Here is a 72,089-nt window from a genome sequence, read left to right as displayed (position 1 = left end):
ATATAGGGTCTAGCACAAAGAGGCACTAGTCCATGACTAGGGCTCCTAGGTGCTACAGGAATACAGAGAATCAATAAGGGTGAAGACTCGAACTATAATATGTACAAGGATGATGAATATAGAAACAACCTCCAGCTGGGATAAGCAGCTAGATCTAGACTGACCACCTTCCACCAGATCTGAATGTAGCACATGGAACTTTCTATGGAATGGATAATTCTTTTGTGGCTATTAACCCTTTCTTTCTAAGTTTTAAGTGCCGTTGGTTTGCTTGAAATTTTAATTACTGCTAAATAGCAGCAGCCGTGGTCATTAATGTTGTGTAGACAGCCCTTTGGTTTTACATGGCTAGGCAGATCTTTTTTTGTAGTATTTTATTTTACATTATCATTACTCTAACAGTATTTATTTTTTAATATTTTCTTCCTGGCTGTCTTTTACTTGCATGGAAAAAAGAGTATATAAAATAGAAAGGCAGGCAGAGAGTCTTTATTTTAGGGCTATGAGATTAGATTTTTGTCTAGAAGCCAAATGAAGGTAGAAATCTAATGGTTCAAAGTTTACAAAATATAGGACTGATGCTGCATTCTATGAGCACCCCAGATCCTGCTAAAGTCAATCAGAGATTTGGGTGTACAAAGAATGCAGGATTGAGCCCTGAAAGCTGGCAACTAAATTGCGAGCTAGAAGCCTTTCCCTCACTTGCCTTCTCAAAGAAAAGAGAGTCTAGTCCAGTTACTCAGGGAGCAGGAATTCCTGCCTGGGGGTGGAGCAAAGAGTGCGTACAAGTGGCAGATTTCATAACTTTGGCTTTGGTAACTCACCTCGTGTATTGTAGGTATGTTCCTGTAATCAAGAAACCACTCTCAGCCATTGTATTTGTAGTGTGAGAGTGCTGTTCCCACACATCTTGTGCTCTCACCTATCTTGAGAAACTGGCAACAATCATCTTTTTAATGCCAGCACTCCCTTATATAACCTCACATAAGGGCAGGTGGTTCCCAGTGCAAATAACTATTCCAATACAAGAGAGACAAGGTGAGAAATGAAAGATATTACCTCACCCACTTTGTCTTTCTAATATCCTGGGACTGACACGGTTACAACAACACTGTCTTCCAGTAAAATGCTACCTTGTGAGATCTGAGAGAGAGTATGCAAGACTGTGTGAAAAAATATGTGCTAATGTGCAGGGATGCGCAGTTTTCTGTAATTGAATGTGAGGGCAACTTGGTGTGTGTAGGCAGCAGGTAGGGGAGTGCGTGTGCAGGTAGGAGGTGTGTCTGTATGCACAGAAAACAGGTATGGGAGAGTGTGTGCAGACAGCAGGTGTGTGTGTATGTGCAGACAGCAAGTGTGTTTATGTCTATGCCTGTGGACAGCAAGGGTGGTGGGCGGGAGTGTACAGGCAGCAGGTAGGATGTGTGGGTGTGTACAAACAGAAGGCATGTGTATCTGGTGGTACAGAAGGCAGGTGCAGGAGTGTGCATGCACAGATAGCTCATGAGTTGTGACTCTTTCACAAGCCTGGAAGGGCATGGGTCAGATTTACAGATCTTTAGTCAAGACTCTCTCGGCATGTCCGGAACTTCTTGAGGAGTGAATGCACTGCACTCTGAGAATACAGGTGGGCTGTAGGTTGGTGCATGCCAATGAGACAAATCCAAGTTGTTTGTGAAGCCTTCACAAGTCTGCATGATCTTTACAGTGGAGTCTGATGATAGACCTTCGCAGCACTTGATGCTGGGTTCTGTGGTGAGTTGTGGATGTGCAGAATTGATGAAGTGATTTACTCCTCTGAATAGCTCTTTGAAATTAATGTGAGCTTTGCCATTGACTTCAGTCAGGCTTCAGAGCAAGATGCAGGCACTATTGACTGTTTTATGTGTTATGCTATTAAACTTATAGCTATCTTCTGGGTCCTCTGGTCTCCTCAACTCAAAAAAGATTTACTGGCATTAGAAAAGGTTCAGAGAAGGGCAACTAAAATGATTAGGGGGTTGGAATGGGTCCCATATGAGGAGAGATTAAAGAGGCTAGGACTTTTCAGCTTGGAAAAGAGGAGACTAAGGGGGGATAAGATAAAGGTATATAAAATCATGAGTGGTGTGGAGAAAGTGAATAAGGAAAAGTTATTTACTTGTTTCCATAATATAAGAACTAGGAGCCACCAAATGAAATTAATGGGCAGCAGGTTTAAAACAAATAAAAGGACGTTCTTCTTCACACAGAGCACAGTCAACCTATGGAACTCCTTGCCTGAGCAGGTTGTGAAGGCTAGAACTATAATAGGGTTTAAAAGAGAACTAGATAAATTCATGGAGGTTAAGTCCATTAATGGCTATTAGCCAGGATGGGATAAGGAATGAGGTCCCTAGCCTCTGTTTGTCAGAGGGTGGAGATGGATGGCAGGAGAGAGAACACTTGATCATTACCTGTTAGGTTCCGTTCCTCTGGGACACCTGGCATAGGCCACTGTCAGTAGACAGTATACTGGGCTGGATGGACCTTTAGTCTGAGCCAGTATGGCCATTCTTATGTTCTTATGTGCTCCTGTGTAGATGTTCCTATGTATGATTCCCAAGTATTTTGAAGAAGTTCCATTTAGTTTTAACATGAACATCATTTTCTAGTGAAGTTTTAAGAAGTTGATCAAATTTATATTACACATCAACAGTACAGTAACTTTCACATTTGACCTACATTGCAATCTTGCTAGAGAAAGTAAAATAAAGCTTACTCTGACTCACTAGTGGATTTTGGTAAATATAGTTGTACATCACCAAAAGTTTGACCTGGTCAATAAATGGTCATACCATAGGCCAGTCTCACTGTAAATTGCCTCTAAGGGGCAACACCAGATCAGAAGGCATTGTATGTTGGGAATAAAAAGAACAGAATACACCACAAACTTCCAGTAAGGATTTCAACATCAGTTACATGAAAAAAATCTGCTGAGGTAAACAACTATATTTTGTTTTGTTTTTTAACATTAGAGACATTTTTGGTAGTAAGTGTAATTGTTCCCATTTTTATGAATAAGCCTGAAGACATTAGAACACCCAAGCTGCAGCCCACACAATCAGAACCCATTGAGTATTTGTCATCTCTGCAGTGGAGAAGGATTTTAGCTCCTTCAGTCTCTAAAGTCATCAGAGTGGGTGGCTTGACCTTTTCCAAGCTGAGATGCCATCCACAATAAAGACTGCAGGGCCCAGCCCTTATTTAGACAGTTTTAGTCCCTTTCACCACTTGGGATTTGTCGTCCCCCACCTCCCAGGAAAGGACAGTACCCAATGGGACTGAGCCATGTTTCCATTGTTTGGGGGCCCACAAGCTGATCGGTGTTACTTCACCCTGTTGCTGGGCAGAAGGTTTGGTAACATTGATGCTTTTATGCATCAGACCAGCACACAGAGGAGGCCAATAACACCTCATGTATGAAACATGGGATTAGCTACTTAAGTGTGGAGGCTTGTGATGGGGTTCTCACCCCATACTAGCTCTGGAGGGGTTAATATGACTGTGACATAGCAGGGTACAATCCAGACCAGTCACAGGAGGGGAGACTGTGTCACCCTTGCCCTGTAACCTGGGGGGGGGGTATGCAATGCTTTGCTGCTGTAGCCTCCAATCTGCACTGGTTACAAACAACCACCAGCACTCAGGTCACTCCCAAATGTGTTTGTGTAACTGCAGCCTGCCAGTCACACTCTGGCTCTCACCAGCCTGGGTTAAATGCCGGGTGACCCCAACACACTCCCAGTCCTGGATTTCCCCTCAGAAATGTATATCCTGTACTGCCCAGCCCTCCCCTGGACAGCCCAAGTATATTAAGTCCATTGTTCCTTTAAGGGAATAATATACACTAGCCTGTTAGCCTAAATAGAGTTATCCAGACACTTTAACTTAAACACTCTGGACTAGATAAAACAGTGAAAGAAATTTATTAACTACAAAGAGAGAGATTGCAAGTGAGTGCAATAATGAGGCATAAAAGTTATAAATGGTTATAAGAAAAATAAAGATAAAACACTTTCTAGTACCTAATTGAACAAACTGTATTAGATTCAAGCAAAGTTTCTCACCATATTCTTTCAGCAAGATTACTGACCAAGCTCTTCAGGTCACAAAACCCTCCCTCAGAGTCCAAAACCTGTCTCCTTTGTCTTATCAGGTGCAGAGAATGCAGTTGAGTGTGTGTGTGTGGGGGGGGGGGAAGAGCAGGAGCCAGTAATAAGCAGCATAGGATGCAGTCCAGAGAACAGTAAGGGCTGAGAGAGTAAAGCCCTGAGTTGCTGGGTTGAGGGTCCCTGTACTCAATCCCAGTGTAGAAGGTGGGCTCAGTTTCCCCTAGAAGCCACTGCAGGAGGGGTGCTCTAGAAGCAGCTAGGGTTGCGAACTTTCTAATTGCACAAAACCAAACACCCTAGCCTCGCACTTTCCCTGAGGCCAAGCCCCCACTCACTATATTCCCCCTCCTCGGTGGCTCGCTTTTCCACACCCTCACTCACTTTCACTGGGCTGGGGCAGGAGTTGGTGTGTGGGAGAGGGTGAGGGCTCCAGCTGGGGGGTGCGGGCTCTGGGGTGGGGCTAGGGATGGGGTGTAGGAAGGGGCTCTGGGCTGGGGCAGGGGGTTGGGGCGCAAGGGGGGATGAGGGCTCCATCTGGGGGTGCAGGCTCTGGGCTGGGGATGAGGGGTTTGGGGTGCAGGAGGGGGCTCTGAGTTTGGGAGGGGCTCAGGGCTGGGGCAGGAGGTTGAGGCTTGGAGTTACCTCAGGTGGCTCCCGGTCAGCAGTGCAGCGGGGGTCAGTGGCGGATTAATGATTTTGCCACCCCTAGGCCAAGAAATAATTGCTGCCCCCTCCCAGCTCACCTCCGCTCTGACTCCGCCTCCTCCCCTGAGCGTGTCGCCGGGTCCTGCTCCTCCCCGCTCTCTGCTAGTGCTTGTGCGTGAAACAGCTTCACAAAGGAGGGGGGGATGGGGGGAACACGGTGCGCTCAGGAGAGGAGGCGGGGCTGAGGCGGGGATTTGGGGAAAAGGACCAATAGAGGCAGGGAGGGGGTGGAGAATGGGGGTGGAGTTGGGGCGGGGCTGGGGACCAAGGGTGCGAACCGGGACCGAGGGAAGCAGCCTCTGGCTGCTATTATAAATTTGCCACCCCTGCAAATTTGCTGCCCTAGGCCTAGGCCTTGTCGGCCTAGGCATTAATACGCCACTGGCGGGGGTGCTAAGGCAGGCTTCCTGCCTGTCCTGACTCTGCGCTGTGCCCCAGAAGTGGCCAGCAGAACAGGTCAGGCTCGTAGGCAGAGACACGACAGGTCACAGGCCGCTCTCGCCCGCAGGCACCGCCCCCACAGCTCCCATTGGCCGCGGTTCCTGGCAATGGGAGTACGGAGCTGGTGCTCGGGGTGGTGGCAGCACGCGGAGTCCTGTGGTGCCCCCCACCTAAGAGCTGGACCTGCTGGCCACTTGCGGGGCACAGCGTAGAGCCAGGACAGGTAGAGACAAGCCTGCCTTAGTGCTGCAGTACCGCCGACTGGATTTTTAACGGCCCGGTTGGCAGTGCTGACTGCAGCCGCCAGGGTCCCTTTTCAACCAGGTGTTCCGGTTGAAAACTGGACACCTGTTCACCCTAGGAGTAGCCTATTTGGATACTGTCGGGGACAGTTTGGAAGTTAGTTTCTGCACAGATCTTCCTTGAGGGTGGAAATTCAGCATGTGAAGAGGAAAGTGCAGAGATATCCCTGGCTCTCTTTTCCCATGGGCCGTTCCAGTCTGGATGACTGGGGGAGTTTTTGGGCTTTTGAAGGGGAATGATGCTAAATATCATTACAGTTTGAGCTGGCTCTGAGTTGTTAAGTTGGAATCCAGTGTTGATAATTGCAAAGTAATGCAAATTGGAAAACGTAATCCCAACTATACATATAAAATGGTGGAGTCTAAATTAGCTGTTACCACTCACAAAAGAGATCTTGAAGTCACTGTGAATAGTTCTTTAGAAACATCCACTCAGTGTGCAGTGGAAGTCAAAAAAGCCAACAGAATGTTGGGACTCATTAAGAAAGAGAGAGATAATAAGACAGAAAATATCATATGGCCTCTATATAAATCCATGGTACGCCCACATCTTGAATACTGTGTGCAGATCTAGTCACCCCATCTCAAAAAACATATATTGGAACTGGAACTGGAAAAGGTACAGAGAAGGGCAACAAAAGTGATTAGGGATATGGAACAGCTTCCATATGAGGAGAGATTAATAAGACTGGGACTTTTCAGCTTGGAAAAGAGACGACTAAGGGAGGACATGACAGCGGTCTATACAGTCATGACTGGTGTGGAGAAAGTAAATAAGGAAGTGTTATTTACTCATCATAACACAAGAACTAGGGGTCACCAAATGAAATTAATAGGCAGCAGATTTAAAATGAACAAAAGGAAGTATTTCTTCATACAACACACAGTCAATCTGTGGAACTCTTTGCCAGAGGATGTTGTGAAGGCCAAGATTATAACAGGTTTCAAAAAAGAACTAGATACGTTCATGGAGGATAGGTCCATCAATGGCTATTAGCCAGGATGGGCAGAGATGGTGTCCCTAGCCTCTATTTGCCAGAAGCTGGGAATGGGTGACAGGGGATTGATTGTTCGATTGTTGCCTATTCTGTTTATTCCCTCAGGCGCACCTAGCATTGGCCACTGTCGGAAGAGAGGATACTGAGCTAGATGGACCTTTGATCTGATTCAGTATGGCCATTCTTATGTTTCTGAATCTGAGCCTTCCCAAAAGCCAGGTGTCTCTGGCTTATTGCAGAGGCAAGCCTGAGGGCTTTCTACATGGTCAGATAGTGTGCGACAAGCTGTGGTGTGAATGTACAGCACACTAGCTAGCTATGCACTAACTGACCCTGTGGACTCTGCTGGGATGCACTTAAAGTTTTGTAGTGTGCGTTGACCTACTCCTGTTTGAAACAGCTGTACGTCAAAACACACCATGGAACTTCTAGTGCATGGCAGCAGAGTGGGCTGCGCCAGTTTGTATACAGCACGCTCTATATTTAGACTACACCTTGCCACACACAAACTGTTCATGTAGACAAGCCCTGCATTGCAACTTTTGGAATCAGATATGGATCTGAATTTAAAAGCCCTAAACAGAGGTGTGGGGTTTGATTCCAGCAACTCAGTTTTGGCACTTCCCTCAGGGAACTATATTTAAAGAAATATGTCATTTACAAGACCAGACTAACCATTTCTTTGTAAATTCATAATGCCTAATGGGGGGAAAGGTTTTCTCTGCTGCAGATAGCATGCAGGATATTTGAAGAATAGGAAATGTCTGCCCTGTTCCTCTCTACAATAATAATGATGCCTTACATGTCTATAGCACCTTTTCTCCATGGATCTCAAAACACAATATAAATATTAATGAATGTAGCCTCACAACACACTGAGAGATGGATAACATCAAGGCAGCGGCAAAACTGGGATTGTCATTCAGGACTTCCTCAACCAGTGTAGGCTTGTTAATGCGTTTCATGGCATACAAGCAGAGAAGTTAGATTAAAAAAACCCCCATCAAATCTTCTTGTGGGAAGGGTGCAGTGTAACACAACTTTATTTCATAGAGTTCAGTACTATAACACATAAGAACTCTCAAACAAAGGGAGAAAACAGGCTGCAAGGCACAACTCAACCCATCTTGATTTAAGAACACTTTCTTATGGTGCCCCCTAGCCTGCAAGCAGGACCAGGAACCATCTCCCAAACTCTTAACGGGATAGTTTGCAATTCCAACACAGTTCTCAATACACCACAGTTCAGAGGTGGCAACCCCCATACCATTTGTTCTGCTTCATAGTGCATTGAAATATGAGTCAGGCCCCAGAAAGTCATGGGCTATAAAAAAATACATTTTGGGTTCTTTTGATGTGTCATCTTGGCTGTTAGGGCTGCACCTGCTTCACGTTTATCAGCTTTTCTTCGCAACCATGAGGTCTAGAAACCCACTCCTTATTTTTAAATGAAAGCTGAGATTCTCATGAACAAGGCTGAATGCTATTACATCCACTACTATGTCATTCTGCACCGTTGATGGTAACCCCTGCTCCTCCAAGACCCATCCATCCTCTGTTGTTACATTATCACTATGTAGTTTACTAGTGTAGAGAAGACCGAAGCAGGAGGGCTGCAGCTGCACAAATGCAATTAGACCTTCCAGTGAAATCCCACAATGCATTAGCCCACCCCTCAGAGACAATATTGGCTCAAGCCACTCATTTCTCAGCTGCACATAGGCTGAGACAACTCCTGGCTCTGTCCAGTCCCCACACCTCTCCTGACAACTCAACTCCTAGAGAAATAAAGAAAGACACAAAAGCGAATGCGAAATACAGCTTTATGAAAAAATAGAACACAGTCACGCTTAGGGAATGTTGCCAAAATAACTGATGTCACCTCCGATCCAATAGCTCTGGTGGTAGCTCTCAGGCAGTTCTAGCATAGTCCAGGTTCTAGCAATTTTCTAGCAATTTTCATTGTTATTAGTTAAAATTGTATGTTCAGAAAAGGTTTTTTAATCACCCACTACTTTTATTTGAAAGAAATGTTTCCCCAACGAAGCATTGGCCATGACATGTCCCCAGTGATGACCATGTCCCTCACAAGTTTCAAACTTCAGCAGGTTTTTTTCTTGTAACTTATGCAAAAATGTGTGCCTAGAATTTCCTGCAGAATGGGTAAAAATGCATTTCCTCCCATTTTCGTAGACTTAAATAAATGTCTGACAATATTTTACTCACATTTAAAAAAAATCAAACAAATTATAAGGTTTGGGCACAGACTAAGCATGGAAAACTGTATTCCCAAAGGAGAAAGATGTGATTGGGTGAAGATGTGAGATTATAATATAAATTGTTTTGCATCTACAACTAACTTATCACATTGAATTTCTTGAGATCCTCTTGTGCTGGCCGGTGGTACTGTGCTGATTGCATGTTGTGGTGCTGGGCAAATGTAACTAAGGCTCTAGAGCAGAGGTTCTCCAGCTTTTTAATTTGGCAGATCATTTCAGGGAAGGTGCCCTCTTTCAGAGTCCCATCCCTGACCTTCTGTACCTGGTTCCCAATACTCCTTGTTATGCATCCACTCTCCCACTCACCTTCAGTCAAAGCCTTTGCCACCACATTCTTTGGTAGCTGATGGTGGAACCATTGACCCAAATCTGGGGCACATTGTTCCAGAAACCTCCAGCAGCTTATTTCTCATGAAATGTACAAAGGTTTCTTCCCCATTTCTGGATGAAACCGTGCATGTGTGTGTCTATATGAAGGAGAGATGTGAGATTCACTCTGGGAATGGATTCTTCTGTTCTAATGTGTGCCATCTACTGATCTCCTTCCCCTATGAAGAACAGGAGGCACAGTTCTGGTATTAGCAGCACTTTTCACTGTGAATGGTGGAAGCTCTGACCCCAGCAGCCAGTCAGCAACACTCCAGTCACAATCTGGCTTCCAGCAGCTATGGTTAGTGCTTGTGTTGGGATCACCCTGCACTCCCAAATTTCCCCCAAAATGTGTGTTCTGCACTGTCCAGCCTTCTCCGGAGCAGTTAGGATACCAGATGTCCATTGCCTCTGTAAGGGGTCAATATACAACAGTTTGCTACTTTTAACTGGAGTTACCAAACAGTTCAGTTTAAACACAACCCTGAATTACTTTTGATTAAAGAATAAAACAAGTTTAACTACAAAGAGAGAAAGTTTAAGTGAGTACCAGTATAAGGTATTAAAGTCAGAAATGGTTAAAAGACAAATAAATATAGAAGAGTTTCTAGTAACTAAAACTTGACAAACTAGACTTGGTTCAACCTAAAATTCTTACCACACGTTCCCAGCAACAGGTCTGACCAAATTCTCAAGTCAGGATCTGCCCTCAAAGTCCAAAGGGCTAGTTTCTTTGTCTTCTTAGGTGAATGAGCAAGAGACACACAGACAGAGAGAGAGAGAGAATACCTGGGGTGTTTCACCTCTCACTTTTATAGTTCAGTCATTCTTTGAAATGCATTTCCCTGAGGTTTACTGCTAGATAAAGTTCCTTCTTGCTGTGAGGATGGAGAAATGGCATCTCCTACATAAGAACATAAGAATGGCCATACTGAGTCAGACCAAAGGTCCATCTAGCCCAGTATCCTGTCTTCCAATAGTGGCCAGTGCCAGGTGCCCCAGAGGGAATGAACAGAACATGTAATCATCAAGTGATCCATCCTCTGTCACCCATTCCCAGCTTCTGGCAAACAGAGGCTGGGGACACCATTCCCGCCCATCCTGGCTAATAGCCATTGAATGAAAGAGGTTCTATGTTGTTGCTTGCTAAAATGCAGATCCTGCCCCCGTTCACAGTCAAAGAATGGCCACGTGACCAGTGATGGCCAATCAGCTTTAATTACACCTGGCTAGAGGGTCAGCTTGTCCTTTGTCTTTGAGGAACTTGTATATGCCCTCCCCAGATTTCTCTGGTAAACACATTTCAAGTCATGATTTCAGTTACTATGAATAACTTTACAGACAATGTTCTTACGCACGTTTCACCATGACATTATTGACCAATGAGTTATTCATTTTCAAATGATACCTCACAAGGCATATTTTATACAAATATTATTACAACAGTGTGTTGGGTGTGAATACAGGATGCATTTGGTCACAGTTCCATTGACTTTCATTGAGACTTAGGTTCCTAAATACCCAAGTCACTTTTGAAATTGGGACTTAGGTGCTTTTGAAATGTCTACTGTTAAGCACCCTGAAGACCTCCCCTTCATCCTGTAAAGTCTTAGAGGCAGAGGGTTTCTTTTGACACATGTATCCACAGCTCCCAGCACATTGCATGTGCTAATTCATTTGGGGCCCATCAGAGCACAAATAAGAAATAACTAGATTTAGCCAACTGAAGTGAAACCAGACTTCATGGATTGAGCTTGATGGACTTGTCATCACAATATCTGAGTTGTGGTATATCTGCAAGAAATTATTAATTATTACCATATACTGTGGTAGTGCCTAGATGCTTCAACCAAAATGCGGGTCCATTGTGCTATGTGTTGTACAAACAAATAGATAATGAGAGCACCTGCCCCAAAATGGCAGAATAACATGATAGATATTATAATGCTTTGATATAATTCAGTGGGTGATAAGAACGCTGTGGCTTGGCTTGACAGATTGCATATGCCAAATAAATAATACACTTAATGTTGTCTCCTCACTTTGACAGCTGTATTCAGTTTTGGTTACCACATGTGAAATAAAATATAGCAGCAATAGAAAAGGTCCTGAACAGACCACTGAAAATGATAGGGGGCCTGGAGCAGCTTCTAGCTCTGTAGAGATTTTAAAAACTGACTATTTAATTTGGAAAGACTGGGGAGACAGGAGTCCAAAAATTCCTGGGAATGATCAATTATTTAGGTAAGTTTTGCAAACATATGTCTGAGAGCTGAGAGATCCTGAGAGAGCTGAGACTCCTATGGGAGTGGACAAATCAACACAGGCAAGCATTCCAGAAAGTAAAAGAGATGATTGGGAAAGCTCCCATTCTGAAATATTACAACCCAGAGAAACCCCTGAAGCTGTATCTGAGATGGGTCTAGCTGTTACCAGGCTGCAAGGGGGACAATCTCTTGCATTTGCAAGCAGAGCATTGTCCATGACAGACGTGGGATATGCTCAAATTGAAAGAGAGTTGTGTTAGCAACATTCTTGGAATGAAAAAAATTCACTAGTGCACTTACAGTTGCACCATGGACATAAAATCTATCCATAAGCCTCTTGAAAGCATTTGGAGAAAGCTATTACTTAGTGCACCAAAGTGCCTACATCAGATGATGATGCATCTGCAAAGATATGATGTACAGATCAAGTATTCCCCAGGTAGAGATGTGGGGTTGGCAGACACGTTGGGTCATCCATATCTCTCAGAAGCCAGCAGGAGAGATCTATAGAGGCCGAGGTGGAGACAATAAACATGGGAAACTTTTATCCATCTGTGACATTGCACCCCATAATGCTTTATGGGAATATGCTTATGAATGCATATATGACATAACTGGAATATGTTTTATGCTACATATGCCATGTAACATATCTCTGTAAAGGTTATGAACTATTGAATATATTCATCCTATTTGTATTCATGTGTCATTTTTGTACTTGAAGTTATGAATATTGACTGTGTACTTGCTTGATTTTAAGTAGCCTTAGTAAAGTATTTGGTCAGCTTCTTGAGAGAGGAATGTGCAAATTAAGTGCCCAATCAAGAAACACTTAACGAACAATGGATCTTGGAAGACTCCAATCCACATAAGAAGTCTTCCTGGAGACATTCAAGATAGCATGTGGGCTATGGCTGCTGCCTGTAAAAACTGAGTCATGCATGGACATGTGACTTGTCCATGTGACTCCAAAACTCCATCTTGGAGCTGGACTTTGCAAAGGAGAGAGGAGGGGGTCTCTACCACAAGAGAAAGTCTATTTAAGCCCCTGGGAGACCCCCTCCATTTTGTCTTCAGCTGGCTCAAGAGATAGCCTCTCCACCCCCAAAGGTTACCTGAAAGAGACTGGAACAAAGAACAGTAGCCACAGGGGTGGGAGTGATTGCTGGACCCAGACTAGAAGGAGACTAGTCTGTAAAAGAAGCTTACTGGAACATCTCTGAGGGTGAGATTTTATCTACATTCAGCTTCTTACTGTATTAGGCATAGACTTGTGTGTTTTATTTTATTTTGCTTGGTAATTCACTTTGTTCTGTCTTTTATCACTTGGAACCACTTAAATCCTACTTTTTGTATTTAATAAAATCACTTTTTACTTATTAATTAACCCAGAGTATGTATTACTATCGGGGGAGGGGGCAAACAGTTGTGCATATTTCTCTATCAGTGTTATAGAGGGTGAACAATTTATGAGTTTACCCTGTATAAGCTTTATTTGGGGTTTGGACCCCATTGGGAGTTGGGCATCTGGGTTTTGGAGACAGGAACACTTTTTAAGCTGATTTCAGTTAAGCCTGCAGTTTGTGAGATGTTGGGTCTGTGTTTGTAGCCGGCAAGTGGGTCTGGCACAACCAGGCAGGGTTTTGGAGCCCCAAGCTTGCAGGAAGAGCAGGGACAGAAGTAGTCTCGGCACATCAGTTGACAGCCCCAATGGGGTTTCTTGGTCCAACCTGTCACACCATCTCAGAAGAAAGACTGAGAGATACAGAGGGGTACAGAGCAAGAGAGAATGCTGCAGACACTGAAACTCATGATGCTACAACTTAAGGTCAGCAGCAACAACAACAAAAATCTAAAAAGGGAACACCATTTTTTCAGATAAGAGACAAGTTGTTGTGCAGAAAATGGCATTATAATTTTTGGGGGAAAGAGAAGTTATTCCAACAGCTCTGATGAGTGAGATTGTGCATAAAGTTGTAGCCCTTTTCGGCACCCTTCCCAGTTTTTCAATATCCTTTTTTAAAAAATGTGGACATCACAAATGTGTGCAGTAATCTTGTGTCATCTCACAGATTCCATATACACTGATAAGATCACCCTACTCCCTGCTTTGTTTGACACAAAACAAATTTTTTCTTGTGAGCAAGAAAAATTGAAAAGAAATGTTTCAAATTAAATTAAATCTAAAATGACAGGGTTTTTTCCCTTCTGTTTGACTTCTGTTCTATATTAGGAAAGAAGCAGGATGGCCTCACATAAGGATGAGGAACTCCTTTCCAGTCCATTAGTAAATGAGGTTGAATTATTTCAAACAAATTATTAATTTTCAAAGATACTGCATCTTAGAGCTTAGCATACACAGATCACACCAAATCTTTATTCTCTGCTTCCTTCATAGGGACAACATACTTCTCAAAAAAGCTTTCAGTTGTAAAAGAGATATACATCCATGCTTGTTAAATTGCATAAAGATATTTCATCAATTTCCTAGACAGATGATTTTTTTAATTAAAAAAAAGAAATGAATTTAAGTATTTGCACATCCTGGACTTTCATGGATTGACATTATGGGCTGGTCCTACAGTTCTGACAAAAGCAAAACTCCAGTAGCAGTAAATTCTGACTGTTTGCACTTCTGCCCTCATATATTTTCCATTTGATCTTTCCTGCAGCAGGATAGGTGTATTATCTACAGCGTGTTTAATTCTTCAAACATCTGAGACATGCAGCAATGGATTTGGCTCACCGTGTATTTGAGCACCCTAAAGAAATGGGTAGGTCTCCTGCTTTCAAACCATATCAAGGAACAGGACATGTGTTCAGACTTGACTCTGCACTTCACATAGTACAACAAAAACTGGGAGACCTTAACCATCAGACTGATCAAGGTCAAGTGGAGAATGGGGAAAATTCAATTTCTGGTGGTGGGTAGGGGTCATGTGAAGGGAGAGGCTAAAGATTTTCAGTGGTTGGCCAGAGGCTAAAGACATGGAAAGATTTATTCTGTGTTCCCTGGGATTTAAAGGGAAGAGAGTGAATTTGGAGGGTGCAATTGTGTTGAAGGTGGTCTTTTTCTATGGGTGGGAGGGCGGGGGCTAGACTTAGAGATAGAAGGGGTGGGAAGTCAATTCTAGGTGGCAGACAGATTAAGGGGATGCTTAAGTAGAGCTGGAACTAAGGGATCAAACAGACAAAATCCTTCTTTCTGCAGGGGACTGGAAGGCCAGAGACATGGCAACCAGAAGGTAGCAATGATTGCAAAGTTTGAGTCTTATGCTGTCTCCATTAGATTTACGATGGAATAGAAATAATAATAATAAAAAGCATTACTTTTCTATGTCTAGAATCCAGATAGCTTTCTGGGACACCGGTTGGCAACTGGCCTGCTCCGTGACTGTGGAGTTAGATTATCATTCCCTTATGAAAAGTGATTGATTTTATTATTAATTTTAACTACTGAAAGGGACACACCAAACCCATGGTCTGGGCAAGGATAGGAAGTATCTGAGGAGGCCTAATTAACACATAATAAAGGGCACTTTTTGCCACAATTTATGTGTTTTTGGATATTAACTAGTCTGGGCAGTTATCTTACATTACTGACACTGTTCCTTTTAGACTGGTTTTATACTTTGAAATCTGCAGATAAATTATTCTTGATTTTGTGGTTAAATTATTACTATATAATACCAGAAATTTGTACATGGATTTTTTACAAAGCCTATACCAAGACACAGCTCATGCCTGGAATCTTACTAATAATTCTGCTGTCTCTGTTGCTATGCTGAGCAATGTCATTACATTTTTGGTGATAAATTCCTGGGGGCCAGATCTTTGTTCCCTCCATCCAGCTGGCTCAAGCTGCTCAGTGGACAGCAGATGGGAATCAGTGCGTGGTGTAAAGGGGGCATGGACAGACTATATTGTGTTCCCATGTTCATAGACCAGCAGAGCTGCCCCTAGAGGGCTGTTTTGGCCAGTGTAACTTAGAGCAGCACTTAGGCTTCTCTAAGCTGTTCCAGGGTTGAACTGGTTCCCTGTTATCCCCAGGATTGTGGGTAGGCTGCAAGAGGGCATATCTTACAACACAACTTGGCCAGATCCAAGGATATGGCCCAATATATCTATACTATTTTCACAGCACTTTTTTTAAACATGGGAACTTCTAAGCAAAATTTACTAAACCACGATTTGAGGACTTCAATAGCTCATACATAGGTGAGGTTTTTCGTAGGAGTGGGTGGGTGAGATTCTGTGGCCTGCGTTGTGCAGGAGGTCAGACTAGATGATCAGAATGGTCCCTTCTAACCTTAGTATCTATGAATCTATGAAATATGATCTAGTGAGGATAAATGTGTTTAAATAAGCAGGACTGGATAACTTGCATGCCAGAGTCCTCAAAGAGTTGTCTGGGAATATTTCTCCCTATCCCGCCCCCATGTTAACGGTTAATACAACTTGGAAGACTGGTGAAATTCCAGAAACCCAGAGAAGTGCAAATGTGGCAATATTCAAAAAGGGCAGGCAGGACTAAATTATTGGACAGTTATTTACAGGTAGAAAGAAAAGGAATACTTGTGGCACCCTAGAGACTAACACATTTATTCAAGCATAAGCTTTCATGAGCTACAGCTCACTTCATCGGATGCATACAGTGGAAACTATAGTGGGGAGATTTTATATACACAGAGAACATGAAACAATGGGTGTTACCATACAGACTGTAAGAAGAGTGATCAGGTAAGGTGAGCTATTACCAGCAGGAGACCGGGGAGGGGGGGGAACCTTTTGTAGTGTTAATCAAGGTGGGCCATTTCCAGCAGTTGACAAGAACAGTACAGGGGGAGGGGAGGAATAAACAATAGTTTTACTTTGTGTAATGACACATCCACTCCCAGTCTTTATTCAAGACTAAGTTATGCCCCTCTGCCATGTACATTGGCCGAACTGGACAGTCTCTACGTAAAAGAATAAATGGACACAAATCAGATGTCAAGAATTATAATATTCAAAAACCAGTCGGAGAACACTTCCATCTCTTTGGTCACTCAATTACAGACCTAAAAGTGGCAATTCTTCAACAAAATAACTTCAAAACCAGACTCCAATGAGAGACTGCTGAATTGGAATTAATTTGTAAACTGGATACAATTTAACTTAGGCTTGAATAAAGACTGGAAGTGGATGTGTCATTACACAAAGTAAAACTATTTCCCCTTGTTTATTCCCCCCCCCCCCCCCGCACTGTTCTTGTCAACTGCTGGAAATGGCCCACCTGGATTATCCCTACAAAAGGTCCCCACCCCTCGCACCGCTCTGCTGCTGGTAATAGCTCACCTTTCCTGATCACTCTTCTTACAGTCTGTATGGCAACACCCATTGTTTCATGTTCTCTGTGTATATAAAATCTCCCCACTATATTTTCCACTGTATGCATCCGATGAAGTGAGCTGTAGCTCATGAAAGCTTATGCTCTAATAAATTTGTTAGTCTGTGAGGTGCCACAAGTACTCCTTTTCTTTTTGCAGATACAGACTAACATGGCTTCTATTCTGAAACCATTTACAGGTAGCAGTTTGGAGAGTAGGGCCGTCAATTAATTGCAGTTAACTCATGTGATTAACTCAAAAAAATTAATCATGATTAAAAAAATTAATCACGATTAATCAGAGTTTTAATCGCACTGTAAAACAATAGAATACCAATTGAAATTTATTAAATATTTTGGATGTTTTTCTACATTTTCATATATATTGTATTCTGTGTTGTAATTGAAATGAAAGTGTATATTATTTTTTATTACAAATATTTGCACTGTAAAAATTATAAACAAAAGAAATAGTATTTTTCAATTCCCCTCATACAAGTACTGTAGTGCAATCTCTTTGTTGTGAAAGTACAACTTACAAATGTAGATTTTTTTTTGTTATATAACTGCACTCAAAACCAAAACAATGTAAAACCTCAGAGCCTACAAGTCCATTCAATCCTTCTTCTTGTTCAGCCAATCACTAACACAAATAGGTTTGTTTACATTTACAGGAGATAATGCTGTCCTTTTCTATTTACAATGTCACCAGAAAGTGAGAACAGGCATTTGCATGGCACTTTTATAGGTGACATTGCAAGGTATTTATATGTCAGATATGCTAAACATTTGTATGCCCTTTCATGCTTTGGCCACCATTCCAGAGGACATGCTTTCATGCTGATGACGCTCATTAAAAAAATAATGTGTTAATTAAATTTGAGACTGAACTCCTTGGGGGAGAATTGTATGTCCCCTACTCAGTTTCACCTGCATTCTGCCATATATTTCATGTTATAGCAGTCTCAGATGATGACCCAGCACATTCTGTTCATTTTAAGAACACTTTCACTGAAGATTTCACAAAACGCAAAGAAAGTACCAGTGTGATATTTCTAAAGATAGTTACAGCATTCAACCCAAGGTTTAAGAATCTGAAGTGCCTTCCAAAATCTGAGAGGAACGAGGTGTGGCGCATGCTTTCAGAAGTCTTAAAAGAGCAACATTCCAATGCAGAAAGTACAGAACCCAAACCACTAAAAAAGAAAAGCAACCTTCTGCTGGTGGCATCTGATTCAGATAATGAAAATGAACATGCATCAGTCCATACTGCTTTGGATTGTTATCGAGCAGAACCTGTCATCAGCATGGACTCATGTCTCCTGGAATGGTGCTTGAAGCATGAAGGGACATACGACTCTTTAGCGCATCTGGCATGTAAGTATCTTGCAATGCAAGCTACAACAGTGCCATGAGAATGCCGGTTCTCACTTACAGGTGACATTGTAAACAAGAAGCGGGCAGCATTATCTCCTGAAAATGTAAACAAACTTGTTTGTCTGAGTGATTGGCTGAACAAGAAGTAGGACTGAGTGGACTTAGAGGCTCTAAAATTTTACATTGTTTTATTTTTGAACAAATAATGCAGTTTTTTTGGTACATAATTCTACATTTGTAAGTTCAACTTTCATGATAAAGAGATTGCACTACAGCACTTGTATTAGGTGAATGGAAAATACTATTTCTTTTGTTTTTTTATAGTGCAAATACTTGTAATCAAAAATAAATAAAAATTGAGCACTGTACACTTTGAATTCTGTGTTGTAATTGAAATCAATATATTTGGAAATGTAGAAAACATACAAAAATATTTAAATAAATGATATTCTAATGATTGTTTAACAGTGCAATTAATTGCATGATTAATAGCGATTCATTTTTTTAATCGCCCAATTAATCGTGTTTAATTTTTTTAATCGCTTGTCAGCTCTAATTTGTAGACATTTATAATCTTTTTCTTTCTGGATTCCAAAGACTATATCCAAGGCACCAATACCAGAAAAATTAAGGCAGATTTTCTAATGGGTGCAGTGCACTATAAATACAACTTTCTGTGGTCAGATTCACACAAAGTAATCTCATGTGCACTCCTAATTCTAACTGTGTAGGGTGTGGTCAGATCTTTATTGTTTAACTGACTTTGTGCCAGAGGCTGTAGTGAAGGATTTGGGAATCCTGTCCCTTTGCTATATAACTTTTGACTGCTATTGGATACTGCCAAGCAGTCTTAACTTTCACTTTTCTCGAACATAGCAGCAAAGCTCAATTGCTATAGTGTCAACACAGACAGCAGAGATTCATAGGTTCCTAAGGCCAGGGACCAGTGTGATCATCCATTATGACTTCCTGTATAGTTCATGCCAGAGTACTTCCCCACAATAATTCCTAGAGTAGATCTGTTAGAAAAAAATCTAATCTTGATTTAAAAATTGCCAGTGATGGAGAATCCACCATGATCCTTGGTAAGTTGTCCCAATGGTTAAATCTCACACCATTAAAAATTTACACATTGTTTCCAGTCTGAATTTGTCTAGCTTCAACTTCCAGCCATTGGATCGTGTTAGACCTTTCTCTGGTAGTTTGAAGAGCCCATTATTAAATATTTGTTCGCCATATAGGTACTTATAGAATTAAATCAAGTCACCCCTTGGCCTTCTCTTTGTTAAGCTCAATAAATTGAGTTCCATGAATCTATCACTATAAGGCAGGTTTTCTAATCTTTGAATCAATCTTGTGGCTCTTCTCGGAACCCTCTTCTATTTATCATATCCTTCTTGAATTATGGGTAGCAGAACTGGACACAATATTCCAGCAGTGGTCACACCAGCAGTGCCAAATTCAGAGGTAAAATTATCTCTCTACTCCTACTTGGGATTCCCCTATTTACATGTCCCAGGATCACATTAGCTCTTTTGGCCACAGCGTCCCTCTGGGAGCACATGTTCAGCTAATTATCCACTATAATCCCCAGTTCTTTGTCAGAATCACTACTTCCTAAAATAGAATCCCCCATCCTGTAATATGGTCTGCATTCTTTATTCCCAGATGTAGACATTTACATTGAGCCATATTAAAACACATATTGTTGCTGGCTCCCAGTTTGCCAAGCACTCCAGATCACTTTGTATCAGTGACCTGTCCACTTCATTGTTTAGCACTTCCCCAATTTTTGTGACATCTGCAAAATTTATCAATGATGATTTTATGTTTTCTTTCTGCTCACTGATAAAAATGTTAAATAAGATAGGTCCAAGAACTGATCCCTGAGGGACCCCACTAGAAACATACCTGCTCGATGATTCCCGATTTTACAATTATATTTTGAGACCTATCGGTTAGCCAGTTTTTAATCCATTTAGTGTGTGCCACATTAATTTTATATATTTTTTAATCAGAACATCATGCACTACCAAGTCTAAGTCTATTATATGAATACTGTTACCTTTATCAGCCAAATGTATAATCTCATAAAAAATAATATCAAGTTTAGTTTGACAGGATCTATTTTCCATACACCCATGTTGTTTTGCATTAATTACATTACCTTTAATTCTTAATTAATGGAGTCCCATATCAGTCATTGCATTATCTTGCCCAGGATCAATATCAGGCTGACAGGTCTATAATTACATGGGTTGTGCCGTTTATCTTTTTTAAAAATTGGTACAACATTGGCTTTCTGTCAAACACAAGAGCTACACATACACAGATGAAGTGAATTCATTTTAAAATTGAGTGAGTTCTTGTTGGAATCATTGGTCTAAGGTGATCATTTCTCCAAGATTTTCTCCAACTGGATTTTCTGTTTCAATTACAGTTCAGACCTTGACACAGAAGATGACGGAAGTGTGAAATGTGGCCTACCTGTAAGAGAAATTTTAACATGAGACTAAAGAACCATTGTCCTGATGAAAGTCATAATAAAGTCATGCTAAAGAGGAGACAGTGTACGGTGGGGAACTATATTTGGAGATTTGCACTTCTGTTAACATATTTTAATCTCCGTGTTGTTTTGAGTAGATGTGACTATTGGCAGATTCAGAAGAATGGCTAAAAGTATTGTTTAGTACTAGCCAGATTCCAGTAGCACCTGGAGGCCCCAAATGAGATAGAGACTCCATTGTATTAGACACTGTATATACACATAACAGTCCCTGCTCCAAAGAGCTGACAATCTAAATAGAGAAGACAGAGAAAAGAAGGATTTCCACTCCCACTTTGCAAAGCTGGAGCTGAGGCAGTGAGAGACCAAGTAACTTGCTCAAGAATGCAGAGGAAGTCTTTGGCTGATGCAGAAATTAAACCTGGGTCTCAGGTCCTTGACTTAATCAGAAGACAACCTTTCCTCTCAGCATTGAGTTATTTTTCATGGACTTATATTTGGAGGGAGGTGGCTTCTAGACAATTTTGTTTTGTTGGCATTGTAGTGCCTGCCTTTTCCTTTACTCTTGGCTCATGGGTATGAGTCTAACAGTTATGTAGCTTACAGGATCTTCAGACCTTGGTATTGACAACCTACCTTAGATAGTATTGGATTGTGGGCTTCACTTGCTTGTCTGACATCTGGAGCAAGGAAGATTCCATCCCCTCTGGTACCTGGGCAGGACTGGACTCCCTTCCAACCTCCTAGCTTCAGAAAGACCAGCAGGGGATATATTGAGAAAGGAGCCATAGTTTTGCCTGCCACGATAACAATCGCCATCCACTTTGTCTGTCCATAATTTTGACATTTTTCCAGTTTCCACTCTTTTATCTTCTCCTGCCTGTCTCTTTGTCTGTCCATGTTTAGCTGGTGAAACTTAAGCTGTGCATGAGCTGAAAGTGTCTTGATCACAACTTAGTGAGTATCGTTATCATTTAACAAAAGGGCCAAAAGAAAAGCTGACTCGGATCCTCAAAATCTTCATGGCATGTTTAATTCCAGAGAAAGACTTACATCGTGTGTGTCCTGACTGAGGAGCTAAGCCTCATAGGATGAGTGAGATCCTGAGGCCATGTCTACACTACGAAATTAGGTCAAATTTATAGAAGTTGGTTTTGTAGAAAGCGTTTTTATACAGTCGATTGTGTGTGTCCCCACACAAATGCTCTAAATGCATTTAGTTGGAGGAGTGCATCCACAGTACCGAGGCAACCATCAACTTCCGGAGCGTTGCACTGTGGATAGCTATCCCACAGTTCCCGCAGTCTCTGCCACCTATTTGAATTCTGGGTAGAAATCCCAATGCCTGATTGGGCAAAAACATTATCGCGGGTGGTTCTGGGTACATATCGTCAGGCCCCCCCTTCCCTCCCTCCCTCCTTGAAAGCAATGGCAGACAATTGTTTTGCACCTTTTTTCCTGGTTTACCCGTGCAGACGCCATACGACGGTAAGCATGGAGCCTGCTCAGCTCACCATCACTGTATGTCTGCTGGGTGCTGGCAGATGTGGTACTGCATTGCTACACAGCAGCAGCTCATTGACTTTTGGCAGCAGACAGTGCAGTACGATTGGTAACCATCTTCGCTGTACTTCAGGGTGCTCTTTTAGCTGACTGCAGTGAGGTCGGTCAGGGGCGCCTGGGCAAACGTGGGAGTGACTCAGCCAGGTCATTTCCCTTTTAAGTTTCGTCTCATGGCGATGCAGTCCTGCCGGCAGTCCTACTTCACCGTCTTCTAATGAGCAGCCAGGAGACGATGATGGCCAGCAGTCGTACTGCACCGTCTGCTGCCAGCAAGATGTATAAAGATAGATGAAGTGGATCAAAACAAGAAATAGACCAGATTTGTTTTGTATTCATTTTCTCCTCCCTCCCTCCCTCCGTGAAATCAACAGCCTGCTAAACCCAGGGTTTTGAGTTCTATCCTTGAGGGGGCCATTCTGTTTCTCCTTGATGCAAAGCCACCCCCTTTGTTGATTTTAATTTACTGTAAGCTAACCCTGTAAGCCATGTTGTTAGTTGCCCCTCCCTCCACCAGAGCAATGGCAGACAATCATTTTGCGCCCTTTTCCCTGGATTGCCCGAGCAGACGCCATAGCACAGCAAGCATGGAGCCTGTACAGCTCACCACAGCAGTTATGACCATTGTAAACACCTTGTGCATTATCGTGCAGTTTATGCAGAATCAGCACCTGAAAAACAAGGTGAGGAGGCGACGGCAGCACGGTGATGAGGACATGAATGCAGATTTCTCTAAAACCGCAGTCCCCAGCAATTTGGAGATCATGGTGTTACTGGGGCAGGCTCATGTCATGGAACGCCGATTCTGGGCCCGGAAAACAAGCACAGAGTGGTGGGTCCACATAGTGTTGCAGATTTGGGATGATTCCCAGTGGCTCCAAAACTTTCGCATGTGTAAGGGCACTTTCATGGAACTTTGTGACTTGCTTTCCCCTGCCCTGAAGTGCAAGAATACCAAGATGAGAGCAGCCCTCACAGTTCACAAGAGAGTGGCAATAGACCTGTGGAAGCTTGCAACGCCAGACAGCTACTGGTCAGTCGGTAATCAATTTGGAGTGGGCAAACCTACTGTGGGGGTTGCTGTGATGCAAGTAGCCAACGCAATCATTGAGCTGCTGCTATCAAAGGTAGTGACTCTGGGAAATGTGCAGGTCAGAATAGATTGCTGCAATGGGATTCCCTAACTGTGGTGGGGCTATAGATGGAAGGCATATCCCTATCTTGGGACTGGACCACCAGGGCAACCAGTACATAAACCACAAAGGGTACTTTTCAATGGTGCTGCAAGCACTAGTGGATCACAAGGGACGTTTCACCAACATCAAGGTGGGATGGCCGGGAAAGGTTCATGACGCTCGTGTCTTCAGAAACTCTGGTCTGTTTAAACAGCTGCAGGAAGGGATTTACTTCCCAGACCAGAAAATAACTGTTGGGGATGTTGAAATGCCTATAGTTATCCTTGGGGACCCAGCCTACCCCTTAATGCCCTGGCTCATGAAGCCATAACACAGGCACCCTGGACATTAGTAAGTAGCTGTTCAACTATAGGCTGAGCAAGTGCAGAATGGTGGTAGAGTGTGCATTTGGATGTTTAAAGGGTCACTGGCACAGTTTATTGACTTGCTCAGACCTCAGCAAAACCAATATTCCCATTGTTATTGCTGCTTGCTGTGTGCTCACAATCTCTGTGAGAGTAAGGGGGAGACGTTTATGGCAGCGTGGGAGGTTGATGCAAATCGCCTGGCCACTGAATATGCACAGCTGGACAACAGGGTGGTTAGAAAAACACAGCAGGGCGCACTGTGCATCAGAGAAGCTTTGAAAACCAGTTTCATGACTGGCCAGGGTACTGTGTGACACTTCTGTTTGTTTCTCCTTGATGAAAACCCGCCCCCGTGGTTGCCTCTAAATTCCCTGTAAGCCACCTTCCCTCCCCCCTTCGATCAGAGCTTGTTTGCAAAGGAAATAAAGTCACTATCATTTAAAAAACATGTATTCTTTATTAATTTATTATAAAAATAGGGAGATAACTCACGAGGTAGCCCGGGTGGGGTGTGGGAGGAGGGTCGGAGGGAAGGAAAAGGCCACTTTAAAACTTGTTGAATGCCAGCCTTCTGTTGCTTGGTCTATCCACTGGGGTGGAGTGGTTGGGTGCCTGGAGCCTCCCCTCCCGCATTCTTGGGCTTCTGGGTGAGGAGGATATGGAATTTGGGGAGGAGGGAGGGCAGTTAAGCAGGGGCTGCAGCAACAGTCTGTGATCCTGCTGCCGTTCATGAACCTCCACCAGATGCCGGAGCTTGTCCGTTTGATCCCACAGTAGCCCCAGCGTTGCCTCATGCCTCCTCTGATCTTCCTGCTGTCACATCTCCTCACGTTCATCGGCCACTTTCCTGTACTCTGCTGTTGTGTCCCTCCACACATTCTGCTGAGCTCTGTCAGTGCCGGACGACTGCATGAGCTCAGAGAACATTCCATCGCACGTGCTTTTTTTTCGCCGCCTTATCTGAGATAGCCTTTGGGACGGAGGAGGGAGGCTTGAAACATTTGCAGCTGCTGGAGGAAAAAAAGGGAGTGAAGTATTTTAAAAGATACATTTTACAGAACAATGGTTATACTTTTTCACGGTGAACAACACTATTCACATTACATAACAGGTGATTTTGGTACAAGGTCTCATTTTGCATCTTTTATTGAGTGCCTGCGGCTTTGATGTTAGAGATCACACACGCTGTGCTGGGCAACAGAATTCGGCTTGCAGGCGCCCATGATAAGCCATAGTCTTTCAGATTCTGCAACCTTCATAACAGCAGCACCCTCCTCTCCCATACCAAGCAAAGCACATTGAGTTGGCCATTTAGTGCTGTGGTTTTCCTGTTAACGTGCAGCAGCAGAAACCAAACTAAACCCACCTCCCATCCAGTTCTCTGGGATGATCGCTTTACCCCTCCCCCCACTGCATGGCTGGTATCAGGGAAGATCCCTGCTAGCCAAACATGAACAGTTCAGTGCCAATGCCCCCTCTCCCCGCACCCATCGCGTAGCTAAGTGCGGGGAGGATTTCTTTTCAGCCACAGGCAAACAGCCCAGTAGGAATGGCCACCTCTGAATGTCCCCGTAATTAAATTCCCCTATTTCAACCAGGTTACCATGAACAATATCACTCTCCTGAGGATAACACAGAGAGATAAAGAACGAATGTTGCCTGAATGCCAGCAAACACCGGGACCATACACTGCCAGGCTTTGTCATGCAATGATACCAGATTACTTGCTACTAGCATGGCATGGTAAAGTGTCCTACCATGGAGGACAGAATGAAGCTGCTCTCCCCAGAAACCTTCTGCAAAGGCTTTTAGAGTACCTCCAGGAGAGCTTCATGGAGATGTCCCTGGAGGATTTCCGCTCCATCCCCAGACAAGTTTCCCAGACTTTTCCAGTAGCTGTACTGGCCACAAATGCATCCCAAGTCCTCATGGCTACTTAATCATTAAAAAACACTTGCTTTTATAACATGTATTATATTTTAAAAGGTACACTCAACAGAGGTCCCTTCTCCGGCTTCGTTGGGTTGGGAGAGTATTTCAGTCAAGGTGATAAAAAGATCCTGGCTGTCGGGGAGAACGGTGTGCTGTGTGCTCTCCCCAAGCTCGTCCTCCTCCTCCTCCTCCTCATCTTCCCTGTCCGCAAAATCCGCAGGCATGGCGGAGAGTAGCCCATCATCGCAGTCCACGGACAGGGGTGGGGTAGTGGTGGCGCCCCCCCCCCCCGAATTGCATGCAGCTCAGCATAGAAGCGGCATGTCTGGGGCTCTGTCCCAGAGCGTCCGTTTGATTCTTTGGTTTTCTGGTATGCTTGTCTGAGCTCCTTAAGTTTCACGCGGCACTGTGTTGCGTCCCTGCTGTAGCCACTGTCCCTCATGACGTTGGAGATTTTTTGAAATGTTTTGGCATTTCGTCTTTTGGAACATAGTTCTGATAGCACAGATTCCTCTCCCCATACAGCGATCAGATCCAGTACCTCCCATTCGGTGCATCCTGGAGCTCTTTTTCGATTCTGGGACTGCATGGTCACCTGTGCTGAAGAGCTCGCCTGGCCAAACAGGAAATGAGATTCAAAAGTTCCTGGGACTTTTCCTGTACACCTGGCCAGTGCATCTGAGTTCAGAGTGCTGTCCAGGGAGGTCACAATGGTGCACTGTGGGATAGCTCCCGGAGGCCAATACCTTCGAATTGCGTCCACACTAACCCTAATTTGAAACGGCGATGTCAATTTCAGCGCTAATCCCCTGTGGAGGAATTGTGGAGGAGTACAGAAATCGGTTTTAAGAGCCCTTTATGTCAAAACAAATGGCTTCGTTGTGTGGACGGGTGCAGGGTTAATTCAATTTAACGCTGCTAAATCCGACAAACTCGTAGTGTAGACCAGGCTGAGCGTAGCACTAATTGAGAGGTGCAAACATCTTCCCACCTATGAGAGTGCCCCTACATGCAAACAAAGTGAACCTCGAAGCAATTTATAAGCGAATATCTCCATAACCAATGCTTTCTTTTCTGTTGCTGCTGACACCAATCCAAAGTCTTCATTTAAAGCCAACCTTTGTCAACTTACCACACAGTGATAGCTCAGGCACCATAGTTTTTCCCTCAGACTTAGAATGAAAAATGTCTCAGATACCAGTGTGTGGTAACCTCTGGCAAATGACGACTTTTTGAAATGGAGACCGCGATAGAGTCCCAGAGATACCAGTGGTAATTAAAATGAAAGTTATACTGCAGTCAGAGGGAGGGGGGATTCCTCACATGGCCAAGCTTAGCCCATTGGTTAAGGTCTCCTTTAGGATGCAAACTCATGCATTTCCTGATTATTATTGATAGTAGCCATGATGGAATTGTAATAATGTTGAATTAGCACTTACATAGCACTTTCTCTAGTTAAACCACTTAATAACATTAATTCACCGTGGACCTTGTCCTACTACAGATGTGTGGGCAGGAGGCAAGGACACCTCTTGTGCCCTGTGCAAGGAACAGGCACAATAACAGCTCCTATGCTCCCTTTAGCACGAAGACTGACCCTCCTTCTCCTGGCCTTCAAATCCCACTAATGCCATGGGGAAGCAGACTACAACCTCAGGGATGGGGGAGTGGGAGGGATTCAGGGTCTTGGTTCTCCATGGAGAAGCACAGCTTGTCACCATACTCACACTACCCCAATTATAATGCACACAAACTGGCCTTACACCTAACTGATAACCAACACCTCTCACCCATGAGACAGATAAATAAGTACTATTATCCCTTCTTACAGATGGGAGTGCTGAGAGTCAGATCCTGCAGGCATAACACAGACAAAGCAGTCAAGCTAGGTGAAGGGTGGATAAATGTATCTGCAAACTATCATGTTTGGCCATACACAAGGGCATCGTACACTTTTATTCTGAAAAATTTTATTCTAGATTAAGGATAATTAACTAAACAAGAAAGAATGAAGGTAAAGTCTCCATGAGAGAGAACTGTGTATATATGTTTGTGTCTCCTCTTTAATGGTCTGCACTGAAATGAACACAAAATGGCAGCCACTTCTGTAAAGCAGGCTCCATAATATTTAATGTTGGAATACACTGAAAATAAAATCATAACAACCACATTGCATCAAACTAACCCTAAATCATGATTCAGTCCAATAGTGCTTGTATTCATTTGTTTGTCTGTGAAAATCCATGAAGCTGTAATTTGTTTCAAAGAATGATTGGGGAGGCTTTATTGATGCAAATATGGCTATTTCTGTGAAAACAAGCATATACCCATCAGAGGAGCTTGCCCTAGGACAGCTAATCAAGGAACAAAAAACCCGACTGTGTGACCAACCACAGTGATAGAACAGGGAATCGGAGGATCTCCAAGAACTTTACAATGTCCGTTTATTCAGCCTCACAACATCTCTGTGAGGTAGGTAAAGATATTGTTATACCTGACTTAGTGAGGAGAAGCTAAGGCACAACCACAGTGCCTTACCCAAAGTCACACAGTGACTTTGTTGAGCTGTAGCCTATGCTCCTCTACTATCTCAATCCTCAGCTCTCCCCAGTAGATCACACTCCTTCTCTTCCTTTAGTTCTACAGGTGTGTCCTCTCATCAATAGAGATATGGGTACTCCACTTCCTTTCAATGACAAATGTTACATCTGCTTATACTGCACAACGCAGCTATAGACAATAAGAGAATTTGAAGCCTGGTCCCTGTCCAGTCCAGATGCTGCTCTGTGTGACTTTATCTGCACTATTAAGTTCCATGTTACAGCACTGTCTGATAGAAAATGTTGAGGGTCAATGGAACCCTGAATCTTAATATAGACACCTTCAATACTCCAGCATTGGACTCAATGGTTCAAAGAGAAAATATAGTTTGCATTCATTCTGAATGCAAAACTCCTAAACGGTGTTAATCCCCAGGGATGATGGGGCTGGATTTGCACTGAGGGGAAATGCATTTTCCCTTATTAAAATTAGGTACGTATGTGAGGAGAAAAGGGGACAGAAAGGAGAGGATGTTCCACTGAAGCCCTGGATGGGAGCTAGGAATTGTCCCTCTATTCCATTTGCCTTTAAACATGTTGGTCCCTCAATCCCAGACAGGCCATTTTTTGTCCAGGTTATGTACAGTATGTGTATAATACATTACATTGACATAGCATCTTTCATATCCACAGATCCCCAAGGCACTTCACAAAATATACAAACGATAATCACTTTCACCCTGCATGGAAAGGCAGCCAGCCAAGGAGTGAAACTGTTTACCAGTGCAGAATAGGCAGAACATAGTGACTTATTTGCCTGGGATTTTAGAACTAACATTTCTAACACATCAAGGTATTACTTTTCTTTGTTCACACTGTTGTTCTAAAAGTGTCTTCCTCCCATAACTTGTGACAATCTGATGTCATTACTGGAGTCGCACATTCACGTCTTGTTGAGCGTGTACCCTGAATCACTTCAACAGGAAGATGAGAAAGCCCAAAACACGTCTTGAGTTTGATGCAGAGAAATTGCAAACATTTCAGATTCAGAGGTTAGATTCCTAATGTTCTTTGGAGGGTGAGGGAAGCTGACTCCGAGTAGAAGTCTGTTACATTTTGTACAGCCCCCAGTAAGTCTGATTTTCTGTTGAGATGTGTCCAAGCCCATTATTGACCCTACAGAACAGTTTCTCCCCCTTGCTCAGAAAATAAGGTCTCCCGAAATTGATGGAGGCAGTGTCCTCCCCAGAATTTGTCCCAGTTATCTGGTTGAGGAGAATATTCTGATCTCTGTACAGCATCATCGTAAAATAACCTTCTATTGTCTTTATGCGGGTCACCTGGGCATAGATGAAGTACATGCCACTCTGCAGGATCTCCAGCTTTTGGTCAGAGCCATTCCTTATGAAGCTACTGCAGTCTGTCAAGTTCCACTTCCATATGATGTGACCATCATGATCTTCTGAAGGTACTTCCATAAAGAAACGAGACAAGGAAGAAAACAATGTGAAAAGCATACAGGGTGGTTAATTATATTTCAAAGTCTAGCCCATTTGCTAGATTTTCCCTTGTCATTCTGTAAATTAGTTCATCTCCCTTCTTACCTTTTTCTTATCTCTTTGATTTGAGGTCTTTGGGGAGGAAAGGGAAAGGTCTGAGCTATAAAATTCAGAGCAGGACCCAGATTCTGAACAACTCCCAGAGTTCTGGGCTGTTTGGAGCTGGAATTCTGTTATTCAGACCCAGTTCAGATTCTGACACCCATGAAGTGAGGGGATTTTTAGGTCCAGGGTTTTGGTCTGAGCCCATCTTACTTAAATCATTCAACTGCTCTTCATGGGGCAGACCCTCAGGCAGTCTAAATCAGCATGGTCCACTGGAGTCAACCAGTGGTTAAGGTAAAGGGGAGCAGGGTGAAACCAGCTCTCCCTCCACTTCTAAAAGATAAGCAGTGCTCTCCAACAACTAACTCCCTCTCCTCACTGGCCACTGTAGTGAGAGCGCCTTCCTGTTCCAGTCTGCATTAAACAGCAGACACAAATCCATCCCATCCCAGCGAGTAAACTTTTCACTCTAAAAAGTGACTGTGGATACGGTATTTCCTGACTCACCAGATCTGATGCCTGTGTTTGTGTTCAGAGTCGTATCTGCTTTCTATGCTGAATAACAGCATTTTCCTATTGTTTAGTCCTGTTATTGCTCCAGAGCCAGCACCACTCGGGGAGACTGCTAGAGTCTATCCAGGCACTCAGACATCATCAACAGAATTGTTAATGAAAGGATTGTCTACACAGAAAAATTCTGCTGATTTAATTATGTCTGTTTAGAAACTAATCTGGTACATTCTTAATTTGGGTTAAAAGAATTTTATATCAATTTAGTGTAAATCAGTAAGAATTGACAAGCTAAGAAAAGGTCTTGCTCACAGATGTAACAAGTTTCATTTTCAAAATCTCTCTTGTTGCTGCTGTGGTAAGCAAAAGGCTTCAGCTTGATTTTCAGACCCCAGGATGAGATTACAGGCCTAGCAGGTAGGACAACCCCTTCGCCCGCCCCCCCGCTTTTTTAAGTTAGTAACATTTGAGAATTTGATCTGCGGTCACTGAGAGACAATAAATATGGAATCCCAGGATACTATTTGTACAGTCATGTTTCAAAGCAGAACTGCACTTTAAGAAAGATGATTCATCTGATACCACTAGCTAGTGGTGGGAACAGAACTGAGAAGCGACTGACACCCGGTTGCCTACAATAGCCACTAGATCACCTGGGCTTCATGTTTTTCTGTTTTCATTTACTGCTGTTCATAGATAGGGGAAAAATACTCCAGCCTGTTCAGTACATTATTATGATCTAGTCTCTTCACTGCACTGTGTGAATGGTAAAAATCAGAAAAACCATTCCAGGATCTTGATACTTACAAGTTGCATGAGCCCAACAGATCTTCGGAGACTGTGAAGAGAAGCAAAGTTTGGTCAGGTTTCAGAGTAGCAACTGTTTTAGTCCGTATCCACAAAAAGAAAAGAAGTACTTGTGACACTTTAGAGACTAACAAATTTATTTGAGCATAAGCTTTTGTGAGCTACGGCTCACTTCATCGGATGCATTCAGTGGAAAATACAGTGGGGAGATTTTATATACACAGAGAACAAGAAACAATGGGTGTTACCATACACACTGTAAAGAGAGTGATCAGGCAAGGTGAGCTATTACCAGTAGGAGAGAAAAAAATCCTTTTGTAGTGATAATCAAGGTGGGCTATTTCAATCAAAATTTGGTTTGTTGCATGTTATGGTCTAGGACTTTGACACTTATCAGCTAATGTTCTGTGTATGTTTGGGAGAAGTCTCGGGCAGCACAAATCTTTCTGTTATCAGAGGAGACAGACTTCTATTGGGTCTCTTTCAACTGGCTCTTCACTTTCACTGGAGAGCAGCTGCTTAACCCAAATGGCATCTCACCCTAGGGCTGTTTTAATTTTAAATGTTGGTGGTGGTTTTGGTGTTGCTAAGAGTAAGAGTCTAAACGAACAGGATACCACCAGACATCACACAGCACTGGCTGGCGCCATGTAACTGTACACCATGCTTACATAGTATGTCTCTGTCACCCTTTAGTGGGTAAAGCATGTTTAGAGGTTTATGAATCTGTTACTGCCCTCAAGGTAACAGCTCTGGACCTTTAGCTCTGGTGGTAGACACTCGTATGTTTAAATGCAGAGATTCTGGGTTTAAACCACACAGATAACCCTCTAGCAACATTGTTACTCCATCTTTTCATGTGGCTTTGCCACTTTTTATTAAAAGAAATCAAATTGTATTTTATCTTACATTGTGGTTTTAAGGAAAGACATAGTTAAGAAATGTTTGATTTGGTTTATTTTATTTAAAACTGTAATAGAACATTACTTTTCAAGAGCAGTGAAAGAGCTAACAGTGATGTCAAAGAATCATCACTGAAATCTGAGTTAGCCCCTGTTGAATGCTCCATTTCATAGATATAGTTTCAGGCTGTCTGCAAATTTAGGTAGACATTGTATCAGTTGTACTCATATCAGGTTTTGAAGATTTTCTTCCCAACTATAACAGCCAGAAACTAATTTTTTTTTAAATGAAAACAAAAACTCTGGAGAACAACCAAAGGGTCTGTCTGAGCATGACCTTGGTTAGTCCTTTTTACTGCCCTCCCTTGTAGGAAGGCCCCACAGCGGAGTGAAAATGTGTCCGTTTACATCCATAAGTTGGCAGTACTCCATCTGTCCTGTGGATACTGGCCAGCTGTCTGACTGATTCATAGGAAATGGGAAAAGGGAAGTAACTCTCTTACTTATAAGTGTAAACAATTAACATTTTCAAATATTAGTGTAAATCTCTTATATTAGATAGCAGTGGCCTAAAATATTTTACATTATTAGATATATTATTAATTAATTGTTCATGGGCTTTTGCACCAAATATAAAAACAAACCACAGACATTAGTACCCATTGGGGAGCCAATCACCTAACTTCTTAATTGTGGCAACTGCAATTCCATATTTTGGCCTCTCCCATACAGAAACTACCAATAGCAACAACCCACGTGGAAAGATTTCTCCTCCTCAATGATTATTATCTGTTATTCCTGTTGTCGTACCTTGAGCCCCATGTCAGGACCCCCTTGGTGATAGGTGCTAAGTACAAATATTTTTAAGAAAGACAGCCACTGCCCATATAGTCTAAACATTTTTAATGGGAATGAATTCAGACCTTGGTTAGTCCTTTTTAATGCCCTCCCTTGTAGGAATGCCCCACAGCTTGGAAAACACACAGAGGAGTGAAAATGTGTCTGTTTACATCTGTAAGTTGGCAATACTCCATCTGTCCTGTGGATGCTGGCCAGCTGTCTGACTGATCCATATGAAATGGGACTTCAAAGGTCATTGCATTTGTACATTGGCCTAGATTTGGTCCCATATCTCCTGGCATGAATGGCTACAGTAGTTCATTGTTGACGCTGCAACACAAAGTCCTGCCAGACTTTGCTTACAGTGGAAACATGCAGTATTTTACATTGATCTAAATAAGACTAGCGGACAAACTCCTGCACCATTGTGTACCTTAGTTTTAACCCACTGATCCTGACTGAGTTCCCATAACCAGTATTCTGCTTAGGTTCTTTTACCTGGCCTGTCACTGTGGTATTTCAGCACCTGCTTCTAGCAACTGGAGAAGATAACTCTTTGTTCAAGGGACATGACGACTGACATAGCTTTCAGCTAATACGTAGCCGATCCTTTCCTTCCATGCTGCCAGCGAAATGCCCACCGTCCAGGGATAATTCTATTAATTGACTCAGCTGCCCAAAAGATTGGGGTGGTCAGAACACCTTAGCTCAAAACACACAGATGACACTTTGCCCTTCTCTAGAATCTTCCATCCAAGGCATCAAAGCCCTGTGACTAATCCTCCCACCCCCCTGGCTCTCTCCATTGAAGTACAGGGTGCTAAAGTGATTCATGTGAAGTCACCAGGGCTGGCCTTATGGGTGGGCAACGTGGGCGACCAATCAGGGTGCCATGGTCAAGAGAGTGCTGGTGCCCAGGCAGGGTTAGAGGTGAGCACCCGCCGGCTGGGCTCTGCTCCCCAGTTGTGGGTGGTTTCATTGGCACATGTGATGTCCTGGCTCAGTGGAGGGGGCGGGCAGGGTGGGATGGCTCCAGCCATGGGAGAGGCTGAAATTGTAGGGTGTGTTGCTGTAACTTGTGGCTGGGGAAGGTCTGCCCTGGGAGCAAGTGCAGGAGCCCCGGTGGGCCTGGGGGAGGCCTGGTGCTCTTCAGGGCAGGCTTTGCCCTTGGGGTTGGGAGATCTGCTTCTACTCGGTGTCTCCTGCCATCACCCTGGGCTGCCTGGCACAGCCTGCCCACCAGCATAGCCGCTCGTGCCCTAATGCCCATGAAGCAGGGGCAGATGGGCACACCCAGGCTAGTGACAAACTCTCCTGGGGCTGCAGAGCGGTGTCCAAAGTTGGGTGGCATTGAGGAGTGGAGGCAGCAGAGCTCCCTGGGCAAGTTTCCGACAGCCAAGCTGGATGCATGCTGGGCTGGTCTTCAGTTTGTGCCTCACAGAGCTGCCATCCCCCTGGTGCTTTGCACAGCCGCCAAACTGGCATTTTCACCACTGGTGCCAGAAGCTCAGGTGCTACGGCAAGCCAGCACCGAGCGTATGGGCTGCCCGTGCCATTTGCAGCAGTCTCTTTTGTAGGTGCACACGGTCCCTACCGTGACTTACAAGCTTCTCCAGTAAACTTCAGGTGTGTGACTGGACTGTGCTTAAACTCAAAGAAAGTTTGCCCAGAGCACCATTTTCCCTAAGGCCAGCCCTAGAAGTCACAAATGACAACAGCAGGACTAGAGTTCTGCCCTCTTGCCTCCTACTTCATTTTGAGCTCTCAGCCATGCTTCGTCCCCAGGATTGCAAGAAGAGCATTTTATTTTTTCAGCTTGTGAACACGTTTGGAGATGGGAGCAGGAGGAGTACCCCCAACTTACCCACTCCGTTAAGGACCAGATTGCAGACTCTTCACTCACATTACCTTTAATGGAAATACTCCTGTGAGTAATGGCTCGACACTGAGTAAGGGGCTCACAATCTAGCCCTATATAACAAGTTTGTACCAATGTTCACTCAATGGCAAATACCAAACTAGCAAACTTGTCCTGCCCTTGCAGATGGATAGATTCAATCAGTTGGTCTTCCCCATCCCTAATTACTGTGTAAAAAACCCCTTTTGTTTATTCAGACAATGCTGTCTCTGCAGTGGGAAAGAAAGGGGAAGGAGGCGGAACTCTTACAGGGTGGGGTGTGCATTACTGTGCCAGTATCATGTGTGATTTACTGTCAAGCGGCATGCAATTCTGAGCACAGTGCATGTCATGAGGCTCCTGTGTTATGCCTCCAAAATAGAATGGCGGGAAGGGGAGGAGGGAGAACTTAAAAGCAAAAAAAAAAAAGTTGCACCAAGATTTTTTTTCCCCTAAATGCTTTACAAATGGTGCTCCTGTGAGGTGCTGAGCACCCCCTAGCCCCATGGGAATTGAGCGTGTTCTGCATTTTGAAGGAGCGATCAGCACCTTACAGGATGGATCTCCTAGTGTAACTCATGACATACACCATCAGCCAGTCATCATATTTCCTGGAGGTGTTTGATGCTGAGTATCAAAATAGGCAACTTCTTCCATTCCTGGAGCTATAGCTGAAGACAGGCTGCAGCCCAGATGGATGCTGGAAACACAACATCCAGAGCAAGCGTATGGATTCTCCAAGAGGGAGTGTTCACCTTTCAAGAACGAAAGTAAATTCCACGCATCAATGGGCTGTGCAGGGAGTGAGGGGGAATCTTTAGCCTTCACCTCCCAAGATCAGAACACTGTGAAGAGAAGTTAGAGATGGAGGAGATCTTAGGATACATTCAGTCCTGAGGTAAGCACGTGCAACTCCATTGACTTCAGTGGAGTCACACCTGCTTGAACTGGGCCCCTTGACCTTCCCATTGCCAGGGCAGGATTGTCTGCTCAACTGCTTTGTCCAGCCTAGTTGCAAATGTTTCAAGTGACATGTTTCATGCAGTTTCACAGTGTCAGATCTCCCCAATGGAAAGTTTCTTCTGATAGTTAACCTATTCCTTTGCTCAGTACCATCCTTTTCCTCCTAGCTATACATCTCTCTACTCTCTTCTACTGCCTCAAAAACTCCTCCCTCTCTTTAGTGTTTGAACCCTTTGGATATTGGCCAACAGTTGACATGTGTCCCCTTAGTTGTTCTGTGGTCAAGCTATACATACAAAGACAACTACATTACATAAATGTTAGGTTAAAAGTCAAGCACTGAAAAGTTAGGAAATACCAGATTTATGGTTACCTGTGCAACCTATGCATTGAACAAAATAGGGGTCCTGTGGAAAAAGTAGCAATGTGATTGTGTAATTAAAAACTATCATAACACATCCAAACAAAGGGGCTAAATTAAAGCTGTAGCCAATAGGGGCAATTTTAAAAAATGCTCAGTGCATCCTGCAAGATGCCGAGCATGCTTTGCTCCCAGGTGAGTACAGTCATGCCTCCATAGAACTAGTACAATGCAATAGAAAATTAGTGACTTCTATTGAGAGTGGAAGGTGTTAGCACTTTACACGATTAGGCTCTATGAGGGTAGAAGCATGCTGAACCAAAGGACTCCTAGTCTAGTCCTTTCCTTAATAGGCATTGTCAGATAATAATAAATAATAATAATAAATAATAATAATGCACAACAACAATGGGCATAGTAGGAAAGGACAGATGAGAAGAAAACACTGACTTTTTATCATTTTTAAATGACAGCAAAATTAATGAAACAGTTTCCCAAAAGAAATGCTGAAAGCGCTTGGGCAGTTGAAAGCAGTCTGGAGAAAGCATTGGCTCCAAGAAGGAACAGAATTAAAGGTTGAAATTATCCAATTCTATAAAGATATCAGTCATAATAAAAATAATTAATACTAATATACTGTATACTTTAGTCGCTGGTATTTTTGCGCTCTCCTTACCTGGCTATGAAGGCACAGAGAGCTGGCTATCAAAAGTGGAACCACAACCAGTATTAAAAGAACCAGAGCTGCCAAAGTGCAAAGGTTCATCCAATTGCATCGTGAATTGTTTGCTTCCTTGGGAATATTCCCATTCTCCAGGAAATTTGACATTTCCATGTTGCTTAGCTCTCAAACTACTAGAGATGAGACAGCTCAAAAAAAACAGAAGCAGCAACATTTAAAAAATACTGCAAGAATTCCTGAGTTCTTGACACCAAGAATGAGCAGCCCTGAATGGAATTTATACATGGGGGATAAGATGGAAGAGGGAGGCGCTTATGCATTTGTTTCATCACTGTCTAGCTGCAGAAAGCAATTAGCCAGCATTTCGTCATGAAACTGATGTAGAGAACGGAACTCTCATTTGGCTCAAGGCCCAGAATGTGAAGGCGGCTTTGAAATGAAACTCAGCCAGCAAACTGCAAATAATTATAAAAGGTCCTTTTATATAAAAGGTCCCAACATTTTCAGACAAGAGGCTGAGTTCACAAAGCTCTTCGAAAGACTAAGAGGAAGGGCAAGGTATGAAATGCACAAATCCCAGCATTTGCAATATGTTGCACAGAGTCTGGTTGTTTTTCTCTTCAGAAGGATTTGTTTTTCAAGAGAGTGTTTTGGTAACTGGATTTAAACAGTGTCTCAATTCCAATGCTAAAAACAGAACAGTAGTGGCAGAAGTCAGCTTTCCAATACACTGAGAGATTATGATTTGTGTAGTTTGGCAGAGCTCTGACCTTGTCCCCGTGGGTCCCGCACTTCCAGGCGGTTTATGCTAGCCTCAGAGGCTCACTGTGACCTTCAACATAGCCCTTCTCTCTCTAGGGCCAGGGTTACAGTCTACCGAGCCCTTTTAATCATAAGCCAGCAAGGAGGTTGGTGACAGAACTCCCATAGTCTCTGTTGTCCCTACGAGCTTATTCCATAATAGTTTAGCCTCCTGTCCTGACAAGGGCCTATCTTTCCCTCCCAGGAGGTGTTTCTGTAGTGGCAGGTTGTGGGGAACCCAGGCCCACCCTCTACTCCAGGTTCCAGCCCAGGGACCCTAATGGCAGCAGCTGTTGACAGCTGACCTTTTACTGCGAAAGTTGCTACATTTCCCTGGGCTATTTCCCCACAGCTCTTCCACTGCTCTCTTGTTCACCCTTACCTTAGGGCTCCCCTGGCTCTCTTCAGCCTGTGAGTGAGTGAAAGGGAGTGAGCCCTTTTATAATATCAGAAGGACCTTAATTAGAATCAGGTGTTCACATTAACTTAATGGCTTCACCAGACTCTTTTCAGGTTAATTAGAGTCAGGTGTTCTCATTAGCCTGGAGCAGCCCCTGCTCTGGTCAGTCAGGGAACAGAAAACTGCTAATCCAGTGGCCAGTATATCTGCCTTCTACTATTCTGTTGTACCCAACTGGCCTGGGTCTATCACAATAGTAAACAGGAACTAGACGAGATTTCAAGGCAATTACAGAATATAAGCCACATTTCCAAAATTGGCCACCAAAATTGCACCCAAAAAGTTTGGCAACTCACCTTTTGGAGCCCCCAACCCTATGTTTTCATTTGTAAACAATGACTTGTGCATGTAGTTCCCTGCTTTGCACACTGGAAAGGATCCAAAAAAGAAGAATGCAATTTAATTTCAAACAGCTTCATTGCAGCCATCTGAAAATTGTAAATTTCTTTCAGTTTGCAGGGCTTGAAATTGATCCATTTATTTTTCAAATACATCTGCATTTTTACCCATTTCCAAATATTTTAAATTTTCTAAAACAAAAATGAAAACCAAAACATTCTCCATTTTTGGTTTTTGAAAATGACAGGAAAAATATCATGTTAGTCATTTTTAAATGGGAAAAAAGAAAGAAAAAAGAAAAAACAAGAAATGGGGTGGGGAAGAATAGAAAGAAAAAAGAAAAGAAGAAAAAAATGAAATGCACAAAATAAAAATAATTGGTAAAATATCAACCAATAGAATACATTTTGGTTTCCAGATTTTGTGAAAATTTTGGGTTTTTTTAATAGAGGGAAATGAATTGAGATGTTTTTATTTAAAAAAGCCTTTTTTGACAACAAAAAAAGTCGATGACTTAATTAACTTCAACCAGCCCCATTGCACCCATTTACCAGTGTAACAGGGATTCAGAAAAATTTTATTCACACATTTTAGGAATCCACTTCTGCAATTCCACCCCTCCCTCCCCGGCCTTTGCTACAACAGTGCATTCGGAAATGACAGCTCCATAAAACAGAATACAACAGAATCTCTCTGGTTTGCATTGATCTGGAGATTCACTGAATATTATACAAATTAGAGCAAAAAACCCCCAAAAACAAATCAGCCAAAACAACAACCAAACAATCAATGACGCTGCATTAAAACACCCTTTGTGGGGCTATTTCTCATTTATACTAATTCCCTTTACACCACTTTGGCAGCATATATAGGCCGTAAAATAAGTGTAAGTGTAATTTACATTCATCTTAAGGTCCCTTTGCGCTGCCAGAGAGAGTTGCCCAAATCTGGCCGAATACATTTTAAATAATTTGGAATATTACACTGTGTAACTCATGGGAACGCTCCACTTTCTATTATAAATTTGTATTGGTGCTTACTGTGTGCTTACTAGAACTGTGTCTTTGCCACAGAAATTCAGCTCTAGATGTCAAGTACCACTCAGTTTGTAGATACTGTCTTATGGAAATGTCCTGTAGATTTTAACGAGGTTAAAGCAAGGAGAGTTCTATTGAGAAAAGGGGTCTAAAGAAATTACCACAGAATCTCCAGCTGTTTCCTAATTTTTTCAGATGTAAAAATTGCTTTTAAGAATCACCTGCCTAATTCCCATATAATGAGCACTTAAGTGGTGGCATATGAACAGGCAGAGTAAATATAAATGTCTTTTACAATGTGATCCTCTCCTCATGGGATACTACAATAGATATAGTCCCACCCTGTTAATTAGCAGCCATTGATGGACCACCAATTTGCAGGTGTAATGAGCAGGAAGCTGCTTAATTCCTTTCCCAGTAGAGCTAAACCTTTGGGGGATGGAAAGGAAATAGGATAGAGATGATAGACCAACAGAACAGGGGAAAGAGAGAACCTGTCATACTTATGGCAGTTCCTGCTGAGACGAGGGACACTGATTTTCAGGGAATCATAGAATATCAGGGTTGGAAGGGACCTCAGCAGATCAGCTGGTCCAACAATCCCCAATTTTTTTTGCCCAAGATCCCTAAATGGCCCCCTCAAGGATTGAACTCACAACCCTGGGTTTAGGAGGCCAATGCTCAAACCACTGAACTATCCCTCCCTCAAACCACTGAGAGGGTGAAGCAGTTATGAACTAAGCGAGGCTGTTGCAAGAACATAGACTTTTTAACATAGACTTTCACTATCCAGGCTAGCGCCACTCCCCATACCTGTGGTTAGGTGAGGGGAAGAGTAAAATGGTTGGATTTACAGGTATCTGTTTCCCCACTTTCTTAAATAAACAGCACATGGTTTAAGCTACTCCTCTGATAGTTGCTGAGTATCCATCCCAGAAGATGAGACAGTGCTACCTTCCAAGATGGAGGATAAATCGATATAATCCCCCAAGCTAGGGGTGTCAAGGTCACAAAGCCTTAATAGATGCTACAGACTACAGACCGGGCTTCAAATTGGTCTGGAGGTCACCCTTTGGCCTACCAAATATTGGGATAGAGTGACCCATTAGTCCCTAGGGTTCCAACATGCTAGCTGAAATACCCTGTTAGCAACACAAAACACTGCCAGACCCCAGATCAGCCCCTTCAGTTCTGTCTCCACACTCTTAAATTCACCTCCCTTTTAATCTCCATCTGCAATTCACAAAAAAAGAACCGGGCAATCTTCATTTTGAAACAAAGCAATGCAGTATTCATGTGAAATCACATCAGCAATGCCAATGGGCTTCTTAGTGGATTATAGTGTCACATTACAGTTGAGCAGCTAATGAGAATGAATAAATATTTGCAACTTGCAAGAAAGTGTTTTAGTGTTTGCTGAATTATGCATGGGGTCTGGCTATTGAAACATCAGGCACGAAGTACAGTAGAATGACATTCACAGGTTATAACGTACTAAAGAACATTTACAAGGAATCTAAAGATAAGTACACTAGTCGTGCTCCACCACACACTGAAAAAACACCCCGCATTGGAAGAATGGTATTAATATTGCAGTCAGGTCAGGCACGCAAAAATTAGGGAATGCCAGAATTACAGATCTGAATTAATTAAGCCCAGTGAGGTATTGTAGAGGTAAATATTATTATCCCCATTTTACTGGTGGGAAAACTGAGGCAGAGACTAAGTAGTTTGTCCAAAGTCACAGGATAAGTAAGTGAAAGAGGGAGAGAGACAAGGACTGAGCTCAGGAATTCTGATTCACTGTCTCCTTCTTTAAGTCCCTAAACACATTCTCTCCCAAAATTGTTAGCATGGGTCATTTATTGTTTCTATTGACTCAGTTATGTGTCTGTATCATTGTGATATTGGAAGAGTTTGTAATGGTCTGTCCCTTTAAAGCCACCCTACAACTGTAAACAGACCCTAACGAGTTTGTGAGTGTGAGTCACCAGAGCATGAATGTACAGTGTGTGGAGCAGGCTGTGGGTAGTCTGCCAAACAAATAGAACTGGACTGTTCCTCTGTACGGATGTGTTGCTGCAAGACAGTCATAACAACAGAGAGAGTGACCACATGTGCAGGTGCCTCTGGGACAGATTGAGCTGGTGGGATACGAATGTTGGACTGGAAGACTGTGTCGGCGGGTGGGGTTGGCATGTATGGCAGGGTGTGGGCTGGGAAGAGTGAGATAGGTGGGGGTGTGAATGTTAGGGGATTGCACATGGGAAAAGTGGGTGGGGGAATTCTGGGGGAAGCGGGAGAGTGAATGTGCATGTCAAGGAAGTAAGTGTGCTAGAAAAAGTGGAGGGAGTGGATGGAGTGGAGGCATGCTGCCAAATTAGGGTGGGGATGGAAGAAGCTGGGGCAAGCAGGTTGGGGAGGGAGGTTTTGCATGTGGGCAGGGGAGTCAGCCTGCAGAGGAGGAGTCCTGTGTGGGCTGGCCTCAAGTCAGTGCCCGATAGACACAAGGACCGCACAATGGTGAGCTTGGCACTTTGTACCTCATAAAACGCCAGCCATAAATATAGCTATGTGACTTTCACAGTCAGTAAGGGCTGCTGTGTAGTTTTGATTGCACGTTCATAAACTCCATTGTTATTGCCTCCTCTCCCCCATGGATCCATGTGTCTGCGTGTAGTAGTGGAGTCTGTCCAGAGGCAGTGGTGTTGTTTTGTTTTACTGGGGATTGATTTTGAAACTTGTGAATAATGAAGACTCCCTAGCAGCACTGAGTTAAAACTCAGTGTCAAAGACTGGACCAGGTTTTTCTCATGTAAACAAAAAGCAACTGTAGCTCCATTTTCCATTTGTTTTCTTCCTCATTTCTTGACACTTCTCAAAATAGCTCAGAAAGCTAAATGGCTCCAGCTCTGGGAATAAGGAGTACTTGTGGCACCTTAGAGATTAACAAATTTATTAGAGCGTAAGCTTTCGTGAGCTACAGCTCACTTCATCGGATGCATTTGGTGGAAAAAACAGAGGGGAGACTGATATACACACACAGAGAACATGAAACAATGGGTTTATCATACACACTGTAAGGAGAGTGATCACTTAAGATAAGCCATCACCAGCAGCAGGGGGGGAAAGGAGGAAAACCTTTCATGGTGACAAGCAAGGTAGGCTATTTCCAGCAGTTAACAAGAATATCTGAGGAACAGTGGGGAGTGGGTTGGGGTGGGGGGGAGAAATAACCCTTTAAGTACTAATAAGTACTCCTTTTCTTTTTGGGAATACAGACTAACAGGGCTGCTACTCTGAGCTCTGGGAATGTGATTGTGAGATGAGGAATGTGACTGCCAGTGACTGGAGGCTTTAGCTGGGCTAGACCTTTCCCCTTTCCTTCCTTGTCTGTTCCCAAGAGAGGGAAATGAATTAATGCAAAACACTCCTATTAAAGGAGAAAGGCTGAAACCCCCATGAGCCAGCCTGGGAAGGAAGGAGGCATAAGATGCAATTTCTGTTAAGCATCATCACAGATTTTTAGATGCCTAGGCGGAGTTTGACTTGTGTATTTGGGCTAAGTATAGCTCTGACTTTCAAGTTTGCCAATTATTAGTGGTACTTAAATGACAGTGTACTTGAAATCACAAATACAGTTTACATGTATTATTTAATCAGCCTTCATTTTTTGTTTTAATTGAATTATTTGACATGTTTAGCAGCAACCACAAAACAAAATTGAGAGCATCCATGTAATTGTGAATCATGTCTCCCTGGTTTTAGAGCTACATAAAACTCTGGAAAAAGAAAAGGAGTACTTGTGGCACCATAGAGACTAACAAATTTATCTGAGCATAAGCTTTCGTGAGCTACAGTTCACTTCATCGGATGCATAAATGCATAAATTTGTTAGTCTCTAAGGTGCCACAAGTACTCTTTTTGTGAATACAGACTAACACAGCTGCTATTCTGAAACCTGTCATAAAACTCTGGGTGGCAGGGAGGGCTAGCTCAGGGATTTGAGCATTGGCCTCCTAAACTTAGGGCTATGTGTTCAATCCTTGAGGGGGCCATTTAGGGATCTGGGGCAAAAACTGGGGATTGGTGTTGCTTTGAGCAGGGGGTTGAACTAGATGACCTGAGGTCCCTTCTAATCCTGATATTCTATTCTATGATCTATAAATAGTGTCTTAATATAGAAATACTGTATTTACCTTAATGTAGATGCAATCTTCTTTCCCTTTGGTTAGGGCCAGGAATAGGTCAACCTTCCTTACCGAAGTAACCCCCCTGAAGTAAATGCCTGCTACTCCTAAACATTTCTCTAGTTAGTAGTTGTTATGTAACAGAAGTAATACTCCAAGCCTGCCTCCCCTACAGAAAACTATTCACAAAATGTTCTCCAGTGAGATGCCTTTTTTTGAAGGGGAACTTTTTCCTGTTGAGCCAGTGAGGAATTCTTTTCTATCGGAATAGGCTAATTTACTTTTTCCTGCAGTCTTTAATGCTTGGAAAATATGGTGACGAATGCATGTCTGTACAGGAGAAATTTCAGTTGATCAGTTTTTCCATGCACACTCGCTAGCTTTACATCCCCACCTACCCAGCCATCCTCAATTCAGAAATGGTGACATCAAACACAAATGACAATTTAGGAATAACAGGTTCAAACCCACATAGATCTTAATAACTAAGGCTCAGAACAGGACAAAGGGTGTTAGTGAAATGGAAAAATATTTTTTACTAATAGAGGTTTTTTACATTGTTACCAAATGACAAAACTCACCTTGAAAGCATATGCTTGTGTCTTGTAAATTTCAGGTACACATACATTAAACTGAGAATTTTGATTATTTTTTCTCTGTATTAAGTCTCCCAGGCATTGTTTTTTCCATGGAATTTAGCTAATATTTTCATCTGGAAGTGTTGGATTTGCAGCTGTATTTATTTAATAAATGTACCATAAAACTGGTGTCCTGTTGTCCTTTAGAATAATGATGTGCATGATATGAAGCAACAGCATATTGGGCCCCACAACATTTTACAGGTGGCAATTCAAAACACTGAGAACAAGTTTAAGCAGAGAAACCTCCACGTTTTGCTGTATTGTTGGAAAACAAATAGAGGAAGAGATTATCCTTTTCTGACTTTTATACAAACAACAGGTCTTGTTAAAAGGAAGTTTTAATACCACAATTATTACATTTCACTACTACTGTGTAATCACTAACAAGAAAAACGAAGCACTTAATTTAGCATTTATACAACACCGCCCCTTTCAGGTCCAATTGTTAGACCTTAGCCTTCCCTTTTCTATAGGTTGAAAATTATTAAATCCACCTTCATGAAATGTCACATGTACTGAATGGCATAATTTTTTTAATATCACTAATGTAGATTTTATAGTTGATTTTATTGTTTTTATAGCCATTCAGGGCTCTAAACCCCAGATTTTTTCAGTGTTGACCTTTTAATTTTTTTCACACAATCAGAACTAATAAAATAGAACAGTTGTGGCCATTGCTTAATTTGTAATGAAAGAGGTGCTGGAGTTTTTTTACATTCATAACTGACGCAGCAAGCCCAGAGGTGCCAGGGCGACGAACTGCCAAGCCTTAAGGTGCCAGGGCTTAGCCCTGACAAGCCCAGGTACAAATTAAGCACTGGTTGTGACTTTTTAATGTAAGGGGTCTTGGAGTTTCAGTATTTTCACTCTGCTGGATACTAAAACTAATAAAAATACATGAGATTTCAATTATTTTCTATATTAAATAAGACTTTTCCCCTTTTTTCTTTTGGAGCATATATTTTGTTTGTCATTTCTGCTGTGAAGGAGGTAACTCTTAACCTATATGTTTCTAAAGCAGCATGAGATTTTAAAAAAATTAAAGCTAAAGAATATTATTATTAACACTATCACTATAAACATCCATTGTGGTTAGAGTTTACAGAGCTACATGCGTTTAAAATAAACACTACAAGATCAATACAAGCAAAATAGCTCTTTCAAGGTTGTAGCATAGTTTCAAGTTCTTTCTACAATTTGCCTTATTTTATTTTATCAGAAAGAGCACAGGGGAAAAATAACACTTTTTAGGTCAGTCCATTCGAAGTTAGTTCATAGATAAAAATCTTTCTTATTAGCTCACAGCTGATTTGATTAGCCAGTCCTGCATGAAATTAGCTGTTATTTATACTGGAACCATTCCTGAGAACCATACAGAAGAGAATTGTGAGTGGGCAAGAGGCGTGGAATGTAGAAAAGACTGGTATCCATGTAATGCTTTGGGGTGTATGATACTGAGAACAGGTTTTCGATGAAAGCAGCAAAGTGGAGGTGGCATGTGGTGGGATATGTCTTGAAAAATGGTTGTGAGCTCAGTACTGAAATATGTAGCAGCATGCAAACAGCACAAAGGAAGAGAAGACCACACATGTATATTAGCCATTGATGGCCCTCATGTAAGGAATGGTGAGTGTGTAGAAAGTGTTAGCAATTTTTTATCAATATATACAGTCTGTGGAGGCAGTGCCTCCCCAAGCTGCCCCCCCACCCAGTCTCTGCCCATGTTTAGAAGTTGTGCTTGTCTGTCATTGCAAGAGTTTCAGCTCCTAGAAGGAGAAGGTTGGGTAGGGATGAATGTCACAGTTCAAGGCAACTGCACCTGTATTTCTCCTCTGAGGTACCATGAGGGCACCCGCTCTCAGGCTTCCGGGTACCCAGCCATTGTCTGTCTTGGTTGGACACTTGCATCTCGCTCCCTCCTGACCAGGGTATTTCCAGGCTGAACAATTCCCTGCCTTCACTGTGTATGCCCTGCACAGGCAGTCTGCTTACACAGACCCGCTTGTTTTCTCTTCAGAGATCTAGAACAGTGTCGTTTCTCTTCAGAGATCTAGAAGAGTTATAAGTTACCCACACAGCACTTCCTATTCAATCCTAGACTATTCTTAAGGTGAAAGCACTACAGAGAAAACATATTTAAAACAATAAATGAACCTACACACATGCGAACAATCTTACCAGAGATTCCCTCAACGGTCTCCAACATGGGCTTTGGCAGGTGAGCCCTTCAAACTCCCAAAATGGTCTCTTTTTGTGGTCACAAGTTCACCACATCCTCAGCGCAGAAACTAACACACAGTCTTATGGGCCTCAGTAGGCCTGGCCCTTCCAAACCTTCCCTAAGAATTGGGCCCACCTGTTCATTGGCTGGATCAAGAGGAAGGCCCTGAGCCAGTTTAAACCCAGGCTATTTATCCAAATAACCTTTCTTGTCTGTTGGTTCCTGGAGAATTCAATTTGAACTAATATACATGAGCATCTCCAGGGGTGGCTTCAAAGGGCTGAGAACCAGAGGAATTACATTAGCATTCGCCTCCTCCTAGAGGAGTGACATGCAATTCCACAATAACAGGTACACAATTCCATTTGTAATACAATGGACCCCAAAGGTATTACGCCAAATTCAATAAGGTTTAATTAAATTCAATAAAATTTATCTTAATTCCGTAAGGTTTGTCCAGGGTATGGCAGGCTAGTGTCGGTCTGTCACAATGAGTCCATGTGATAAATTTTGGATAGAGATCCAGATCCCAACTCCAGGGACATTCAGATGGGAGTGGAGTCAGGGGATTGGTTCCGGTCCATCTACAGTTTGACATAGTCCACCGCTATCCCAATGGATACTGAAAAGCAAGACTGCCCAGAATTTATCTATAAATATCTACCAGTTCTGCTCAAAGAGACACTATGATTTCTCAGAAACATTTTGCAGGAAACAGGAGCCTGAAATGTATCTTAAAACAAGGTATATTTGATATTTCTGAGCCATTGGCTGGAGCCTCCCATCTTGCTAATCAAAGTACCCTTGCAGAATAAAGGTCATGTATGACAATGGCTGGATGGGAAATCAGCATAATAGGCTGCAAAGCGATCTTGCAAAGCCTGTCTTCGCGTGTACTTATTTCTTCATTTATGTGAATGCTTTACAATGTAGTGTGTGGAAAACACACCTTATGGGAGATTTAAAAGGAGCTCAATCTATTTAGCGTATCTAATAGAAGGTTCGGAGACAACTAGGTGATGGTCTACAATTACCTACATGGGAAGAAGATGGCTGATATTAGCGAGCTCTCTAATCTAGCAAAAGGAGAACAATAGCTGGACACTGAAACTTGAAAAATTCAAACTGGAAATAAGATGCACTTTTTTTAACAGTGAGGGTAATTACACGGTGGAACAACTCACCAAAGCACATGGTAATTTCCTCACCACTTGGAGTCTTCTGAAAGAGATGCTATAATTCAACCCCAAGATATTGGGCTAGATGCAGGAATCACTGGGTGAAATTTCCTGGCCTGTGCCGTGCAGGAAGTCAGACTAAGCGGTCATAATGATCCTTCTGGCATTAAATTCTATAGACTGATTCTCATTTACACTAAGGCCCATGTACATTATTCTGGCAGTGCAAAGGGTCTTTAAAGTGAACATAACTGCAATTAACGCTCTCTTTAGGGCCTCTTTACACTGCCATGGTGGTGTAACAGGGCTTCAGTAAAAATAGGAGTTAGGCCCGATGTCTCTGTGAATCACAAGTTTCAAACAAAATGTTCCAATTTTAAACGAGATGGGATCAAGCTGCAAAATTCAGATTGAGAATTCAAATTCCCAGTGTTTTCGTGGTGTATGGCTTGATCCAGCGCTTTGCCTCTGTTCTAATTTTACAATATATGCAGCCTTTTTTTTATGATGATTAAATCAGGATTGGAACTTTATGTACTCTGCTGCACCCGGCTAGGGCCTGATTCTCATTTACCCTCCACCTATGTCCTTTAACTGGTCTTATCTCCTCCTCTGTGGATCAGGCACAGAGGGGGACACATAATGCCTACTGAACAGCGGGTAGCCTCTGCACGCAGCATTCTCCTAATCCCACTTGATGCAAGGTAACAAACAGGAGAATTAGGCCATTTTACTGAAGTTTTCTGTCGGAATATGTGCAATTCCTCAGGCACACATTGCAGCCTGTTATTTGCAGCCATCTCTTCTGACAGCCTCTTTGTAAAAGAGCAGAAGTGATTTTCTTTTGTGGCCAGCTAGAACAAGCATCAGCCATGATTTGCCTATTCCATTCCACATAATCAGTGTGCATGTTTTACCAGATCCGAATGACTCACAGCTACAGATGACATGTTGCAGGCATAGTTGCTGGCATGTTTAGAGTTGCTGCTGCATAGCTCTCATTGAGTAATTTCCCTTTCTACAGCAAACTGATCTAAATCTGGCCAACAAAAGTAACTCTTAGCCAAATCTATTGTTTTCTCTATGCCTTCATGCCGGTCATGTTGTTCAGGCCACATCATCACAGATGCACTTGTTTGTATTACCACCCATATGCCCCAGGTCTCACCCAATCTCTCTTTTCCAGAGAAATAAGGACAAAGCTTCTCATCCGCTATATGATTTGGCTATCTGGTAAAAGTATATTGTATTATGGGCATAAACTGGACTTAAATGTTGCATAGGCTTTGAGGTAGCCATCTGCACAGGGGTGAATTTCACCTGAGCTGAATGTATATGGGCCACAGTGGAGAAGACTTTTGACAGGGCTCTGTGTTTGAGTGCAGCTCTTCATGCTCCAGTTTAGTTTCTAGGCAATTGAGCCCAGGGCATTTCACTTTCAGAAATTGTAACTTTGTCCCTTTTGCAGAATGTTTGCTTCGGGGTAGGGGTGGGAGTGGGTTGACATATTTTCAAATGCTACTAGTGTCTGTAGGTTTGAGGGGATGGAAGAATCTTGAAAAGCCTGCTGGGATTTCAACCCAGACCTGTAGCAGTAAAGAGAGAGAAGTGATTTGTTGCTAGGGTTCCTTTGAGAGACCCAGAACTTTGCCCATTCAAATCTAATTTGCTTACAAAGTCCATGTCGTTTCTATGTGTGTGCTTTTTCCTTTTCTCAAACAAAATGCATTTTTACTCTAAAAAATAATGCCAGCGAACTACCCTACAATAACAAACCAATGTTCATAGCCCCTGTGCTCATGTGAAGCCTATAACAAACTTTGAAGCCTCCCCTCCTGCTGAAAGGGTTGGAAAGAAGCAGGAGTCGGAGTCTCCATAATGAATCACTGACAAGAGGGACTTCCCTGCAATAGAAAGAAAAGGAAATAATCAGAGATTTCTTCCCAGCCATGCCTCTGGCATGATTTTATGCCAGCCAGAGTATTTGCTTCTTTCATTGCCCTGCTGGTGAGCATCATAGACACACTAAAAGGAATTTCCGGCTTTAATGGCTTCATCGATCTTTGTTTCTGTCCAAATATGTTAATAATTATCCCCAAAGCCATACATTCACTCACGCAGTCCCAGGATATTTAGGACAATATTTTCAAATGTGAGCGTGTATAGTTAAGTACCTAAAGTGAATAGGAGCTGGACTTCAAGCCACGTTTATGTAGGTGCCTACATATTGATATAGATGCATAATTTTAGATGCCGAGATATGAAAACTATTTTGGCTTTATTGCTATGCATGTAAGGCCTGAACCAAAACCCACTGAAATCAATGGGAATGTTACCATTGACTTCCATGTGGTTTGCATCAGGGCCATGTAAAAGAGGGAAATTCTACCAGATTTGCATTAGGGCTAACAAGCTCATGGACATCACAGGAAGTGGGACTGTTGCTACAATAGGTGGCACTCCTGCTTCTGAGTCATTTCTGGACCACTGAACTGGCTTTCAGATTACAGATTAAAACTGATATCCTGAGGATTTGTGGTCATTAAAATTCCCATGGTAATTTTTGCAAGAGCCAAGTGCTAATCTCAATGTAATGGTCAAATTCCAATCTGAGTAAATTCTGACTCCCTAAATTCCCCTTTGCAGTTTCACGTGGATACAGCATTCTTCACAGCCCGTTCTAAACTGTTATGTGATTTCACGATATGCTACTGTTGGCAGAGCAGCTGTGTTTCATATATTCATAGATTTGAAGACAAGAAGGGACTGTTACGATTATCCGGTCTGACTTTCTGCATAGCTCAGTCCAGAGAATTTCACCCAATGATTCCTGAACCAAACCTGATAACTTGTGGTTGGACTAGAATCTCTCTTTTAGAAAGATGTTCAGTCTCCATGTAAAGCCTTCAAGTGATGGAGAATCCTCAATGTCCCTAGGTGAGCTGCCCCAATGGTAAATTATCCTTCATGTTAAACACTTGCATCTTACTTCCTATTATGAATTTCCTCGCTTCGACTTCTAGAAACTGGATCTTGTTATGCCTGGAGTAGATCAGAGATGGCTTCCGAAGTGGCTGCATTTCAGGGGTGGCGAATCCTTATATAATTAATAAAAATGTATTACTTTACATTTGTAAAATGTTTTGGGAGCCTTTGGGCTGAGAGGTACCCTGTAAATACTAGGTGATAAAGATGGCAAAGGTTGTTATACCTCATGAATGACTTAGGCCCTGATCCAGCAAAATGGTAAGCACATATTTATAAGCAACAGAATCTCTTAGCCGAGGACATTTTTATAGTCACAAATGTAATTGCTTTGGAAATATGCAGGGATTTTATTCCAGTGCATCACAAGATGTTTCTGTACTTTTAGTTTACAAAACCATTTAATTTACACACCTATTGCGTGTGCTCAGTGGATTCAGTTTTGAGCATAAGCACATCACTTCTGAATTTGCTTTTTTCATGATGGCAGCATACTATCTGCTCTCTCGACTCAGATCTAGTCCATCAAGTCCTGTATCCTCCCTCTAGTAGCAAGCAATAAATTGTGCTTGAAGGCACCTACAGTGCACTTTACCAGTTGTACACTTCTACAAGTAGAGTCGTGCAAAATTTCTTCCTGCAGATGATAGGCTTATGTCCTGAAACATGAGATTTGATTACCCTCATCAACTTGATCACTATAAATATTCATTAGTGATCTTAAAGATATGCCCTTTAAAATTCCAGCCTCAGGCCCCAGGAGTCTATGCACTGTGGAGAGAAGTATTTCCTTTGGTTCTTAATTCCCTGCCTTTTGATTTCATTGAGTGTCCCCTTGTTCACATGCTGTGAGACTCAACGATCATGGGTTTGTAATTAGGACTCAGACATGGCTGTTTCTGCTTCTGTCAGGCTTCCCCCTGCTCAGGGGGATGTGAAACCCACTGTTATGTCTGACTACAGCTGGGTGTGTCCCTACCTGTGTGAATGCTGGTGAAAGTGCAAGCTTGGAGGGCTTTGCAACTTGTCACAGCAGCACAGTGTGAGAGGGTCAGAGGGCTCAGTGGTACCCCACTTCCAGAGGGAACCCATCACACTGATCACCTCACAATCTTTGTATTGTATTTGTCATCACAGCCCCTCTGGGATGCAGGACAGTGCTATTATCCCCATTGAACAGGTGGGGCCCTGAGGCCCAGAGAGCGTAAGTGACTTGCCCAAGGTCACCTAGGGAGTCAGTGATGGAGCAGGGAGTTAAATCCAGGACTGGAAAGACCTAGACTAGTGCCCTAACTGCTACACCACCTTTTGTCTCCCTGCTGCCACAAGGAAGGTGTTTGAATCCAGCAGTGCTTATCTGCTTTCTGCTGCTGGGGAACAGGGACACTCTACCAGAACTCCGCTGCTGTGGGGTGACGAGGAGCCCCAGTCATGCTCCTCTTCTCTGGCTGCTGTCTCTCCAGGTGTTTTATAAAATTTGCAATGGGCCAGAGGCTCAGCTGGTGTAAATTTGTGACACTCCATTGACTCCAGTAGGGCTAGGTTGATTTACACCTAGTGTAAGATCCTAGTGAGGATCTGATCAAATAAAACATTTGAGACTTACACAAACTCCTAGATTCTGCTGGGTTCCAGATAAATAATCCTAGTTCTTCCCATCTCTCGCCATGTCTTCAATGGCATCTCCTGGACAGCACCAGGGCTGAATGGCCTTTTATAGCTGCATTTATAGTGAGCTGGATTTTCTCCCCTTTGCGTCATTCAGGCAGCCCAGAGGAGCCAAAATCTGTTCATAGCTGCCCAATTTCCCTCAGCTGGCATAACCCTGGCAGAGCCAGCTCAGACACCCACCACTGCCCAAACCTGGGGGCATACTGAGGGAGGCAGGGGTGCTGCTGCTCCTGGTGTGGTGTGGTGGGGTGCAGCTGCACTGCTCCGCTTCTTAGTTGGTGAGTAGTCCCGTAGCAGCAGCTGTGGCTGAGGAATCAGGAAGTCATAACTGCCCCTCCTGCTGTTCTCCTGTGTGGAGTAGATCTCAGCTCTACTACTAGTCTGCGCGAGTCTGGCCTCGAGCTCGAACCCCCTCAGTTGCTTTTTTCAGGAGCATTTTGTACACGGGCAGTGCTTGCGGTGCCGAAGGGTCAGCGGTTCCAGGCTGCAGAACAGAGCAGTCCTGTCAGAGCTCTTCCCTCTGTAGCTGCCACCTCTTAACATTAGAGATACATCAATTCAGTCAGATAATCCTACTCCTCCTGCTCTTCCTCTCCCCCACCTTCCCTGCTGCCCCAAAGCACTGTGATCTCAGAGCGGATAGTCACCTTCCTCCGCTGTCTTTCCACACCAAAGAGAAACTGCAGAATTGGACTTAATTTGCAAAGTGGACACCATTAAATTAGGCTTGAATAAAGACTGGGAGTGGATGGGTCATTACACAAAGTTAAAACTATTTCCCCATGCTAATTTTCCCCCTACTGTTACTCACACCTTCTTGTCAACTGTTTGAAATGGCTCATCCTGATTATCACTATAAAAGTTTTTTTTTCTCTTGCTGATAGTAGCCCACCTTAATTGATTGGTCTCGTTACAGTTGGTATGGCAACACCCATTTTTTGACGTTCTCTGTGTATATATATCTTCCTACTGTATTTTCCACTGCACGCATCCGATGAAGTGGGTTCAAGCACACAAAAGCTTATGCTCAAATAAATTTGTTAGTCTCTAAGGCCACAAGGACTCCTTGGGGTTTTTTTGCTGATACAGCAAAACAGCTAACATAGCTGCCACTCTGAAACCTGTAATAAATGAGATTGCTAATAACTGCCTGGAGCACCATCTAACTGCACCCTGGCAATAATCAGTGTATGTAATCACTGGTTACCTGGCAGATTCTGAGCATGCTGAAGCTGGGGATGGCACCAGTGTATAAATTTCACACTGCTAGCTACACTCTTGCTATGGGAGGGTCATGTGGCTAAAAGACAAGTTCTTAAGAAGGAATGGGTTTGCTTTGCGTTGTTTTTCATCACTGGTACAAAATAAGCATTAGCAGGATGAAACTGTTGAGTCTGTTTTGTCTGTCTGCCTTGAGCTGTCTTTCTTTTCAGATCGTATAAATCTTTCGCCTTTTACTAAAGATTTCCGTGGAGAGGAACATTTATGAGTTTCTACCCAATTTTTTTTTGAGCTGTCTAGTCTGTTCTGAGCAGCGCACATTTATGACAAATATTCTTCTCCAGTAAACATAGTTTTGGCTAGATAGTGTATGTATATCTCAGAGGGACAGACACAACTTTGACTCAGTGGTATTTGGTTGTATTGGCAGGCCATTCCTGCTCCTCTGGGTCATTTTCAATTGTAACATATTTTTTTAATAAACAGAGACTTTATCATGCTAAATTCAGAGTTCTTTTATAGTTTTTGGACCAGGGTTGTACTGGGAACAGAGATCTCTGGAGGTATTATCCAGAGGATGTTATGAAGGCCAAGACTATAACAGGGTTCAAAAAAGAACTAGATACATTCATGGAGGATAGGACCATCAATGGCTATTAGTCAGGATGGGCAAGGATGGTGTCCCTAGCCTCTGTTTGCCAGAAGCTGGGAATGGGCACCGGGGGATGGATCACTTGATGATTACCTGTTCTGTTCATTCCCTCTGGGTCACCTGGCATTGGCCACTGTCAGAAGACAGGATACTGGGCTTGACGGACCCAGTATGGCCTTTCTTATGTTCTTATGTCTGTATAGTAGAGTGTTATGTTCACGGTATACAAAGAGAGAAGTTAGATAAAAATATCAAATAGTTTTGCTGGAAGGTTGCAGTGTAACGCAACTTTATTTCTTAGAATGCAGAATGATAACATACAAGAACCCCAAAACAGAGAGAGACAAAACAGGCTGCTCCCTAAAACAGAGAGTCACAGCTCATGCCACCTTGCTTTAGGCTGTCTGTTTGCAGAACTGATTGCTGCTAGGCCCACGCAGCTGCACACTTCCCTGCAGAGTCCCTAGCCTGCAAGCAGAACCACAACCCCCCTTCCCCACCTCACCACCACTCAAAGGCAACATCTATACTACAAGCAAGGGGTGTACTTCCCCTGCTCACATACATATGAGCTAGTGTGAGAATAAACTGCAGTATAGATGCAGTAGCATGACTTAGGCAGGCCGAGTACATACTCACCAGTTTCAGGCATGTTTGTACTCAGTATGGCTCCTCAGTGTCTCCACAGCCACTACCTGTGCTACCACTGCTACACTGCTGTTTATACTCATGCCAGCTCAATGAGTAGTATATGTATGTGTACACACACTCCCCTAGCTTGTAGTGCAGCAGTAGCCTTAAAATGAGAGCTTGCAATTCCAGCACAGTCCTCAATACACCAATGGAGGAGCAGCCATAAATAATCAAGGGTCTGGTGGTGGAATGACTTTCGGATTGGCAGTAGCTACAACTCTTTTAAAGATGTATGCTGTATTCTCCCAGGGCAGTTCTGCAACTGTGGGCTACGAGTGGTGGAGGATCATTGTTCTGCCCCCACTTCAGCACAGTGTCCTTGTCCCCACCTCAGCATCAAAATGAGGGGAAGAATGTCCAATTTTGAGCTCTGCCCACAAAACAAGCTTTGACCATGTGAACCGCCTCTCATAGTAGACAATGCAAATGCTCAAAATGTGATTGTTTGTGCCACTGGGTGTCATGAGCTTGGATTCCTCTTGAGGGTGCTTGACTATCCCCATGGCATCTGCTAGGCTCTTGGGGCTGGCTCCTTCCCCACGGGGAGGAAAATAAGTAGTGGCATCTCCCAAAATAAATTGTGCCAAGCTGTGACCCTCACTCTCCCCACTGACAGGAGGAATGAAATCATTACCAAGGCCCCTCCCTGGGGGGCTGGAGCAGTTCACACCTCTCAGAGCTCTGATTGTTGAAGTTTTCTTCATAACCATCACCGCTAAAGAGTGACTTATTAAACAAATGACTCCATCATAGCAGCATGAGAGCAGTGTTAGTCTACCATACGGCCGCATACCAGCCAAATTTGAGCCCTGATTCCTCTTCCGAGCCTCTCTCTAAACCCTCTGCAATTCTTGGTCCAGCAGCCTCATTTTCCCCGGCTAGGTCACCCACTCGATGCCACTATAATTTAGCCTGAAATGCTGGGAGTCCATTCTCATGGGACAGAATTTAGGACACTAATTTGGGAGCTTTGTATTACTTGAATGAGTTTTGTGGTCTTACTGAGTGCTCTTCAAGAGCTCAAATTGCAGAGCTCACCATATACCTGAGCTCTCTGACTGCAGTTCATTGGCTAGCCAAGCTGCCTTCATCAGTCACTACTTCTGTTGTTCATATAGCGAACTTCCACTTGGTTGAGTGCAGAGGTTTCGATGCAGTCTCGTGTGAAATTCTTTAAAGTAGCATTCCACATAAGTAAAATGCCTGTTGGGTATTCTGAGTTCAAGGGGAAAGTTCACAGCAAAGGTGCATTGTGGTCAAGATTTTCTAAAGCGCCCAGAGATTTAGGAAACTTTCTGAAAATCAGGCCCAGGTTTGCCACCCAAAATCACTATACACTTGTGAAAATCTTGTCCTGCGGGACGGGCTGATTTCAATGACATAAAACGGGAACAAAGCAGGGGTGAATCAGGCTCTGAGTGCATGGCGGCATGCAAAGCGTGAAATGCCTGATGCCTCCCAGCACGCCTGTCACCATGAGCCCCTGATGTGGAAACTCCTCCCAGGGGATGGCTATCCCAGCCAGTGTCCCAGTACTGTTGCCTGGCAATATCTCAGCAGCCCACTCCCCTGCTTCACTCAGCCTCAGTCAGACACTCCCAGTTCTGGTTACTCCAAGGGAGAGAGGCAGCCAGCAAGGAGCAGAGGAGCGGGGTCTGATGAGCTGCTGGAGAAGAACTGCTGGTATGCAAAACCACAGAGGTCAGTCCTGTTGGGTAGAAGAGAGGTAAAGTGAAAGAGAGGCACCACTGTGGCAGATGGAAAGGGGTCATCCCATGGGGGACCCATTGGGACTGATAGAGTAAGGGGGTGTCATAGTGGGAGAAGGCAGAGGGACAATTTTTCCTCAGGGGTATTTCAAATAAGTGAGGGACCTAGGGGGGCACTGGAGGGTGTAATGTGCCTTTGGAGAAAGGGCCTAGGTTGCATAGACAACCCTTTGATGCCTATTGCTGCTTTCGTTTGATGAGAATGTGGTGGGTTGGGATTAGTCAGTGTCAGGGAGGGGTGAAGTGTAAGTTTTAAGAAGGTGGGAGAGAAAGCTTCGAGCCATAGAGTTGGCCAGTTTCTCTTCAGCAGGAGAGAGAAGAGGGGAAAAAAGGCACTTTGCTCTTTCCTGCATGTTTGGTTCTCCTGTTTCTTCTCTTTTGCCTCCCGTGGGCTGGAGCGGACTGCAACTGGTGAGTGCTATTTAAGCACTTTCTTTTCTGTGTCCTTTTCTTGCCTCTTATCTTTTCTGCCACGATGATGTCAATAAACAGGAGCCGAGCTGCAAGTGATCAGAAACCATAACCGGAAGAAATCTCACCAAAATAACAGCACAAAGACAGAATCAGTGGCATGTGGTTGGGATGCGGCCATGTTGTGACGGGGCCTGGGAACATGGCTGTCTTGGTAAGATAGACAGTAATCCAATCTTGGGGCATGGGGGACCACCTAGGCCTCTTCTAAGTGCTCCAAATCTTTCTTTATGACCTGATGATATTTCCAGAATGGTCAGAGATGGGTCTGAGCTATGTTCGGATCAGGAGTAGGATCCATGTTTGCTGGGGTCTAATTTACACCTTTTAAAGTGAGAGGTTGGCACTGAGATAGTCAGATCCAACCTTCTCAAAGTGGGTAGGGGCTTCCTGAGGGAGGGGAGAAGGTAGGGAATGTTAGATCAGAGATTTGGACTGGTCTTTGCAAATATTGTTTTTTGAATTGATCTGAGTCTATTGGCCAAATAACACTCACACTGGAGCTCATGCCAGTGACCCCACACGTTGAGAGAGCTATGGCTCTGTCAGCTTTCCCAAAGAAAAACGGTGACCTGTCAAGTTTAAAAGGGTAGCGTCTGGAGAGGGCTTTTCTCCGTCCTTGTCTCCTGTGTGGGAGGAGGAAGGTCAGTGTGGGACTTCCTCCTGTCCCGCAGTCCACAGTTCTGCAACATGAGAGAGTTAGCAGAACCAGGAACAGATGGGGAAAGGTCAGGGCTGAGTGGGTACTTGTTGTAGGACAGGAAGCTCTTCTATAATGGCCAAATAAGGCAGTGTCTGGCCTCATCTTCTCTCTGCCCCCAGGTTGCATGAGTGATCTGAGACCAGTGGAAAATCCCAGTCATTCCCCCAAACCCCTGTAAAAATGTGCTCCCTTAAATTGGTTTGGCTGGTGAGCAGGTGAGAGGCCAAGTTGGCAGCTGGCACCCACAACACGTGGCTGAATGATGAGGCCTACGCCAGAGAATCACAGAGCCACGACTCACACTCAGGGCTAGTTGTATGCCTTAGCAGCTCCCATAGTGTCCTTGTGGATTCCCCTCCCTTCATTTCAAACTATTCTGAATTTCCTAGTGTGGAAGTAGTTCGGCCACATGTCTTGTACATATGCAGCCTGAGAGAGCTTGGGACAGGGAGGAGAGGCTCGACTCACAGGAGGAAAAAGGAGGCTGCAGTCAAGGAAGGCACCTAACCATGTCCCATTGATTTTATTGAGACTACTCATGGACCTGACTCAAAGCCTACTAAAGTCAATGGGAATCTTCTAGTTGACTTCAATGGCCTTGGGATCAAGCCTCCTGTGCACAAAGTTATGCACACGCTTACGTGCTGTGCTACATTGGGACCCAAGGCCTTCACTGTCCTGTTCTTTAAAATGTAAAGGATTTAGAATTGACAAGCTGATGGAGCATCTGGTTCCTCTGGGGGTTTGACATAACTGTTAGATGCTCCAGGTATGGTGAAAATGGTACAGCATGTGTTTTTGGAAAAATGCATAACTGCAGGTGTACCTCCCACCTCCATACTAATAAAATGAAATTATTGGCAGAGAAATAAATACTAAGCAGCCACCTTAGCAAAGCCAAAATGTCAGCAGCACTGTATGGACCAAAAGCCTTCTCCTAGTCTCTCATAACTATGATTAAGACTGGCCTCCACATTGAATTGGAGCTACCATACCTGCCACTCCCCAACCAGGATTACCTAGAATTATGTCAGCCAGGAAACTGCATAACTTTAAGCACATGCTTAAGTCCCATTGAGTTCAGTGGAGCTACCCCAGTTTATAGCAATTGGAGATCTGGCCCATTGACTTCAGTGGAACTCAGAGATTTACAGCAGCCGAGGATCTGGCTCACTGATGATTTTTTCTCTGTTTATTTTTGGCCTATGTGACAATAATAAAAGTAACGAGGAGTCCGGTGGCATCTTAAAGACTAACAGATTTATTTGGATAGCTACTTTTAAATCTGTTATAGAATGTCCAGGGAGATTGAAGTGTTCTCCTACTGGCTTTTGTATGTTACCATTCCTTATGTCTAATTTGTGTTAATTTATTCTTTTACATAGAGACTATCCGGTTTGGCCAATGTGCATGGCAGAGGGGCATTGCTGGCACATGATGGCATATATCACATTAGTAGATGTGCAGGTAAATGAGCCCCTGATGGTGTGGCTGGAGTGGCTGGGTCCTATGATGGTGTCGCTAGAGTAGCTATGGGGACAGAGTAGGCAACAGGGTTTGTTACAGGGATTTGTTCCTGGGTTAGTGTTTCTGTGGTGTGGTTGCTGGTGAGTATTTGCTTCAGGTTGGGGGGCTATCTGTAAGCAAGGATTGGCCTGTCTCCCAAGGTCTGTGAGAGTGAGGGATCGTTTTCCAGGATAGGTTATAGATCGTTGATGATGTGCTGGAGCACATCAAGCATTCTTAAAACTACAATATCCACCTGGGGAAGTGAGGAAAGAGATTGACAGAGTGAGACGGGTACCCAGAAGTCACCTACTACAGGACAGGCCCAATAAGGAAAATAACAGAACACCACTGGCCATCACACACAGCCCCCGGCTAAAACCTCTCCAGCATATCATCAACAAAAAACCTACAAAAATAGACTTCGAAGAGAAACTGCAGAGCTACAATTCATTTGCAAACTTAACACCATTAATTTGGGCTTGAATAGGGACTGGGAGTGGCTGGCTCACTACAAAAGCAATTTTCCCTCTCTTGGTATTGATACCTCCTCATCAATTATTGGGAATGGACCACATCCACCCTGACTGAATTGGTCTTGTTATCACTGGTTCTCCACTTGTAAAATAACTCCCCCCTCTTCATGTGCCAGTATATCTATGCCTGTATCTGTAATTTTCACTTCATGCATCTGAAGAAGTCGGTTTTTTACCCACAAAAGCTTATGCCCAAATAAATCTGTTAGTCTTTAAGGTGCCACTGGACTCTTCGTTGTTTTTGTAGATACCGACTAACACGGCTACCCCTCTAATAATAAAAGTAAACCTTGTGAACCAAGTGTAGACGCTAGACACCTATGAATGGAACAATCATGAAACTATGTAGTTGGCTTTTTTTAATTTAGCAAAGACCAACATCAAAATTCCTTTTTAATGTAAAATCATAGTACACATAGCCCTTCCGGAGGCATTTGGATTGATGCCAGTAAAACACATAAAACACAATGTAACAAAAAGGTGAGAGAGAGATCAGTAGAGGGAAAAGGAATAACTCTAATTTCATCCTGTTCAGCTGTTTCACTCTCCCTCCCTGCTGCTTTAAGAAAGCAGAGTTCTGTATGTTGACTGAGACTCTGTTATCTTCCTTCCCTCTTCCATGGCTGGCAGAGTTCCCAGTTTAGAAGGCATGAAAAGAATATCTGGAGTGTGAAACTCTTGGCAAGGGTTCTTCCCAGTGCAGAAGCCAATACGCTTGCATCACCAGGTCTCTTTCAGCAAAACCCTTTTTAATCTACTCCTTTGCAAAGCCTCTTGAATCAGCATCCTCCCTTGCATCAGCAGCTGGCAGCAAGCCCTGTTCTGCCTCTTCTCTAGCCGTAAAAGTGAAACTATGGAACTTGAGTGGCACAGTTCCAAGTGTTGAACTCCAGTGCCTGAGTTCTGGCCTGGCCTGCCAAGGGGAAATCTGAGCTTAGGAAAACAGCAGTGTTGTGCTCCTTATTAACACAAGAACCGGGGTCACCCAATGGAATTAACTGGCAGCAGATTTAAATCAAATATCAGGAAGAATTTCTTCACCCAACACACAGTCAAGCTGTGGAACTCCTTGCCAGGGGATGTTGGGAAGGCCAAGACTATAACAGGGTTCAAAAGAGAATTAGAGAAGTTCCTGGAGGACACATCTATCAATCCATGCAACCTTAATTTGGCCCCTTGGGAGTATTCATTATGTTACAGTCTTTAATTACATGAGCACATACTATTTTTTAACACAAGATCCCTGCCTCATTCAGTGCACACGATAGGCACCGCTTACTGTATGGGTAGCTATTCAGTGTTTCATTTTATCCTCCTCATTCAATGCATGGGCTCTTGCATTACTTGCTGCACACCATCCAAATCCTGTCCTGAATACAGAATTTTTAATTTACTCATGAACTTTTCCATCATCCTCTCTTAATAGTGTCTTAGTTCTTTTGTTATCTCCATTTTACACATGGGGAAATAAAGCACTGAGATTAAAGCCAGAATTGCCAAAGGTGAACTGATTTTGCATGCCCAGACATTTTATAGCATTTTATATGTTCAGAGCACAGCTCCCATTGCCCTCAGTGGCAGTTGTGAGTGCTCAGCACTTCTGCAGGTTTCAGAGTAGCAGCCGTGTTAGTCTGTATTCGCAAAAAGAAAAGGAGTACTTGTGGCACCTTAGAGACTAACAAATTTATTAGAGCATAAGCTTTCGTGAGCTACAGCTCACTTCATCAGGATCTCATGCTGCAGACCCAGAAAATGTGGAACACACAGCAGCCAGCTGTGACAATGTTGGAAATGATTTGCCAAGCATCACATACAAATTCTATGGCAGAGACAGGGACATAATCAAATTCTCCAGGCCAGCATTCAACTGCCTTAACCCTGAGACCAGCCTTTCTCTTCCTGCTATTCCCTGCTTCATCATTCACTACATACCTTCTAAACTCTATAACAAATGAAGCAGGGATCCTGTAGAAGACAGTCTCCTTCACTACACAACCCTGATTTATTCCCTAGCATTGTCTATCCTGTGACAGGGGTCTGGTGGAAAAAACATGTGATGCTGTAATTGAAGACAGTATCATAATGCATAAACACAAAGGGGCCAAATTAAGATTGCACAGGTAGGAACTGTGAAAGTAGGGAGCATGCTCAGTGCAGATGGAATCTTGGGAGTACCTAGCTGCCAAACTCTAACAAGTCTCTATTGAGCATGTGAAAAATGAAATTTTTCAGAGGCATATAACTTGCACAAATTTGGGCAGATTTTTAAGGAACAGCAAAAGGCACTTCCCTGACACCAGGGCAACGCCCTGCAAATTTCAACTGAAGACTGCAAAGCATGGGTACACTAGAGCTTCTCACAGAAACAACTGTAAGAATATTTTTTAACTTGGGCCAAAAAACCCAAACATATTTATCTCTAATCTCATTCTTGGAAAGGACAGAATCATTTTAGCAGAAATTTTCCGAAAAAGTTCAGCCTGAGGCAGACACCCAGCAAGGACAATTTCAGCCAGAATGGTTATAGTTTGCCAAAGTTATAAGTAACTGAAATGAGGTCCTCTAATGGAAAATGTTGGGCATCCTTAACTCTAGGTGTTGCTACCTTTGCTACCTACGTGTGTCTATATGCACAGATACTCCCAGGATACCGAGCAGGTACACACAGAGAGAGCATATACAACACATATGGGCAGATAAACAAATAGAGCAGTTCAACATAGGTGAATTTGTAGTTTGTAACTATTATTTATTAATAGTCTTCTAGCAGGGCCAAGAGCAGAAGACAGACCAAAAAACTTGTAGTCTGTTACACTGGATTGTTGCACTATGCCAAGTGCTTCTGAAGACCATTCTTGCTAACTCAGCAGCAGCTGCTGTAGGCTCCGTACAATACAGGTCATCTTTATACAGAGGCTCATGAGCTGGCTCTGCTACCAAAGACTTAATCGCTCTTTGTAAGGGGTCATGTCACCAGAGTTCCCTTTTCACGCTTAGCAGAGAGGTTTCAATACTACCACTGGAGGGAGGGGGTATGGCTTGGGAAACCCTGCAATGGAAACTAGGCTGGGGATCGCCAGGGTCCTAGCAGGAAGAACCCCCCCCTCATCCTCCCACCCCGTCCTTGGTGGTATACCCTTGGCCCCTCCTCCCCTTGCCCTCCTCCCCCCAGCAGAATTCCTTCCATAGGAACTATGCTTCCATTAGCTCCTTCTGCTCCTGCCTGGCTGTACTTTCCCCCTCTGCCCAACCCATGGCCCTTTGGAGGAAGGAGCTGTGCCTGAAGCCTTTTCCCGTCCCCCAAACACTATATAAACTCTCCTTTTTTCTGGGTCCATAAAGCAGTGTTTCTTATCTCTGCAACCTCTAAAATACATGCACGGTGCAGTTCTTTCACAAGAGCTGGCAGGCTGTAATGGAGCTCTTTACAATCCTTGACACTTTGGACTGGCTTACTCATAGTTTTTGCACCAATTACTAGCCAACAATAAAAACTGATTTAAGACACTCTTAACCCAGTTTATAAGCCTCTGTACCAGGGAATCACACCAGTTCAGTTTATGACAGGTTTTTAAGCGATTTAGTTACATCAGTGTAAAAACTGTGCGTCAACAAGCCCTTGGGATAAAAACTCTGGATACTATGGGAATGGTTGCCTAGAAATACACATAATTATTAGCGTGATCATAAAATAGCTGGCCCCATTGCTTGTGTTTTGTGCAAAGCTCCTTTCCTGGCTGTGAGTGGTAGAAAATGACACACAATAATAATGTTTGGGCAGCCCACCAAGCTAAATTCCAGACTTCTTTCAAGTCCTCCCTACACACAAAAGTTGTACCATTGTAACTATACTGGTATAGTTAAAGCGGTACAACACCCCCAAGTTTGGATGCTCTTATACCAGTATAGCAGGGGTGGCCAACCTGAGTCTGAGAAGGAGCCAGAATTTACCTATGTTCACTGCCAAAGAGCCACAGTAATATGTCAGCAGCCCCCCATCAGCTCCCCCCACCCCACTCCCAGCGCCTCCTGCCCACCGGCAGCCCTGCCAATCAGCTTCTCCCCCTCCCTCCCTGTACCTCCCGATCAGCTGTTTTGTGGCATGCAGGAGGCTCGGTGTGTGTGTGTGTGTGTGTAGGGGGAGCGAGGGCATGGCAGGCTCAGGGGAGGGGGCGGGAAGGGGTGGAGTGGGGGCAGGGCCTGTGGCAGAGCCAGGGGTTGAGCACTGAGCACCCCCGGCACATTGGAAAGTTGCCACCTGTAGCTCCAGCCCCTAAATCGGTGCCTATACAAGGAACTGCATATTAACTTCTGAAGAGCCGCATGTTGCTCCAGAGCCACCGGTTGGCCACCCCTGCAGTACAGGGTACATCTATACTGCACAGTTAACCTGGGCTCTTACCCAGGTTTTAGTCCAAACTCCCTACCATGCATACAGAAAACTTCTGCTCCAGATTTGCAGGTGCTTTAAGCCCAGGCTAGCTGACCCAGCTGAGGGTGTGGATTAGAGCCCTTGCTCTCCTGTATCTTGGGCTGGAACTCACTTTGTAGTGAGGACACAAGCAAAATCCCTCTCAAGTACCAATAGTTCTCCAAAGCCTTCCCACAATTCCCCCTGAAGTACCGACAAGCTCTCCCATGATTGACTGGGAAAGAATCCCAGAGAGTCTCAGCACAGAGAACCCTGGGATATGTCCCCAGACACTAATGGCTGAGTGTAGAAGTAGTAAGACAAAGTAACGTTGGTCTGGCTTTGCAGTGGGGACACTCACACCCAGGATAGGCAAACCAGGTGCTAATCACCTGGTCTAACTTTGCAGTGTAAAGGTGCCTTATACTAGTATACCAACACTATACTGTTACCAAAACAGGACTGGGCTTTTTAGTAATTAGAGAGAGACCTCAAGTACCCAAGTCTGATTGGTATTTATTAATTATCATTACAGTACATAACAGAAAGGCACTTATGTTACCAAGTCTGGGGCACCAAAGCTTACAGCCAATGACAAATCTCACAGACTGAGCCCAGTGCTGTCTGGTTTGACTCTTTGCCTTCTGCTGAACTTTATTATAGGTATCTTGTTTATAGTTTTGCTTTAGGCTGGTTCCTTTTTTTATATTCAGCCTTATCCTTATTTTTAGCATATTTCCAAACTTCTCATCATATTTCATAAACTTCCCAAACTGCAAGATCAGCGCTGGGCACTTATTCATTGTTTATCCCATGTATATATGGAGATACACATATCCAATAAATATGTTACATTTGTCAGCTTACAGAGTAGCAGCCGTGTTAGTCTGTATTCGCAAAAAAGAAAAGGAGTACTTGTGGCACCTTAGAGACTAACAAATTTATTTGAGCATCCGATGAAGTGAGCTGTAGCTCATGAAAGCTTATGCTCAAATAAATTTGTTAGTCTCTAAGGTGCCACAAGTACTCCTTTTCTTATTTGTCAGCTTAGTATCTGTTAGTCTTGTGGGCAGTACGTTCCGTGAAAAATCGCTTACTAAGCTAAACAACAAGGCATCATGTTAGACATTATCTTTTGCAAACTGACATTTCTTGTGTCTTGCAATTATTTAACAGCATTTTAAAACCATCTTGGGAGTTTGGTTTATCAACAGGCCCTAGGCCTAAGATAAATTTGGCCTATCATCAACAGTTATTCATGGATGGGAAGAGGAATAAGATATACTAGTATAAGACACCTTCATACTAGTATACCTGCTTCCACACTAGGGGTGTGCCACATTAACTATTATTTTTATGGGGGAGGGAAGTTGCCCCCTAACCAACATAGTTATACTGGTACAAAAACTGTGTGTAGCCCAGGCCTGAGTGTCCATTTGTAGCCGTTATTTCCACAAGATGAGCTAGCCCATAGGTGGTTCTCCATCTCTACAATGGGGATATTGGTACTTTCCTGCCTCACACAGGTATGATGATAGAAAATACATTTAAAAAAAAGATGAGGTGCTCAGACTCTACAATATGGGGCCTGGGTTGTTTCAGAACTGGCACCTCTTTCTCGTTCTCACCGCAAAGAGGAGTTCCCACTCATCCTACCCGGCCTCAAACAGCTGTCCGTCTAAGATCGTACATGATGCCTGTCACTGTAGAACCTGAGCCCATCCCAAGAAGTAAAGTCACCAAGTGTATCAAGCTCTGTCTCTCTCTCTCTCTCTCTCTCTCCCCTTCTTCCCTGCAGATAGGAGTATGGGCTGTGGTTAAATTGTTGGGGTTGGTGTGAGCCAAAGATACGAGCTAGATTTGTTCCTGCACAAGAACACAGGGGAAACAGTTTGTGCATCTCCTATTCAGGAACAGTGGAGACCAGTGCAGCCCAGGGACAAAGTTGCACCCTTGCTTCAGTTATCCCTAAAGTGCTCTGTAGGGGTACAGAATCCCTGGGATGCAGGCTCACCACAGCCACACTTCTTCCACTCCTGATCTACCCACTCCTGCTTCTGACTTTGCCCTCAGAATGTCCCCTGCACCAGGGTTTCTGTGGATGTGGCGGGGTGATTTTGTACCTGAGCTGTGGGTATTTCCCAGGAGGTCTTTTGCCTGCCCTATAGGCTGTCGCACAACAGTGAATCTGGATATCTAAGTTTTGACACAGGAAGATGACTAATAATCATTTTTATCTCTTAGGTGTTGAACTCTGTAGACAGGGTCTCTGCTTATCTTATCTCACAACTAAGTAAACCAATCTGGTGTCCCTAACATTCTCTGCCTGCCTTCCTCCCAAATGCCATGCCACACAGGTCAGACTGAACACATGGAGACAGATTTCATGGCCAAAGGAGCCTGCAGCTTGAAATCTATGTATGCTGTGTTGTCGTAGCCATGTCGGTCCCAAGATATTACAGAGACAAGGTGGGGGAGGGAATAACTTTTATTGAACCAATTTCTGTCAGTGAGAGAGACAAGCTTTCCAGCTACACAGAGTTCTTCTTCAGGTCTGGGAAAGGTACTCCACATGTCACAGCTAAATACCAGGTCAAACAGATAGTTTAGCATAAGTAGTTTGTGTATCTTATAAAGGACATTCAAGGTGAAGTGGCCTGTTAACACCCCTGTAGTTATAGGACAAAAAGGCAGGTTAGTGGGTGGCAGATTGTTGTAATAAGTCATAAATCCAGTGTCTTTATTAAGACCATGATTTTGAGTGTCTAGCAAAGTTATGAATGTCAGCTCCCAGCCTCCTCTTTTGAAAGTGCTGTGCAGGTTCCCTTGGAGAATGCGAACTGGTAGATCAGTTATAGAGGGATCACTCTGTGAAAAGTGTTCATGGCCAGGTGACAGAGTGTTTTGTCTTTTGTTATTTTTCTGTGTGGATTCATGTGAGAGCACAGTGATTGTCTGGTTTCGCCCACATAATTGTTACTGGGGAATTTAGGGCACTGGACGAGGTACACCACATGCGACAGGTATAAACTTTGCTAGACACTAAAAATCCTGGTCTTAATAAAGACACTGGATTTATGGCTTATTCCAACAATCTGCAACACCCTAACCCTCCTTGTGTTTTATGGCTATAGGGGTATTAAAGGGCCACTTCACATGAATGGTCCCTTATAATATGTGCTAACTATTTATGCTAAACAACCTGTTCCACCTTGTATTTAGCTGTGACACTAAGTATCTTTCCCAGACCTGCAGAAGATCTCTGTGTAGCTCTTAAGCACATCTCTCTCACCACAGAACTTGATCAAATAAAAGATATTGCCTCCCCCAGCATGAAATTTAATCAGCTTCAAAAAATGAATTGAAAGCAGTTTCAGGGAAAGTGGCTGACTATACAGGGAAAACTCAGAAACTGACTTCACAAAGTGCAGTCAGCTGCCCAGAATAAATATGTGGATTTTTTTCTCTAATCTCTTCCAGTTTTCTTAATCTTTAGTGTTTCTTGTAACAATTGTCAGGCAGGTAAAATATTCTCAGATGTCATTTTTCAAGTGCATAGTTTCCCTTAAAGGGGCAAGGGATATTTTTAGAACATGTGTTTGTGCCCATTCTTGGCACCTTTATGATAGTTAAAGAAGTTCATGTAATGGAAGGCCAGAAGAAACCATTCTGATTTGCTAGTCTGGCCTCTGACATAACAGGCCAGAGGATTACATTTAGTAATTCCTGCCTCCAGCCCAATAAAACTGGTGGTTGAACTGCAGCATATATGTGGAGAGTTCTGAAAGATGTAGAGTTTTCCAAGTATTCTTTTTTCCTCATTGTTTCGTACTTGGTAAATATCAGAAAGGCTGATCTAGCCTTCTCTGATTTGGTGGAGAACTTCTTGTGTGTCTTAGAGGTTGTGTATTGTGAGTTTTCATACTTTAACTGAAGGGCTAAGGGCAGTGAATCATTAGCAATGACATCCTTCCTCCAGAATGAAGATTCGTTGTTGGGAGTTATATTGGACCCTGCTTTAGATGTGTGTGACATAAAAGCTCTCTGTACATCACTGAATTCATCTGCACGCACACATACCGGAGAAAAATGTAATTCCCCAATTCACTTTTTTCAGAAGAGAAGCACATTTTAAAAGAAGCCCATGCAATTTGGTACATTTGGGCTGCTGTTTCACTCTCATCCCTTTGCTTAGAGAAGTGAGATGCAGATTGTGGGCTCAGTGTCATGCAGCCTCTCCCCTCCCCATTTTCATGAATAGCAGAGATCTCGGTTTATCAGGATTAAGCAAAGAATCAGGGCTAGGAAACTTTGAGTGAGGCTCTTTCCCAGCTCAGGTGCTGTTGAACTTGCATCACCAGCTGACATTCGGTGCCACCCTCTTTAATTATTAACATTTTAGGAAACCTGTTCTGCCAGCCTCCCCTGGCAGGAAACTCTTTTACTATTATGGTTGTTACAGCGAAATCTAACTGCTAAACTCAGCTAGCCATCAGGTTTCAGGCAGCCCCAATCTGTCAACAGGAAACATAGCTTTGGGATTGCAGAGCAGCATTATATGTTCCCTGGGGCTGGACAAAAGGGGAGGAGATGGAAAACATAAGGAGAGGAGGAGCAGACAGAAGGGATGTGTGTTTTACGTTTACTGCTAGCACATGAGATTTGTCTCTAGGATAGACTGCAAACACTGCAACTTCCGGGCATTCCCAGAGGAGGATGCAGCATGGTGGAGTAGTTACAGGACATCCCCAGGGGCAGGAAACCAGGTAAATCCCCAGCCTACCACTGGTTCATGTGATGGCTTTGACAAGTCACTTAACTCCTCTGTGCTTCAGTTTCTGCAGCAATAGGAGCAATGCCTGTAGAGCACTTGCTGCTATAGGCTCCTCGCAGCCAACCTCAAAGAAGGGGAGAGGTGGGGTTGGCGTTTCTAGCACCTAGCAGTGGGAGGAAAGGGTTGGTACCAGGAGGTGGGTCATTAAAATAAGAGGTGTGGGTGTGTGTTGGGGACTTTTTGCATTTCTCCAGCTCCTTCAGGTTCCCTGTGGGCAAGAGAGAGAGCCAGTATAGCTGGAGCTTCACCCACCTTCACCCCGCCATGGGTTTAGTGGTGCTCAGGATATGCAGCTCTAACTGTGGACAAATGCACATATTGCTAATTCAATGCCTGATGAAGTCAATAGGAGTCTTCCATTGACATGAATGCGCTTTGGATCAGACCCAAAGATTCTGCTCTGAAAAGTGACTGTAAGAGGGCATTGCAGGGCTCCATATCTACGGTTCCTGAATGCTTTCAGATCAAAGCTGCTCAGTTTACAAGTCTGTAAGATTTATTTCCTACCTGCCTGCTGGCTTCTTTCTAGCTTATGCAACACAAATTCTAAAGACTCTGCTATTGGTACTTTTTAACAATTCTGGCGATGACACCTTCACTAGTCTCGAATCCAGCTCACCAGAGTTGGCTCTGTTGTAAGAGTAAACTGTCGCATACATGTATTTTGGTTTGGGTTGACTCTTCTTAAGAGTTCCCATGCATTTTGGTCAGTAAAGGAGGCAGTTCCAACCGGAATACGCACAGGAGGGACATCTGTTGAATAAGAAGGTGTCACTTTTTTCAGAAGAGAAGCACATTTTAAAAGAAGCCCATGCAGGTTGGTACATTTGGGCAGTCTCTGTTCAGGAGAAGATCAGCACTGGAATAGGAGGAACATTTCAAAGTCAAGCTTCCAGTAGCACCCATTGGCCAGGAACAGAGCTCATTGCCAGCCACACCAGAGGAATTGCTCAACCTTGCTTGGAGAGACTCAGTAATACTCAACCAGACTCTGAAGGGTGGGGGAAGCCAAGAGGGAGGAAAGGACATGATAAAAGTAAGAGATGTTTGCCATGCTTTTCCTCTCTCTTCCACCTACATCTACAGACACCACCACCACCACCACCACCACCAAGTGACTGAAGCACTAATTAAAGGAGAAAGCCTGGCTGAAGAGCAACCAGCCAGCCTGTGGTGAAAAGCATCTAAGTTTGTAAGAAGAACAGGAGTACTTGTGGCACCTTAGAGACTAACAAATTTATTAGAGCATAAGCTTTCGTGGGCTACAGCCCACTTCATAGGAGCTTATGCTCTAATAAATGTGTTAATCTCTAAGGTGCTACAAGTACTCCTGTTCTTTTTGCAGATACAGACTAACATGACTGCTACTCTGAAACCTAAGTTTGTAAGGGCATTCAAAGTGTTAAGAGCAGCTTAGAATCCATTTTGCTTTTATTTCATTTGACCAAATCTGACTTGTTGTGCTTTGATTTATAATTGCTTAAAATCTATCTTTATAATTAATACATTTGTTTGTTTATTCTACCTGAAGCAGTGGGTTTGGTTTGAAGTGTGTCAGAGACTACACTTGGGATAGCAAGCCTGGTACATATCAATTTCTTTGTTAAATTGACAAACTTATATAAGCTTGCAGTGTCCAGTGGGTATAACTGGACACTGCAAGATGGAGGTTCCTCGGGTTGTTTCTGGGACCGGAGATATTGGGTAGTGTCATTTGATTGCAAGTAGCTGGGAGCAGCTTACATGCCAGAGGCTGTATGTGAACAGCCCAGGAATGGGGGTTCTCACAGCAGAGCAGGGTAAGGCTGGCTCCTAGAGTCAAAGACTGGAGTGACCTAGCACATCACCGGTCCAGATAACACTAGAGAGGAACGTCACACTCACCCTGGGGGAAGGGGGGAAGAAGGCACCTTGCTTGTTCCTGCAGTTGCTCGCCGCTCACACCCGCTGCTGTTGCTAGTCATGCCACCATTCACTGCACCCCTCCATTGCCGATGGCCCTGCACCTGTCACTTTCTGCTACCACCTGTCACTGTGACCTCTGAGAGTTGATGTCTTGAGGTTCCACCCAGCTCTCAGTGATTTCAGCTCTCAGCGGGGGAACCTCACTGCTAGTACAGGCTGGGCAGGATCTTCCACAGAAACTCGGTCTTGCAGCAGATCTAAGCACTTAGATCCAATTATCAGTGATTTCAGCTTTAGCGGTAATTTAACAAAGCAAAACAAACTCAGTGGAGCCTAATCAGCTCTATCTTTAAACAGGGGAGGGCGGCAGGTCAAATAGCACCTAGGACTCAAAGGCAGAGCCAACATCATCAAGCAAAAACACCTGTCCCCACCCTCCCTCTCTCTCTCCACTGGGATCTGCCATCCAAACCCCTTGCTTAGTTTGTGCAGTTCAGTGGAGGGTGACCAATGCTTAATTTGTAATGAAAGAAGTGCCAGGGCTGAAGCAGGTTTTTTACTTTCGTAACTGATGTGACAAGTCCAGAGGTCCTGGGACTATGAACTGCCAAGCCTAGATGTGCTGGGGCTCAAGCTTGGCAAAAATTAAGCACTGACGGTGAAGACCCCCTCAATCAGGATAAGCTAAGCACAGTTCTGCCCTTTACTCATACAATGAGGATAACACCATTTCATTATCCCTGCATTCAAGTGATTTGTAACCCAACACCAGCCAAAATTGACACTTGGGCAACACAGCTCTGTCTGCTGGATACCTAGGCAGAACAGATATGTTCACGTAAATATAGTCTGGTCCTGAAGCCTTTCCCCGCAGCCCCCCAGCTCATCATTAGTTGTCAGGGGAGAGCTCATTCAGACCTTGCTTACAAATCATAATTTGAAATTATTAAGTTGGCCAGCATCACCAGAATGAATGCAC

The 72,089-nt window shown here is 43.5% G+C and overlaps 1 protein-coding gene and 1 non-coding gene across 3 annotated transcripts; one reads left to right on the top strand and one right to left on the bottom strand.

The window, feature by feature from the left end:
* Nucleotides 1-27,309: 27,309 nt before the first annotated feature.
* On the bottom strand, nt 27,310-37,158 carry TNFSF18 (TNF superfamily member 18). Of its 2 annotated transcripts, XR_006273787.1 has the most exons (4): nt 36,881-37,155; nt 31,242-31,272; nt 28,660-29,791; nt 27,310-27,319 (listed from the first exon to the last, which is right to left on the bottom strand). XR_006273787.1 is itself a non-coding variant. In XM_038414043.2 (3 exons), exons 1-3 carry the CDS (start codon nt 37,037-37,039, stop codon nt 29,430-29,432), a joined length of 552 nt encoding a protein of 183 aa, XP_038269971.1. In that variant the 5' UTR covers nt 37,040-37,158; the 3' UTR covers nt 27,734-29,429. The 2 variants fall into 2 exon arrangements, 1 of the variants encoding a protein (XP_038269971.1); XM_038414043.2 differs by lacking the exon at nt 27,310-27,319 and having other exon boundaries at nt 27,734-29,791; nt 36,881-37,158.
* A 16,664-nt stretch (nt 37,159-53,822) lies between these two features.
* Nucleotides 53,823-53,938, top strand: LOC119860843. The gene has a single exon (XR_005294659.1). It is a non-coding gene; the product is annotated as a U5 spliceosomal RNA (small nuclear RNA).
* Nucleotides 53,939-72,089: the final 18,151 nt, after the last annotated feature.

The sequence above is a fragment of the Dermochelys coriacea genome, chromosome 8 (assembly GCF_009764565.3).
Source record: "Dermochelys coriacea isolate rDerCor1 chromosome 8, rDerCor1.pri.v4, whole genome shotgun sequence".
Lineage (NCBI taxonomy): Eukaryota > Metazoa > Chordata > Testudines > Dermochelyidae > Dermochelys > Dermochelys coriacea.
The sequence above is the reverse complement of the archived record's forward strand: the minus strand, read 5'-3'. Positions and strand labels throughout refer to the sequence as shown.

Bases quoted from the DNA above. Each gene is read 5' to 3' on its own strand.
- TNFSF18 (XM_038414043.2), bottom strand. From the start codon at position 37,039: ATGGAAATGTCAAATTTCCTGGAGAATGGGAATATTCCCAAGGAAGCA. The intron at 31,273-36,880 runs GTAAGGAGAGCG...TTCTCTTCACAG, and splicing joins CTCTGTGCCTTCATAGCCAG to TCTCCGAAGATCTGTTGGGC. The intron at 29,792-31,241 runs GTAAGTATCAAG...TCTTTATGGAAG, and splicing joins CTGTTGGGCTCATGCAACTT to TACCTTCAGAAGATCATGAT.